This window comes from Danio aesculapii, chromosome 25 (genome assembly GCF_903798145.1).
Source record: "Danio aesculapii chromosome 25, fDanAes4.1, whole genome shotgun sequence".
NCBI classification, from domain to species: domain Eukaryota; kingdom Metazoa; phylum Chordata; class Actinopteri; order Cypriniformes; family Danionidae; genus Danio; species Danio aesculapii.
This window is the reverse complement of record NC_079459.1, coordinates 27,206,715-27,278,803: the sequence shown is the minus strand read 5'-3', so window position 1 is coordinate 27,278,803 and position 72,089 is coordinate 27,206,715.

Sequence of the window (72,089 nt, the reverse complement as noted above, 5' to 3'; positions counted from 1 at the left end):
GGTAAAAGAAAATATATCAATATGGTCAAATGCACTGTACCCTAAATATGTTTTAACATATTTCATAGGAATATGAGACCTAGAAGAGTCTGTGCGGAAAAGGAAGCTTTGGAATTCATTGCTTCTGGAACAGATAAAGACATCTTTCAGAAAAAAGTTATAAGTCAAAAGAAAGGTAAGTTATCATTCAAGATTCTGCCTTCAGCACTGTAAGACTGTAAATCCCATCTAACAACGAATTTGATTAACTTATATAAAAAGACATTAGTGTGTGGATGTGGAATGTGTGAAATCTTTAAAACATTAAAGTATGATTGGGATTGATTTTCTTTCAAATTATTTCTATACAATTAGTGTTTTTCCTGTTTAGACTGCACCAGCCAGAATGCTCCTGTATTATGATGTCACATACATTGTAAATCTAGACATACACAATGTAGACAATTTTTTACTGAATATGGCTACACAGATAAGCATTTACTTAATCACATTTGTAAATACAGTATGAACCTTTTATATAAACTATTTTACTTTTTCACAACAATATGACTTACACAAAACCATATCATTGTGACCTTACAGAAAACCAGTCATAAGTGTCAATTGTATACATTTTTCTGAAAAATAAGAATAAATTAGCTTTGCATTGATGTATGGTTTGTTGAAACAGGACATTATTTGTCAGAAAAACAACTACTTCAGAAATCTGAGGGAGCAAAAAATCTAAATATTGAGAAAAAGTTTATTCTATTTTAAAAGTGGTTTAAAACTTAGCTCTAAAACTTGGTTTAACTCTTAGCAATGCATATTACTAGTCATGAATTCTGTTTTGATGTATTTATGGTAAGAAATTGTCAATGGAAAATGACTTAATGTTTTATTGATTTTTGGGAATAAAGTCAAATCTATTATTTTAACCCATGCGATGCAATTTTGGTTTTTGCCAAAAATACACCCATGCAACATAAGGTTGGTTTGTGGTCCAGGGTCACATATAAGCTACAGTTATGGGCTTCATAAGCAGTGACACCTGTAAGGATGTTGTTTGCATTTGTTCAGACAAAAAAACATTTCCCTAAAAACTTCCTAAAATGTTGCAAATGCAAAAACACATTTATTTGTGAATTGGAGGACTCTAATAACAACATCTAAAAGGTGAACACATTTTGTTTGCTGTTTTTTTCATTTATATATATATATATATATTTGTGTCGCACAGGGTTGTAATCACTTATACTCTATTTATTAGGTTATGGAGTAATTGCCTGCAAAGACATTGAGCCAGGAGAATTCCTGCTTGAGTATGCTGGAAGACACATAACTGGATAATACTTATATCACTTTAAAATTTTACAAATTTCTTTATTTTACCTTTAATACCACATTTTTTCCTTTACCAAACTTCATATGTTTATTGTGATTTTAAATTTACAGAAAGTGAAGGCAACTTATTTGAAAAGTATTACAGAAAAAAATATTAATAGTATTATTTAATGTTATTGATTTTATTGTTGTCAACCTGTAGCCACTTATCACTGAGGGTGGAATTGCACTACTGCAAGGGGGGGTGGGGATGGGTGGGGTTGGGGGGCTGGTCTGGGGTGCTCTATTAGTGAGCTTATGCTATTTTGCAGGTAAACTCAGCTTGACAGTTTATCACTTTGAAAAGCATTTCCATTGTCAGGAGTTCAGCAAAAGCACATAACATGCCCTCAGTTCAAGCCTGTGTGTGGATTTTAAATAAACTTTTCCTTGATTTCATTCAAAAATCTGTAGCTATGTTTCTTGTGTCTGTGTCTGTGTGTGCAACTTGCAATCCAACAAGTCAAAATGTGCAATAAGTGCTTTTAACAACTAAACGTTTTTCGGCAGCTGTAACTAATAATGAAATAAAACATTTTTTAAATAATAATACAAAATAATATTAAAATAAAATGAATAAGAAAGTTTTAAACAGCGGAAAGTCATAAACAGCAACAGGTCTGTGCATGTAGCAGTGATCTCTGAAACAACAGTGTTGGCAATAAAGTTAATTTAATTAATTTTGAAGAAAAATTCTATTAAATGCAGCGCTGCACGAACTGTTCGCTTGAGTCTGGAAAAAAAATCGTGCCCTCTGCCAGCCGAAAGCATGTCGCGTGCACCCAAAGTGAACCCTGGCAAACACCGCGATAATGTCACAGATATTTGTTGACTTGGAAATGTGCAGCTGGCTCACATTAATTATATGACCTAAAGATGTTCAATTTTATGCTGTTTTATTTCCCTGATTGACAACTTACACTTGTTAACCAGTCCTTACCTGTTAGTGACATGTACCTTTGGAATTAAATCTAACCAATATAATGCACAATATTGACATCATGGGTCAATGATTCATTCAGTCATGACCACTAGTAGCATTTAACTTCATATTAATTAAATTAAATATAATAAATACAATTAAATGAAGTACAACAATGAAACATGTTACCTAAACTGAGATGTGATATGTTTTTTAGGTTTAGGTCCACGGTTTGTGCACAATGCTCTTATATGTAAAATCAAAGCCACATTTTGCAACAGCAACAAAACACTGTGGAACGTCTGATCAACACTAGAAAAATCTCTTGAAATCAGTAGTGACCCTAATAAAGCAGACATATTCACTCACAGATTCACTTTTCCACTAACAGCCACAGTTCAGCTTCTGGAATTGGTTCGCATGAACATTTTTAAACCATCAAAGTGGATTTTTAATATAATTATCTTTTTAGTTTCATCTGTGTTGTCTTGTATGTCAAATATTGAAATGTTAGCAGTGTCTTCATGAGTGTGAAATTTGGTTTATGATATTGTGATATTGTGCTGAGGTATGTGTGTGTTACTGACGCGTCTGAGAGTGTGTCTTCTCTGTATAGAGATGTAAATGAGCAGCGGGGGTCAAGACAGTGGAGGAGGGGGTCAGCAGCAACACAACCTCTGCAGGCCTCTCTTCACTTTAATCTGCTAGAAATCTCTTGAATTTAACCGTCTTTGTTGAACAAAATGGCAGTGATGCTCAAAAAATTACAGCATTAATCAAAAGCTGATGAAGATATATCATAAACTATTTTCCTTTGGTTTCTTTATTTTCATGTTCTCTGTTCTATAGTTGATGATAATCTGAGATCTCAGGCCCTGTCCACAGCAATAATTGTTTTGGGTTTTTTTGCATTTATACAAGCATTGTTTCAAGGGCTGCGAGCAGATGGAAATGGGGAAACTGGTTAAAATGGTGTGATGTGTATGCTACACCTTATAGAGTAAAACAAGCAGACAGAGTAGCAAGATACACTAAATCACAAAATAGTTGTGCTTCAGCACAAAAATGGCAACAAAGATTACTAAAGTCAGACGATTTTACTATCATGTGACTTTTGATGATCTGTGAATCCTCATGTTCTTTATGCTGCTGTTTATCATTTATTTACAACTATACCCCTGCAAAACCTGTCACAGACACATATCCATTTTAATTTCATTTAATTCAAATTACATTTTCAGCTAAAGACTGGTTAACAAACAGAAATAAAATAATAATGTTTATTTTGTTTTATTTTCCTGATTGAAAACTTACACTTGTTAACCAGTCCTTACCTGTTAGTGACATGATTAGAAATGTACATTTGGAATTAAACGTATTTAAAATGGATAAATAAGGATTAATGTCATTTCGAGCTATGGTTTACACAACACTGGTGCTGTCCTGAAACGAACTTTTTGAACAATGGCTTACAGAGTAAAAACCTGTAACTCTGGAAGAAATGGACTTTATGAAGTGTCTTGACTGAAGTGAGTTTGTCATAGGCCATGAATGAAAAGTTAGTGACTGAAATGGCAGAGGTGGCCTGATGGTGGAGAATTTGTATCCGCCATCAGCTGTTTGCACTCATAGTGTGAGAAATGAACTGCAGTTGAACTTGTCGCAAAATTATAAACAAAATACCAAAAATCACATATGGTACAATGATGAACACTAACTTGTTGTTGTGTAAAATGCAGGAGGAAACTAGCGTCTAATGCTGATGTAATGATGATAATCCAGCAATGTGCTATAACATGTCAAATGGGATCATGAAAGGAGCAATCAAAAATCAACTGATGTAAACTCCTGAATCATATCAATGCCTTATTCTGATTAAGAAACATAATTAGATTACTGATGTCTATGTAAACAAAATCATTGACAGATTACAGAGCTGTGTTTGTGCTGCAGGCACTGCTAAGTTTATTTACACTACTATAACAACATGGTAAAGCTGTGTTAACTCTGTGCTTGGTTGTGTCTTTGCCATCATCTTCTGTTTCTGTCTGTACTCTGCATGTTAATGACTCTTCTGTGAGTTTACTGTATCCAGCATATAGGTGTGGTATACACCTTTATAGGTATTACACCATTTTAACTCGTTCTCCCATTTCTTGAAATAATACTAGTATGAATGCAAAACTTTATAAATCTGCAAAAAATCAAAAAATAAATATAACAATCTTCGCTGTGTAGACAGGGCTTGAGATATCCTGAACTATAGAACAGAGCACATACAAACAAAGAAACAAAAATAAAAGTGTTTATGACATATCTTCATCACTTTTTTCTTTAAATGTTAAAAAGTGTTTTTGTTTCCTATTTTTGAATTGTCATGATTGTCATTTTGAGAAACACAGACAGTTGGAGGTTAGAGACAGAGTTAGAGGTTTGTGTTGCTGCTGACCACACCACTGTAACCCCCACTGCTCATCTACATCTCTATACAGAGCAGACACACTCTCAGACGCTTCAGTATACAACACACACTACAGAGAACAGTTCCATATGCAGAAAGTACAGAAAGACTTTGTCAGTGGTAGTAATTAATAGTGATCAGATTATTTTATTTTATTTATTTATTTTTTTTATTGAGTGAAAAGAACATAAATGACTGAGATGACAGACATAGTGAAAGACTTTCCACTTTTAAATTTTTGTGACAGAACAATAAAACATTTATATATATAAAAAAAATATGATAAATAACATGACAATAATAACAGCAACAATATTAAATAAAAAGGAGTAAATAAAATAATAATAGTAAAAAAAATAAAAAAAATAATAATAAATAAATAAAAGCATGATAAAAGTAGGGGGGGAAGAAAAGGGGGGGTGGAGGAGGTGATGTCAATGAATTGGAAAAATACAATCAGTGGACAAACTTATGAGCGACTGAAAGTAAGTTATGAGGGGTTGCCATTTATCGTAAAAAGATGTGTAATCGGCAGAGCGAGAGCATCTGATCTTTTCTACCTTCAGAAAGTACATGGTGTCTACAAGCCACTGTGAAACACTTGGTGGTTTAGACGACTTCCACAGAAATAAGATCCGTCGTCTAGCTAATAATGAGGTAAAGGCAAGTACCTCTAACTGTTTAAATGTAAATCGGGTCCAATCGTGATCAGATTATTTAAAGTAACGTTTAAATATTTGATATAAAAGACAACACAGATAAAACTAAAAAGGTAATTATATAAATAAATCCACTTTGATGGTTTAAAAATGTTCATGCATGAACATTTTTTCAATTTCCATCTGCTCGCAGCTCAGATTATCATCAACTATAGAAGTGCCTGCAGCACAAACACAGCTCTGTAATCTGTCAATGATTTTGTTTACATAGACATCAGTAATCTAATTATGTTTCTTAATCAGAATAAGGCATTGATATGATTCAGGAGTTTACATCAGTTGATTTTTGATTGCTCCTTTCATGATCCCATTTGACATGTTATAGCACATTGCTGGATTATCATCATTACATCAGCATTAGACGCTAGTTTCCTCCTGCATTTTACACAACAACAAGTTAGTGTTCATCATTGTACCATATGTGATTTTTGGTATTTTGTTTATAATTTTGCGACAAGTTCAACTGCAGTTCATTTCTCACACTATGAGTGCAAACAGCTGATGGCGGATACAAATTCTCCACCATCAGGCCACCTCTGCCATTTCAGTCACTAACTTTTCATTCATGGCCTATGACAAACTCACTTCAGTCAAGACACTTCATAAAGTCCATTTCTTCCAGAGTTACAGGTTTTTACTCTGTAAGCCATTGTTCAAAAAGTTCGTTTCAGGACAGCACCAGTGTTGTGTAAACCATAGCTCGAAATGACATTAATCCTTATTTATCCATTTTAAATACGTTTAATTCCAAATGTACATTTCTAATCATGTCACTAACAGGTAAGGACTGGTTAACAAGTGTAAGTTTTCAATCAGGAAAATAAAACAAAATAAACATTATTATTTTATTTCTGTTTGTTAACCAGTCTTTAGCTGAAAATGTAATTTGAATTAAATGAAATTAAAATGGATATGTGTCTGTGACAGGTTTTGCAGGGGTATAGTTGTAAATAAATGATAAACAGCAGCATAAAGAACATGAGGATTCACAGATCATCAAAAGTCACATGATAGTAAAATCGTCTGACTTTAGTAATCTTTGTTGCCATTTTTGTGCTGAAGCACAACTATTTTGTGATTTAGTGTATCTTGCTACTCTGTCTGCTTGTTTTACTCTATAAGGTGTAGCATACACATCACACCATTTTAACCAGTTTCCCCATTTCCATCTGCTCGCAGCCCTTGAAACAATGCTTGTATAAATGCAAAAAAACCCAAAACAATTATTGCTGTGGACAGGGCCTGAGATCTCAGATTATCATCAACTATAGAACAGAGAACATGAAAATAAAGAAACCAAAGGAAAATAGTTTATGATATATCTTCATCAGCTTTTGATTAATGCTGTAATTTTTTGAGCATCACTGCCATTTTGTTCAACAAAGACGGTTAAATTCAAGAGATTTCTAGCAGATTAAAGTGAAGAGAGGCCTGCAGAGGTTGTGTTGCTGCTGACCCCCTCCTCCACTGTCTTGACCCCCGCTGCTCATTTACATCTCTATACAGAGAAGACACACTCTCAGACGCGTCAGTAACACACACATACCTCAGCACAATATCACAATATCATAAACCAAATTTCACACTCATGAAGACACTGCTAACATTTCAATATTTGACATACAAGACAACACAGATGAAACTAAAAAGATAATTATATTAAAAATCCACTTTGATGGTTTAAAAATGTTCATGCGAACCAATTCCAGAAGCTGAACTGTGGCTGTTAGTGGAAAAGTGAATCTGTGAGTGAATATGTCTGCTTTATTAGGGTCACTACTGATTTCAAGAGATTTTTCTAGTGTTGATCAGACGTTCCACAGTGTTTTGTTGCTGTTGCAAAATGTGGCTTTGATTTTACATATAAGAGCATTGTGCACAAACCGTGGACCTAAACCTAAAAAACATATCACATCTCAGTTTAGGTAACATGTTTCATTGTTGTACTTCATTTAATTGTATTTATTATATTTAATTTAATTAATATGAAGTTAAATGCTACTAGTGGTCATGACTGAATGAATCATTGACCCATGATGTCAATATTGTGCATTATATTGGTTAGATTTAATTCCAAAGGTACATGTCACTAACAGGTAAGGACTGGTTAACAAGTGTAAGTTGTCAATCAGGGAAATAAAACAGCATAAAATTGAACATCTTTAGGTCATATAATTAATGTGAGCCAGCTGCACATTTCCAAGTCAACAAATATCTGTGACATTATCGCGGTGTTTGCCAGGGTTCACTTTGGGTGCACGCGACATGCTTTCGGCTGGCAGAGGGCACGATTTTTTTCCAGACTCAAGCGAACAGTTCGTGCAGCGCTGCATTTAATAGAATTTTTCTTCAAAATTAATTAAATTAACTTTATTGCCAACACTGTTGTTTCAGAGATCACTGCTACATGCACAGACCTGTTGCTGTTTATGACTTTCCGCTGTTTAAAACTTTCTTATTCATTTTATTTTAATATTATTTTGTATTATTATTTAAAAAATGTTTTATTTCATTATTAGTTACAGCTGCCGAAAAACGTTTAGTTGTTAAAAGCACTTATTGCACATTTTGACTTGTTGGATTGCAAGTTGCACACACAGACACAGACACAAGAAACATAGCTACAGATTTTTGAATGAAATCAAGGAAAAGTTTATTTAAAATCCACACACAGGCTTGAACTGAGGGCATGTTATGTGCTTTTGCTGAACTCCTGACAATGGAAATGCTTTTCAAAGTGATAAACTGTCAAGCTGAGTTTACCTGCAAAATAGCATAAGCTCACTAATAGAGCACCCCAGACCAGCCCCCCAACCCCACCCATCCCCACCCCCCCTTGCAGTAGTGCAATTCCACCCTCAGTGATAAGTGGCTACAGGTTGACAACAATAAAATCAATAACATTAAATAATACTATTAATATTTTTTTCTGTAATACTTTTCAAATAAGTTGCCTTCACTTTCTGTAAATTTAAAATCACAATAAACATATGAAGTTTGGTAAAGGAAAAAATGTGGTATTAAAGGTAAAATAAAGAAATTTGTAAAATTTTAAAGTGATATAAGTATTATCCAGTTATGTGTCTTCCAGCATACTCAAGCAGGAATTCTCCTGGCTCAATGTCTTTGCAGGCAATTACTCCATAACCTAATAAATAGAGTATAAGTGATTACAACCCTGTGCGACACAAATATATATATATATATAAATGAAAAAAACAGCAAACAAAATGTGTTCACCTTTTAGATGTTGTTATTAGAGTCCTCCAATTCACAAATAAATGTGTTTTTGCATTTGCAACATTTTAGGAAGTTTTTAGGGAAATGTTTTTTTGTCTGAACAAATGCAAACAACATCCTTACAGGTGTCACTGCTTATGAAGCCCATAACTGTAGCTTATATGTGACCCTGGACCACAAACCAACCTTATGTTGCATGGGTGTATTTTTGGCAAAAACCAAAATTGCATCGCATGGGTTAAAATAATAGATTTGACTTTATTCCCAAAAATCAATAAAACATTAAGTCATTTTCCATTGACAATTTCTTACCATAAATACATCAAAACAGAATTCATGACTAGTAATATGCATTGCTAAGAGTTAAACCAAGTTTTAGAGCTAAGTTTTAAACCACTTTTAAAATAGAATAAACTTTTTCTCAATATTTAGATTTTTTGCTCCCTCAGATTTCTGAAGTAGTTGTTTTTCTGACAAATAATGTCCTGTTTCAACAAACCATACATCAATGCAAAGCTAATTTATTCTTATTTTTCAGAAAAATGTATACAATTGACACTTATGACTGGTTTTCTGTAAGGTCACAATGATATGGTTTTGTGTAAGTCATATTGTTGTGAAAAAGTAAAATAGTTTATATAAAAGGTTCATACTGTATTTACAAATGTGATTAAGTAAATGCTTATCTGTGTAGCCATATTCAGTAAAAAATAGTCTACATTGTGTATGTCTAGATTTACAATGTATGTGACATCATAATACAGGAGCATTCTGGCTGGTGCAGTCTAAACAGGAAAAACACTAATTGTATAGAAATAATTTGAAAGAAAATCAATCCCAATCATACTTTAATGTTTTAAAGATTTCACACATTCCACATCCACACACTAATGTCTTTTATATAAGTTAATCAAATTCGTTGTTAGATGGGATTTACAGTCTTACAGTGCTGAAGGCAGAATCTTGAATGATAACTTACCTTTCTTTTGACTTATAACTTTTTTCTGAAAGATGTCTTTATCTGTTCCAGAAGCAATGAATTCCAAAGCTTCCTTTTCCGCACAGACTCTTCTAGGTCTCATATTCCTATGAAATATGTTAAAACATATTTAGGGTACAGTGCATTTGACCATATTGATATATTTTCTTTTACCTGTTTTCCGATTTACTTTTATTAAAAGGTGCTATATAAATAAAGCTTTACTTACATTACTGACTTACAAAAAAAATTATAATAAAAAATTAGTATATAGTAAAAAAAAAAAATCACCAAAGCACTACATTGCATTTTTAACAAACATTTTATCATGTTAGCATTTAGATATTATTATAATATAAATTGAGAATGTGCAACTTACCTTTTCTGTCTTAAATGAAAAAGTCGGATGAAATATGGGGTTTTCTTTTGACTGCCACCTGACATTGTAAAGAATATCTCAACAGCGGACGCGTCATGTATAAAAGGCTCGTCTGTATGTTGCGCACGCTGTCAGCAGAGGTTCATGATGCTGCGCCAGGAGAAAGTATAAATCAGCCTTTAGTATTGAGCGGCACATGTTTGGATGACTTTATATTTACTAATAGTTCCCTTTTTCAATATCTCTGTAAGAACAGTGTTGATAATTATTGAAAAAGAAAACAGTCATTGCCTTAAAACATAAAAAGTAACTGTAAAAACTGTAAAAAGACTGAATATATATTAATTATAAAAATTAAAAAAACACAGTAATTGCCTTAAAACGTACACTGTAAAAAATACTTGAGAGATTTTTTTATAAACATTCCGAAATTGGGCAAATTATAAAAAATGTATATAATTTTTAGTATGTTTTATTTGTATGCTTTATATGTATTACATGTATTACTTTCAATGGCAAGCCTAAAATATTTGCAGGTAAAACTTATTTAGCATTAAATGTTTCTATCAGAATATTTAATAATAAGTAAAGGTTTAAATCTTCAAAAGTTATCATGTAAATAAAGTTAATTAAAGTTAAAAGTCTCAAAAGGTCCCCTGTTGGATAGGTAAATGCCGCTCAGAGCTTCAGGTCCCCACTTGGTGTGTGTTTTAGTAAAAATGCAGTAACATTCACTGAGAAATAGATCAAATGTGTGTGTGCTCATTTAAATTGGGCAGTGTATATATTTAGGTGTTTTGAAACATCCTAGAGATGTGGCCAAAGTTCTTCTGGATTGAGTTTGTGTCAGTTTGTTCTGTTTCTTCATGTATTTCCAGACAGACTGGATGATGACCAAACTGACATTAATCTAAAGCAGATGTTTTTGATGATGTTCATTGGCAGCTTTATTATGAAAGCAGTTTCCACAGTCCACACTGCAACACGAAAATGCCGTTGTCATATTTTTCATAAATAAATGATAAATATCCATTTTTCATTTCCTAAAAATGCCATCTCAGTGTGGAAAGAAGGCCGAAACAAATATGTGTTTTTAAACAAAAAATATATTAGTGCGGCCAAAGTTTGTCCTAAAGTTTAACATTAAATAAAGTTAGATTATGATTAAAAATTCAGTGTTCCAGCTAAGGTCCCCTGTTGGATAGGTAAACGCCGCTCAGAGCTTCAGGTCCCCACTTGGTGTGTGTTTTAGTAAAAATGCAGTAACATTCACTGAGAAATAGATCAAATGTGTGTGTGCTCATTTAAATTGGGCAGTGTATATATTTAGGTGTTCTGAAACATCCTAGAGATGTGGCCAAAGTTCTTCTGGATTGAGTTTGTGTCAGTTTGTTCTGTTTCTTCATGTATTTCCAGACAGACTGGATGATGATCAGATCAGATCTCTGTGTGGAGCACTGGCTGTTGTCAGACTGCTTGTGCAGACAGTAATCTCACTGTATAATTACAATTAAAGACAAAAATAATGTTTGGAAATGTAAATTGCTATTTCAAGCTGATGTGCTACAAAAAAACACGGGGGGGGGGGGGGGGGGACTAAGTTGACTTAATTCCTTCATGTTTTCCCAACACAACTCTGTTGTGTGGAACCCAGCATTTTACAGTGATGGATAAATTGTAAATAAATCAGATTTCATTCCTATTCCTTGAATAAATGTTAAAAAATGCAATTATTCTGACACTACACACAACTGGGTAATTTAGTTCCTCACTTTACAACAAAACCTTTGAAACCCTTGAAAAAAAAAAACAGTATTCAGCAGTAAAACAAATATTGAGTTTTGAGCTCCAAAATCTTTATGTAGTGTTTGTGATGCTGAGAAATGACGAATAAATGAAACATCGTTCTTAACCAGCCTAGCTTAGATAGTATGGAGCAAAACATGTTCAGATGACTTTATATTTACTAATATTTCACTTGTTGAATATCTCTGAAACAACAGTGTTGATAATTATTTAAAAAACAGCAATTGCCTTAAAACATACACTGTAAAAATACTTAAAAGATTAAAAAAACATACCAGCTTACTAGAAATTAGAAACAAAATTATGTATTTTTCTTTAAAAAAAAAAAGAAAAGAAAAAGAACATACTACTACATCAGTCAATCGTGATAAATTGTAAATAACTCAGACTTTATTCTTATACTTCGAATAAATATAAAAAAATTAATTATTTTGACATTAACCACTAAAATGAAACTGAACACAGTTGGGTAATTTAGTTTCTCACTTCACAACAAAACCTCTGAAACCCGATCAAAAAAAAAACTATTATTTATTTAGCATTTAATGTTTCTATCAGAATATTTATAATAAGTAAAGGTTTAAATCTTCAAAAGTTATCATGTAAATAAAGTTAATTAAAGTTAAAAGTCTCAAAAGGTCCCCTGTTGGATAGGTAAACGCCGCTCAGTGCTTCAGGTCCCCACTTGGTGTGTGTTTTAGTAAAAATGCAGTAACATTCACTGAGAAATAGATCAAATGTGTGTGTGCTCATTTAAATTGGGCAGTGTATATATTTAGGTGTTTTGAAACATCCTAGAGATGTGGCCAAAGTTCTTCTGGATTGAGTTTGTGTCAGTTTGTTCTGTTTCTTCATGTATTTCCAGACAGACTGGATGATGACCAAACTGACATTAATCTAAAGCAGATGTTTTTGATGATGTTCATTGGCAGCTTTATTATGAAAGCAGTTTCCACAGTCCACACTGCAACACGAAAATGCCGTTGTCATATTTTTCATAAATAAATGATAAATATCCATTTTTCATTTCCTAAAAATGCCATCTCAGTGTGGAAAGAAGGCCGAAACAAATATGTGTTTTTAAACAAAAAATATATTAGTGCGGCCAAAGTTTGTCCTAAAGTTTAACATTAAATAAAGTTAGATTATGATTAAAAATTCAGTGTTCCAGCTAAGGTCCCCTGTTGGATAGGTAAACGCCGCTCAGAGCTTCAGGTCCCCACTTGGTGTGTGTTTTAGTAAAAATGCAGTAACATTCACTGAGAAATAGATCAAATGTGTGTGTGCTCATTTAAATTGGGCAGTGTATATATTTAGGTGTTCTGAAACATCCTAGAGATGTGGCCAAAGTTCTTCTGGATTGAGTTTGTGTCAGTTTGTTCTGTTTCTTCATGTATTTCCAGACAGACTGGATGATGATCAGATCAGATCTCTGTGTGGAGCACTGGCTGTTGTCAGACTGCTTGTGCAGACAGTAATCTCACTGTATAATTACAATTAAAACAAAAATAATGTTTGGAAATGTAAATTGCTATTTCAAGCTGATGTGCTACAAAAAAACACGGGGGGGGGGGGGGGGGGGGGGGGTGTTGGGGGGAACTAATAAGTTGACTTAATTCCTTTATGTTTTCCCAACACAACTCTGTTGTGTGGAACCCAGCATTTTACAGTGATGGATAAATTGTAAATAAATCAGATTTCATTCCTATTCCTTGAATAAATGTTAAAAAATGCAATTATTCTGACACTACACACAACTGGGTAATTTAGTTCCTCACTTTACAACAAAACCTTTGAAACCCTTGAAAAAAAAAAACAGTATTCAGCAGTAAAACAAATATTGAGTTTTGAGCTCCAAAATCTTTATGTAGTGTTTGTGATGCTGAGAAATGACGAATAAATGAAACATCGTTCTTAACCAGCCTAGCTTAGATAGTATGGAGCAAAACATGTTCAGATGACTTTATATTTACTAATATTTCACTTGTTGAATATCTCTGAAACAACAGTGTTGATAATTATTTAAAAAACAGCAATTGCCTTAAACATACACTGTAAAAATACTTAAAAGATTAAAAAAACATACCAGCTTACTAGAAATTAGAAACAAAATTATGTATTTTTCTTTAAAAAAAAAAAAGAAAAGAAAAAGAACATACTACTACATCAGTCAATCGTGATAAATTGTAAATAACTCAGACTTTATTCTTATACTTCGAATAAATATAAAAAAATTAATTATTTTGACATTAACCACTAAAATGAAACTGAACACAGTTGGGTAATTTAGTTTCTCACTTCACAACAAAACCTCTGAAACCCGATCAAAAAAAAAACTATTATTTATTTAGCATTTAATGTTTCTATCAGAATATTTATAATAAGTAAAGGTTTAAATCTTCAAAAGTTATCATGTAAATAAAGTTAATTAAAGTTAAAAGTCTCAAAAGGTCCCCTGTTGGATAGGTAAACGCCGCTCAGTGCTTCAGGTCCCCACTTGGTGTGTGTTTTAGTAAAAATGCAGTAACATTCACTGAGAAATAGATCAAATGTGTGTGTGCTCATTTAAGTTGGCCAGTGTATATATTTAGGTGTTTTAAAACATCCTAGAGATGTGGCCAAAGTTCTTCTGGATTGAGTTTGTGTCAGTTTGTTCTGTTTCTTCATGTATTTCCAGACAGACTGGATGATGACCAAACTGACATTAATCTAAAGCAGATGTTTTTGATGATGTTCATTGGCAGCTTTATTATGAAAGCAGTTTCCACAGTCCACACTGCAACACGAAAATGCCGTTGTCATATTTTTCATAAATAAATGATAAATATCCATTTTCATTTCCTAAAAATGCCATCTCAGTGTGGAAAGAAGGCCGAAACAAATATGTGTTTTTAAACAAAAAATATATTAGTGCGGCCAAAGTTTGTCCTAAAGTTTAACATTAAATAAAGTTAGATTATGATTAAAAATTCAGTGTTCCAGCTAAGGTCCCCTGTTGGATAGGTAAACGCCGCTCAGAGCTTCAGGTCCCCACTTGGTGTGTGTTTTAGTAAAAATACAGGAGTGCATATTGTCAATATCCACTAAGATGTTGATTAAATGTGTGTACTCATTTAAATTGAGCAGTATATATATATATATATATATATATATATATATATATATATATACTGATATATATGCACATATATAACAAACAATTTATGCAGATTAAACTAAATTATTTAGGTTTTAATGTCACTATTAGAATATTTAATAATATATAAATGTTTAAAATGTTAGAGTTTAGCATGTAAATAAAGTCAGATTGTGAGTTTAGAGTCTGTGTTCCAGCAGTCTGTGTGTTTCACACTCAGTGTCTCTGCAGTCTATGAAGGTCCCCTGCTGGATAGGTAGATGTCGCCCAGAGCTTCAGGTCCCCACTTGGCATGTGTTTTTAAAAAAAATTCAAATACTTATTTTCAGTTATATTATGAAAAAAGACCTTAAAAGAAAATTTTGTATGTGATTTTTATTTTATTAATATGAGCAGAAACCCTGGTCCCCTCTTGGCCTGTATAGAGCGACAGTCCCCTCTTGGTAGCATAGACATGTATGTGTGTGTGTGTGTGTGTGTGTGTGTGTGTGTGTAAAATACACTTCACCACCACATTGAAGATGTTTTTCCCATCCAGAATAATCAAGTGTAACATCTAAAATCCTGGGTAAAAATTAAGTGAAAAAATATATAAGTGCATCACGATGATAAATGACTCTTGCTCTCTCTCTCTCGAAAAACGTCTGCAGCATATGTTCTTCTGCAGGCTGAGGTATAAAAAAAATAAATAAATAAATAAATAAAAAAGTTGGCGACAAATCTGGTGCTGGGTTTAACCGTCGAATGCTTTAATCGTAAATAATCTGAAGTAAATAAGATTTTGTGACGATAATTAATGCTGTAAGTAAGTAATTAAATTATAATTAATTCTACTGGTAAGCGCTTGAGAAAAAACAAAGATGCAGCAACATCTACTTCATAGAGTGGGACACTAATTGCATTAGCCCATTGATTCATTCACATGCACACAATCCATTAATTCATCCGGTATCCTTACATGAGGCCATCTTACAGTATATGTATAGACCAGCGCACTTCACATATTGAATACTGATGTGGATCCTAATAGCACTGCCGATGGGAGCAATTGCGCACTGCTTTTATGGTGTTTCTGGAACACGCCGCATGCATTTGTATATTTATTAGAAGAAATAGAAGAGGGCAGGTACAGGCTAATGACATTCACACAGCTACAATTTGCTCTATTTAGATGTGAAGTGATTAGCATGAGATTTTCCTCGAAAAGCTAAACAGTAGTAAAACATTTCCCAATCACACACATTATACATACACATACATGCATACATACATATACATTTTTAATATATATATATTTTTTTACTCTGCTGCTATTCAAAATGGGTTTCAAAGCAATCATTTAAGCTTATCACTTCTTCTTTTAACTAAGTACAGGTCTGAATACGCACTTCATTTTACACATACATCCGATATGCTGAATGATGATTATTTCAGCCATATTTCAACATTTTTTAAAAAACATTTTACATTTATTTGATATACACTAACCGGCCACTTTATTAGGTACACCTTACTAGTACCGTGTTGCCTTCAGAACTGCTTTAATCGTTTGTGGCAGAGATTCAAGAAGGTACTGGACATATTCCTCTGAGATTTTGGTCCATATTGACATGATAGCGTTATGCAGTTGCTGCAGATTTGTTGGCTGCACTTCTATGATGCAAATCTCCCGTTCCACCACATCCCAAAGATACCCTATTGGATTGAGATCTGGCGACTGTGGAGGCCATTTGAGTACAGTGAACTCATTGTCAAGTTCAAGAATTTAGTCTGAGATGATTTAGTCTGGGGGACGGGCGAAGAGAGCTTGTTGCGAAGTGTAACGTTAGGAACGGTACAGCACGGACATATGAGAGTCTCTAAAAATCTCCAGCAACACCTAAAAACATTCGCTAGTCACTTTTTTGAAAATTTGGAGCTTGGGGGGGGGTCTGAAAAATCAGCAACACTGGCTGGCAGTGTCTTGATTAAATTGCCCACATCTCGCGCATATGCAGTATGGACGGAATGTTCCATTATTCATGGGGGCCCCCGGTTTTGAAAAGAAGTAATAACGTTAAAATCTTAACAGTTAAAGACAGATTTTACAACATATTATTGAAAATGTATAAAGGAGCTACATGATTAATTTAGGCTTCTTGTCATTAATTGGGGTCCCCTAATTCCATGGGGCCATAAGTGGCTGTTTACCTTGCTTATTTGTTTGGTCCGCCCCTGACGAGTGGCTATTTAAGTTACTGTTGCCTTTCTATCAGCACCAACCAGTCTGGCCATTCTCCTCTGACCTCTGGCATTAACAAATCATTTGCACCCACAGAACTGCCGCCCACTAGATATTCTTTTTTTCAGACCATTCTCTGTAAACCCTAGAGATGGCTGTGCGTGAAAATCCCAGTAGATCAGCAGTTTCTGAAATACTCAGACCAGACCGTCTGGCACCAACAACCATGCCACGTTCAAAGCCACATAAATCACCTTTCTTCCCCATTCTGATACTCGGTTTGAACAGCAGAAGATCGTCTACATGCTTAAATGCATTGAGTTGCTGCCATGTGATTGACTGATTAGACATTTGCGTTAACAAGCAGTTGAACAGGAGTACCTAATAAAGTGGCCGGTAAATTTCCAGTGTACACATGCACAGATATTATTTTGAATTTAACTATAGCCTCATTCTAATAAACTAAATTACACGTTCAATGCTTTTGGGCTCTAAAAGCATTTTTAGTCCATCAAAATGAAAGACATAATGAAAGGCAATAATTGCAGCTTGCGCACTGTCAAAACAACAATTATGATATTATCATAAAATATAAATCACACACCCCTACAAGTAAGGAATGGGAAAGCGTTGCCAAATCCAGTTTAAGTGCTACTGTAGTCCATAAAAACATTTGTTGTTGTTCTATAGGAAACCATGTTTGCGTATCAAACCCCACTCCGATGCTTTTCCTTTAGAAGTGTTTTCAATGGTAAAGCCCCATGTGGCCAAATGTTCTCCATAATCGCAAAATGGCCCTGCTGTCTCATTTGAAAATGCTGAGTGACAAATACGAACACACACACACACACAAACACACACACTTTATCATATCCTAAAAAAAAAATGCCGCCTCCGTAACACATTTGTTTATGCTGCTGACACCATTCGATTACATCTGCGCAGACATGGAAATTGCCCTGCTTTTTACGTCCCTCTCTGCATCTATTTAAATTTGACTTGTCACGCTCCAAATGCTGCCGCTGTCAAGCTGTAACGACAGGCTGGCGACGGCTTGACATCTAACTAAATATATAATAAAAGAAGCTGAACGCGGTCAGCAAAAGAGCTTTCCGCCGTGTGCACCCGAAATATTACTTCAGCTTTCGGATTAGAGTTTCAGTCTGCATATACCTGTTTTTTACCCACTGGGAAGCTAATGCTGGATGTATTGTGACAGTAGACGAGCACAACAGATGTTTAAGGCTGTGTTGGTACTGTTATTATTGGAAGTGCACTTGTTTGACGGATAGACGTTGATGTTTTAGTCATGGACAGCTGTTTCTTTTCCCTTTTTTCTGCCTCTCACTTTAGTTTCTCCGCCTCTGGCTTGCCCTCAACTTACAGCTAATTGCCATGCAGGCCTTTTAAGCTCCCAGAGTGCAATTATTCCTGCTATTGACAGGTTTTATATGAAAATGTTGAAATTGTTCTCATTATGAGAATATAACGTTCAAGGAAAAATGAACATTTTTGGCATCATTTACTGTTATTCTTGGAGCAGCGCGTCCAGAGGTATCGTCTATGAATTGAACAGGTGCACATAATTATTTTCGGTGATTTATAGTTGAGGTTAAAATTATTAGTCCTCCTGTGAATTTCTTTTTTTAATATTTCCCAAATGATGTTTAACAGAGCAAGGACATTTTCACAGTATGTCTGATAATATTTTTTCTTCTGGAGAAAGTCTTATTTGTTTTATTTCGGCTAGAATAAAAGCAGTTTGAAATATTTTTTTAACCTTTTTACACTCTCAGAAATAAAGGTATAGGAGCTGTCACGGGCACCTTTTCAAAAGATGCATATTTGTACCCAAAGAGTCTACAATGGTACCTCAAAGGTGCCTTTTAGTGCCCAAATGTACCCAAAAGGTACCTTTGAGGTATCATTATGGACCCTTCAGGTACAAATATGTACTAAGGTACTACCCCAGTGACAGCTCCTGTACCTTTACTTCCAGCCTGATCTCAAGAGGAAACGTAAGTATTTTGTCAGTTTAGTGGCTAATTCGTATGAGTTCAGTCGTACGAAAATGTATGAAAAAGGAGGCGTGGCACCCAACCCCACCCCTAAACCCAACCGTCATTGGGTGGTGAGCAAATCGTACTAAATTGTATGAATTAGATCGTACGAATTCATACGAATTAGCCACTAAATCAAAAAGTTACAAATTGTCGTGAGATTGCATTGTTATTGTGAGTGTAAGGTCAACATTATTAGTTATATAATAATGACTTGCCTAATCACCATAGTTGAACCTTACTAACCTAGTTAAGCCTTTAAATGTCACTTTAAGCTGAAAACTAGTAGCATGAAAAATATCTAGTAAAATATTATGTACTGTCATGATGGCAAAGATAAAATAAATCAGTTATTAGAAATGAGTTATAAAAACTATATGTCAGGGTTTGTTGTTGGGAACGATGAAGCGAGGACCCAAATGGAAATAACCAAGGATTTTATAATATAAAAGAAACAAAAACAAATTAAACAACCTTGTGGGGGAAAACACATCAACGTAACAAAAACTTGACTCGACTTGGCTTGACAAATACAGGATCAACGATGATGGACCCGCACAGGGCAGAGCACACTGGGAGAATAAATAGGGAAAGCAAACCAATAAACTGACAAGAGGGCAGGTGAACATAATGACAAATAATAGGATAACAAGGTGGGTGGGACAAGACAATAGACGGGCGAGCACATGGTACAAAGACACAACACAAGCAATGTGCTCAAGAAAAACAGGACTAGAACACACAGCCAATGAGAGAACTTAACTGCTTGTTCACATGAAACAACACTAAAGCATGTGCTAAACCAGTGACGTAGCGGACGGGCTCGCAGGGGCCCCCCCATCCCCATCTCCAGTTTGCACATTCCTTACTCACCTTAGCCTCAACACTGTCTCAAAATAAGTCACTCACCTTCGCACAATCATAAGCACAGATATTTTATATATTTTATATATATTTTATATATATATATATATATATATATATATATATATATATATATATATATATATATAACAGAGAATGTTCTGGCAGTTTATTTCGAGATTTTTGTACACCGACACAAACAATATGGCACTTTAAACTATAAAAAAAAAGTTAATAAAAGTCACTTTTTTCAGATTAAACGTTGTCAGAAGAAATATCAAGTCTCATAATGCGATTCCAATGAATAAATAAATAAATTAGGAAAAATAAAAACATGAATCACAAAATACGCAAAACTAAGTAAAAAGTAAAGCTAAGTTTGAAGAAATCATAATAGAAGCACTTTAAGCCTTTGTTTACCATTTTGCAGAATTTATTTGTGCGTTTTTGGTAAGACATTCTTTATGACGTTTATTCATGGGTTTAAATGTTTCGAAGCTAAAATGGCCGTCTTTCTACTACACAAAATGGAACGGAACGTGTTACAACTTATTGGCAGTGTTTTTAACTTCAAATTCTTATTGATTTTAAATATTTCACAGCTATAGATGATCTTCTTTCATTTGACTTGATGTTGCATGGTGGCACTTTGTATGAGGTTTTTAAAACATTTTGATTTTGCCTTGTCATCTTTTCTGTCATTTATTTATTTATTTATTTATTTTTTGTCTAGATCAGTTTCCCAACCCTGTTCCTGGAGGCACACCAACAGTACATATTTTGGAAGTCTCCTATATCTAAACCATTCATTTCAGGTTTTTGAGTCTCTTATAGTGTTCCAAGTTGATTCAAATGTGTTTAAATAGGAAGAGGTTGAAAGGTGTACTGTTGGTGTGCCTTCAGGAACATGCTTGGGAAAACACTGGTCTAGATTATGTATTAATATTTGTATAATATAATATTTGTAAAAAAAGTGTTGTTGAAAACCTCTCTCTCGCTCTCTCATGTGTGTTTGTGGGTGTGTGTAGAAAGAAAAACATATGTTAAAATAGTTTAAATTAAAACAACAGTCTATATTTCAATTGTAAATCTTTGTAGTATAAATCGTATAAACATCTTTACTGTGACTTTTCAATTACTTTATTGCATTCAATATGGTATTAAAACAAGTATCATTAAAGAATTTTATTTAAATAAGCTTATTAAATTAAGTAGTGTTTCAAAATCAAAAGTTTTGCTTGATAGGTGATTATATAAACGATTTGGGAGATTTAAATTCTCCTATCTTCAATGCATTAACACACATGCAAACCATTAGAGCATAAATCTGACATGTGTTCATGCTTCTGTTTATTTTTAACAATGCGTACAGTATATACTATTAATAATTTATAATCTGTTCTCATCAAGAGTCTATATGAAGCAAATGCTCGCTTAACATTTCCGTATGCATTCATTTTTCCATTTATTCCAGGTTATCGTTTTATTTATTTATTTTTGTGGCGACGAAAGCACATTTTCAGCTCTTGCAGGCAGGAGATGGCCCCCATTTCTGTCTGTGATGTTTCGTGAAGTTAAAATGACGACTGTATAATTCATACTCCATCCCTATGGTTGTCAAACTCAAACTGTCATGGAAAAGCTCTGATTGAATCATTGATGCGAGTAAAGCGACTCTGTTTTCCTCCTGAACACGCAACATAAAGGGCTCCAATTCAAGATTAATAATTTCTCGCTAACGTTTATTCGAATAGCAGTGATGATCCTTTAATACTTTTTGTGTTTATCTGCACACATATTGTATCTGGTGGGTGGAGTGTATCTGTACAGTAAGCAAAAAAAAATATTCTGAATGTGTCCCTCATGATATATTATGCATGACGCATTTCTAGGTTTCATTATGCATGAAAACCAGAAGTTTTTGAGGTATTATGTATGATAAAGTTCTTCACAGCGAGTTTGTTCCTCATAGCAAAACATGGAATTAATATTTTGTGTTCAGCAGAATCGTTCTGTTTTTCAGTCACATCATAAAATTGCACAGTGACACTTCAGAGACTGATTTTGTTCGCTGCATCCATGCGAATCAGAAGCTAGAAATGTATTCAGATGTTTTTTGCCATGCTGTTAGCAAAACCATAAGAGTTAGTAACTTTGGGGGATCACTGATTGAAAAAAAAAATCCACACTTCTTTGCTAACTTTTCTGTTTTTTAGTATGTGACAGTATACAGTTATGTATCTTTCTTTAAACACCAGCAAACTTTTTTCCAGTAGGCACCTTTACTACATGCTGCAGCAACTGTGTATACACTCACAGGGCAATTTATTAGATACACCTGTCCAACTGCTCGTTAACGCAACTTCAGCCAATCACATGGCAGCAACTCAATGCAATTAGGCATGTAGACATGGTCAAGACGATCTGCAGCAGTCCAAACCGAGCATCAGAGAAAGTCTTATTTGTTCTATATATATATATATATATATATATATATATATATATATATATATATATATATATATATATATATATATATATATATATATATGTTTACACAGTTGAAGTCACAATTATTAAACTGTATAGAAGTGTCTTGAAAAATATCTAGTCAAATATTATTTACTGTCATCATGGCAAAGATAAAAGAAATCAGTTATTAGATATCAGTTATTAAAACTATTATGTTTAGAAATGTGTTAAAAAAATCTTCTCTACAGAAACTGGTGGAAAAATAAACAAGAGGGCTAATAATTCTGAATTAAACTGTATATCTTATTTTTTCTTCACATGAAAAGCAGAAACAGTAAATGACTGGATGGACGATAACATTTTCATTTTTAACAGAATGGTCTCGTTAAATAACTTTCATGTATATGTACTGTCTTTTTGTATGTCCACTTTAGCTCAATTTTAGCTATTTTTTAAATTGTTTTAACAAGAATTAGCTTTTAGCTTGGAGCTACAGTTTCAAAAGTTCAGTGATGCTAACAGTCATTTCCAATTGATGGACCATTGTTTAACTCTTTTAATGAGCATTAGCTTATAGCTTGGGGTGCTACAGTTTGGTAATTGGCTTAAAATTAATGACGCTTTTTGTTCCCTAAATGTTTAGCTTGAACAGTTTAAATCTTTTAAATGAGCATTAGCTTTGGAAAAACTTTTGTAGGTTGCTCCAATTATCAGCCACTAATAGTTGACAAAACACAATAGTAGACTATAGTTTTACCTGGTTATTTTTGTATGTGGCACATCATATGGTAATCTTGTGAGGAAGCGGTAATGTTGCTCTAATGGTAGGAGGCTAGCTAGCGCTTAACATGAGTCATGCTAGAAGAGTAAAAAACAGATTCAGAAACACACGAGATAGAGAAAGATGATATGTTTATTTTTACATTTTTATTTTAAACTCATAAGCATTAGCTGATAGCTTGATAAGCTACACTTTCAGAATAGCTTTGAATTTGTGATGCTAACAATTTCTCTGTGCTTAGCTTGATTGCTGTTTTTGATGTCTAGCTTAACTTTCTTTTAACAATAAAACATTGACAGTCAATCAAAATCTACTCAACTTTAGCAGACTTGGGAATTTAAAGTGAAAGTACATGCTTTAACAAACAAATTGATGTGAATTAAATTTTTAACTGTGAAGGTGGCTAATTAGCGATTGGCGAATGCAGGCTACTGTATATGGGCTCAACTGTAGAGAGAACAGCAATTAATGTTTAGCTTAAAATTTTGATTGTATGTATTACATTGTATGAGCCCTTTTATGTTAGCTTGGGGGGCTAAACTTTCACAATAACGTAAAATTTATGAGGCTAACAATTGCTCAGTTCCTTAAAGCTTGATTTTTGATGTTTAGCTTAACTGTGGTTTAACAATAACACTGACCGCCATTTCAAATTTGCTTCGTGAGTGCAGTTCATTAAACAGTATTTTCATTGATGTAGTGCAAATAGAATTATCTTTCTAGCTAACAATTAGCATTAGCACTAGTTTAACCAATTTTAATGAATGTTAGCTTTAGCATTTGCATGATTGTTATCCGAGAACCACACTATTTATTTATTTATTTAAGAGTTATTGAAGACAATTTGACCTTGTTAGAATTTCAAACAAAGCAGTTAATATATAAAAAGCCATGATACGTGTTATGGGATGAATTTGAACGCTATTAAGTAGCACAGAAAGACTCTTTTCATGGTATACATCAAATGCTAATCTTCTATGGATGCTGTAGACTCATTCTGAATAGGGAAATGGATCGTATGTAGGACGGAAACTGTGAAGGAGGCTAACTAGCACTCAGCATGGGCCATACCAGACAAGAGAAAATGAGATGAGAAGAAAGAGTCAGAGATGCGGGTTATATAGGCTCAGCTGGAGAGAGAAGAACAATGTGATGGTTTAGGTCGTCTCCCATGGATGTGCTGAAACACAAAGCTGCATGAAGGTGGCGGGCAGCCAGCGTGTTTTCATCCTCAGCTTTCATTAACCGTGGTATTACCTGCCATGGATCAGGGTTTCTGAAGATACCTGGTGTTAGCATATGTGCAGGTGCTTTAGTCGCCATAAGGCAGTGCTTTAGGAAATGGCAGCTCAAGTCTTCTATCATTTACCTTCATTTCATTCAGTGCATATAGAGGAGGTTCCAGGTTGTTCATATGTTTGTTTTTTACCAATATATTTCTAATATTGTATTTAATTTTTTTAGAAATGACATTAGCAATGTAGAATACACATTAGCAAAACTAAATTTACCCAAATCTCATACATAGACTTTAGAATAGGATAGAAAGCAGGAAATTGATTATTTCAATCTAAAGGGAACTAATTATGCAAGCACAGTTATTTAAGCACAGTTGTGTGGCTTCAGTGTGTGAATATAATCAGCCTCTGATGGTAAAAATTTATTAATTCTATTTTTTTATATAATCGCTCATCAAAACAGTGTGCAAAAACACTTTGATTTGATTTTTTTGTCCCATTTTATGTGTCATTAGAGGGGGAAAGCCTCTACCATTAGCGACGATCTCTCTCGCATAAACAGCACTGAGTGAGAAGCAGCCGTCCGCCATTAGTTTTTTGCAGCTTACCTGCTGAAGATAATTTTGAAAAGAGGGCTGGGAGCACAATTTCATTTCAATTTAAAGCGACAGTCACCAAAACACAAAAATGTTATCACAGCATTAGAAACAGAGATAGAAACATTTATTTGTGGGGTATTTTGAGCATATATATATATATATATATATATATATATATATATATATATATATATATATATATATATATATATATATATATATATATATATATATATAATAGCTGCCACAATCACCAGCGATATAGTTCATACAGATCGCTGGAGAACTGCAAATCTGCCACTAAAAGAACTACAAATCCCATTCTACCAGTTCACAAACATCTGTTCTGGATCACTGATGATAACACATGCTTTCTCTCTCTCTCACACACACACACTCACACACACTCACAGTGAAAATCAAAAATGCACGGCTTCAATCCGTAATTTTCGACATTTGACTGAAGTTGACTCACTGGGTCTAACACTTCACAATAAGGTTCATTAGTTAATGCATTTACTAACTTTATCTAATTATGAACAACACTTGTACCACATTTATTAATCATAATTGAACATTTACTTATGCATTATTAACATCCAAGTCTATGCTTGTTAACATTAGTTAATGTACCGTGAGTTAACATGAATTAACAATGAACAACTGTATTTTCATTAACTAAGGTTAACTATCAAGAACAAATACTGTAGTAAATGTATTGTTCATTGTTTGTTCATGTTAGTAAATACATTAATTAACATTAACTAATGAACCTTATTGTAAAGTGTAACCAATCACTGCTCAAATCTTTGCATATGTGTAACAACAAAAAAATGTCAGACTTTTTGTACTATTCAAAGAACAGTTGTCTACTGACTCTGATTTGAGTTAGATAGCTTTCCTGTAATGCTCTCTCTCTCTCTCTCTCTCTCTCTTTATATATATATATATATATATATATATATATATATATATATATATATATATATATATATATATATATATATATATATATATATATATATATATATATATATATATGTTGTAAGAAAGAAAAAAACATAGAATTTGTATAAGCCACGGCATTCATTTAAGATTTAAAGTTTGTGTAAAACCAATTGTTTTTTTTTTATTGTATAAGTATTGTATTATTTTTATTTGTTTTATTCTAAAAGACTAATTTAAATTTAACATTTAAATAAAAATGTTATAATTTTCAGCACTTTGGTTTTTTGTGTGCTAAAATTCAGTACCTGATGCAATAACCCTGATTTTCAATCACAACAAATGAAAAGATTTTTATGCTGACTAATTAATATATTTTATGTGAAACAAAAACAGTCTGTGTATTTAAATAGTTGCAGGGAATCTACTTTGACCTAAATAAAACTATTACTAACATTTTACTCAAAGTAATTACAGAAAAAAGACAGTTTTCAAGTGACTAGGCTTTATTTACTGTTTCTACTATTTCAACTATCATGCCAAAACAACAAATACTGTATTGCCACATTAAATAAATGAATAGATTCAAAAATAAATAAACAAGCAAACGACAAATCTGCCCACTAAACTTATGCAACATAAGATCTCTGCATAGGGTTGCACAGCTACAGCCAGCATTAATCAAGTAATGCACATCAGGGGAATAATTTATTTTTGAAACAAATCCAGGACAAGCAGCATCCAGCAATGATTCCCGCATAATTGCTCCCTATGTGAGAGCAGCGAGTGCTCAGTAAAGAGAATTTACAGTTTAGATAATCAGACGTGATGCTGCTATCAGCAAAGTGCAGCTGACAAGCAGTGAACTCGGTTTTACAATATCTGTGTCGATGGCATACGGTCAAAGAAGCTGAAGTGCATACATTTTAGTTTAAAACGTCAATCCAAACACCTAAACACTTGAAATAAATAGTGTTTTGGGGAGTTTTACTCAATTGACGTCAATATAGATGAGATGAGGCATTGTGTTTTTCTTTTATCACTGCGTGAAACCTGTTTAAATCTGTAAAAACAAAAGTTTACTCAATCAAATTTGGCAAAAACGGGTTTACAAAACAAACTGAAATACGTCAAGTGGTTTGATTAATTTGAACAGCTTATTGATACACTGAATTTCAAAGTAGAAATATAGGAATCTATTAATGGATGCTTTAAGATCAAAAACAAAATAGAGCTAACTGGACAAAAAAAAATTGGTAACACTTTACTTGAAGGGTAGTTTGTAAAAGAGTCATAAAACTTTTATAATCATGACATCAGACAAGTTTATAACAACTGTCATTATGTGTCATTTGCTCAGTTATGGCATTTCAAATGCAGAGCTGACATTGTTTGTTATAACTTAAATAAATACACGACATAAACACATCACAAGTTTTGTTGTCGTGGCAAAGTCAAAAACAGGTTGTCATAAAACTGTCATAAACATGATTGTCATGAAGCCGTTATAAATTTGTCATGAATTTTATAACAGCGTTAGCAATATTTTTATTTACCTACAGTTGTACAAGCTAAATTTGTCATTAAAATGTCATTAAATGCTAACGACGGTGTTATCAGTGGTGGATGGACAATATGAGCCATCGCCCAGGCTGGCATCTTGCTAGTGCAGCTCGGAGAGACGGTGCAAAAAACAAACAAACAAACAAACAAAAACGGTCCCCAGTAAAAATCATCTGTGCCCCAGTAAGCTTGGGAGATACAATTTACTTAATGTAAATGTATTAGAGTGGTAAAATGACAAATACAGTTTCTTCCACTGAAAAAAAATGATCAAAAAACATATTCAGGCAATTATAATGGCCTCATGACACTCATGTTTATGACAGATTTATGGCAAGTTTTGTTGTCTTTAATGTGAAGTTGTCATGACAAAGATTTAATAAAAAAATAATCACACCTTTGGATTTAAAATGTCACAAATGAGCAAATGACACTTAATAACAGTTGTCATAAGCCACTTTTAAAAGTTTTATGACGGTCTTATGAACTACGCTTTAAGTAGAAGTTTAAAATGTGTATAACAACAAATGAATAAATGGTTCATAACATTACTACATAATTTTACATATAAATGTTGGGTTGTTTCTTTTTTTATTATTAATTTTTATATTATTTAGAAAAAAAAAACAGAAGAGGAATTAAAGAAAGTAACAAAGAACAAAGAGGTTGTCATGTAGGTTACCAAATCAAGTCACAATACATTTGAAGCACATTATCTCATATTGTTTACAATGACATACTCGATTTTTGCCAACACTTGTTGCACTTTTTTGAATCAGGTTTAAGGTTAAAAGTCAGTCTCTCCATACAGTAGATTTCCATTTCAATTCCTATCCATTGAGCCCCTGTTGGAGGATCAACTTGAAACCATTTTCGAGTTATGGCTTTTCTGCTACTTAACAAAAAGTATGTGAATTAAGTATTTGTCAATAGTTGGAACAGTTTCTGGTATTTTCCCAAGGTATAGTGTAATGAATGAGCAGTACAATTCTTCTCCAGTTATCTTAATGCTGGCTTGTTTCAATACTATTTTGGGTAAAATATGGACACATCTAACCACTGGGTTAAATTGTTTAGTTTAATTTATAGGACTAAATGTAAGCCAACATTTGGGTTTGACCATATTTTGAGTTGTAATAACAAAGCATTTTTCCCCAGAGTAAATTAAATTAATTATAAACAACCTAATTAATGAATAATAAACTATAGGTTTACAATATTACCTGCAAATAATGAAGTACAAAGGTTACTGAAAGAATAAATAAAAATAAAATTATTTTAAACAAACATACAGGAACACCCGATTTACTTTAAATACAAAAAATAAATAAAAATTAATATGTTTCTTATGGTAAAGTGTTAAAACGGCAGTTTTTTTACAGATCATACACTATGCAAAACTGAATTGTTAAGCTAAATCAATTTAAATTGTTCATCTTTTTTTTTTACAGCCCTCATAGGAATCCAGGTCCAAGTGGATGGTCTGAGTCTGTGATTAAACCGTCGAGCCGCGAGCCAATCTGGCAGAGCTCGACGAGAAACCACTTTTGGGCTCTCGTTCAATAACATACGTACAATACAGCTGACAAACATTGATGGCGGCGCTGTCACTGCCACGCGTGACCGAATGTTCCTGCGGGCGGAGAAGAGGCTCTCACCGCGCGGCTCACAGAGACCAGAGGGATGGTAATCATCCACATATCACTGTATACATATTCATTATAGCATCAAACCCTGTCGAGGAATACAATAGAAAACTGAGAGGAGAGAGAGAGAGAGAGAGAGAGAGAGAGAGAGAGAGAGAGAGAGAGAGAGAGAGAGAGAGAGAGAGAGAGAGAGAGAGAGAGAGACCTACCAGTGACTCTTTTGTTTTGTTTTATAGCTTTATTTAATATGGCGTTTCACTTGTTTTGTCTGTAATTGCAGTTGAGGGTGTTGAGTTTAAACTAGCATAAAGTTAGCCACTTTTTCTTTCATATTTTGGCATAGGCTAATTATGAGTGATTAACACTGGATACCTATTGTAATATAATTTACTATATACACACACACTTAAAACATTTTATATATACAAACATTAAAAAAATAATATAGTAATTCATAGTAAATAATATAGTGTTTTTGAACAATGCTATAGTAAATGTCTTTAAATTAACTAATTCATTCATTCGTTCTTTTTAATTTTGGCTTAGTCCCTTTAATAATCAGGTGTCGCCACAGCAGAATGAACCAACTTATCCAGCATATTGTATGTTTTACGCAGCGGATGTCCCTCCAGCCGCAACCCAACACTGGTAAACACCCATACACCCTCTTTCACATGCATACACTACGGACAATTTAGCGTATTCAATTCACCTATAGCGCATGTCTTTGGGGGAAACCGGAACACCCAGGGGAAACCCACGCGAACACGGGGAGCACATGCAAACTCCACACAGAAATGCCAACTGGCCCAGCCGGGACTCAAACCAGCGACGTTCATGCTGTGAGGCGATCATGCTATCCACTGTGCCACCATGACGCCCTTGAATTAATTGGTTGTGGGAATTATATAGTTGCCATGCTAACAGAGAAAGTGTAGTAATATAAACATATGATAATACGGTAGTTCTCTACAGTGTAAGGGTATATTGTACTACAATACACCACAGTTTACTGTTGTATAAACTTAAGTATACTAAAATATTTATTACAGTTTATCAGTTTACTAAGCTAATATATACAGTATAATACATGTTGCGTATGACTTAAAAACACTATAGTATTTATTTATTTATTTATAGTATTTATAAATTTGTCTACACAACAGTTCTGTCTGGTTCTCGAATCTGATTGGCTGATAGACGTGCAATATTTTGCAATATGAGCACTTGTACAGCCTCCTCGCCCTTCTGTATTACTCTGCCTACATAGAGTGACAGCAGATCAATAAACTCACTACAGTTTTACAAATATCACAGCTGTTGGACAACGTAATGTACTTTTGAGGCTTTTTTAGGTAAGCATGTAGCTGTTTACATTGCAACTATGCGGTTTATGTTGGCAGCCTGTCATACTGAGTAGAGTAAAGAAGGTTGATGTCCCATCACAAGATGGCGACAGAGACTGCATAAAAAGCCCTTAGAAAAGAAAAACAGCAAAATTGCAAACTACAGCTGATCAAATCATTATAAAACAGGTAAGTGACATTCTAAGTCGATTTCTAAGTCGAGTTGTAGTGCTGTACCTATACCATATAATTGTAATGTATTGCATGTGAGAGTGGACTCAAATATCAGGAATGTATTGGGCCGTTTCCACGGAGTGGTGCGGTACGGTTTGGTACGCTTTTATGGCCGTTTCCACTGTCAAAAGGCGTACCGAACCGTACCATACCACTTTTTCGGCACCCTTTCGAAAGGGTACCAAACTCGAGAAAGGGTACCAAAAGGCAGAGCTAGACGCGCAGCTGAACGCTATTGGTTTACAGAGAGGCGTTATTCGCTTGTGCAACAAGCCAGAATGAAAACAAAAAACCCGCCATGTTTAAAATACACAACGGGAGATTATAGCGGAATTATAAATGCATATAATAACGAGCCATGGTCGACCCGGGCTCAAACAAACCTTGTCGTCGTCTTGATGAACAGCCACAAAGCCATGGAGTAGAGCAGAATCTACCCTGTGCCTCATAGTTTTTTACAAGGCAGTCTGAAGCGCGAGCAGTTTCGCTTTCTTCCTTGAGTTCGCCCCGCGTCTATATCTGAAATAACGAACTTCTTGAGCTGATGATAATAACCTGCGCTTGATTATTGACGTGCTTTTGAAACCCGATCCTGTCAGACACTGACAAACGCGAGAGAAGCACGAAAAAGCAAAGGAGAAGCCGGAAAAAAGGAGCACATTATTTTTCAGCAAACATGAACAAAATGCCATGTATAACTTTTATCTTCACCTTTTGGACTAATGTGAACTGGGAATGATGGAATTACTGTCTAACAGAGGCTACATGTGCTGCTGAAGATTACAGACAAAGATGAGAGGTTTTGTGTTGTTTTTGAACCTAAATACGGACGAAATGTCTGCTGTATGTAGTTCTTCTGTAGTTGGTAACATATCAGAGACTGTAAGGGGCTGTATGTGTTTATATATGTTCATTTATTTATTTATTAAATACAAAATACAAAATTACAGACGTTACAGTAGGCTGTCATTGATCTGCAGTTATAATCAACTCATGTTCATAGAAACGTTAGTAATAAACATTTATACAGAAGTATTTATGTGTGTAAAGCATCTGTTTTGTGAGAAGTGCTTCTCTTATGATATGTGAGCGACCTGTACTGCTTTATTGTAGACATTTCCTCGAGCGAAAATGATGTCGACTGAAACTTTCTGTCATACACCACGCCCACCAAAAAGGGTACCCTTTGTAGTGGAAACGCAAGCCTGATAAAGGTGACCCGTACCGACCTGAACCGTACCATACCGTACCAGTCAGTGGAAACGAGCCATATGCTATCTGTTTGTTTCTAATGAGTCTCCTGTTTTCATTACTGCAGAATAGTTCAATAAAAAAAGAATCCCAATTGCAACCTAATCCCAATTGCAACAGAGAAATACTGGGAGAAATACTTGACTGAAGGAATTTTTGTAAACTATAATTAGCAAATAAATTAAAAAAATACACAACAACATTGTCTGATTGTGGTAATCATATGAAAATGATTCACAATAATAGCCCAAAAGTCCATTACAACAGAATAGCAGCATTCCAGATATTTTACACCTCCAAGACTGTAGTTTTTCTTCACCTCTCTATATCCTAAACAAACACTAAACCATTGTACAGTGCGCTTATCAAACATCCTCACAAACCTACAGTTGACCAATCAGAACTGACGTTGAAGCTTCCTCGAAGACACAGTTGCTTTAGTTTTCAGTCAGAAACACTCGACATCACGTTTCTGCAGGCGAAGGTAAGTTATACTGATGGACAGAGAATCGTAAAAGAGTTTACACTCTCAACTCTGCAGAATTTGCCCATTCAAGACATTTAATGAGACACATCCTGTGATTCCGCCAGTCGACAGGCCTCAGTTTTTTAGTTGCCATTTTTAGCGTCTGTCTCTTTCAATTACCTCCAACTCAACAGGAGACAAGAGTCAACACCAGAATGAAATGCGACAGTGCAACATCAAAACCAAGACTCTTTTCCCCTTACTTTATCCATTGCTTTATCTTTTACAGGGTGATCCGATCCCTCGCGTTTTTATCCTCCAGATGAAACTGCAAAACGGGGATTGAAACCTGTAATCAAACGCAGATGCGGTGTTCTACATAAAGATGAATGCCACCATGAGCGACACTTCACTGAGGTAATTCCAGCAAACAGGCAATTTGAGCGCCCGCAACAGCAACTTAACAGTGTGAGTCCACATTCATCTCTGAAGAGACACTCAGGCGAACCGAGTTTATAGGCTCTAATTATCTCTCGATAACGGCGGAGAACTGTGAAAACACGTTAACTCGATTTTAGCTCTTGAAGCGTGCCGGAGCACCAGTGAACCTGATGGAGGAATGAAAGTCCCATCTTGTTATCTTGTGACGCGTTACACTGCCTGTTTAGAAACAGAGGAAAGGCTTCTGATCATGACGCTTGCTTACATTCTTAGATATGAGGATAAATAAAAAGTGGATAAATTGAGTTTACGTCATACGACTGTAAGACACAAAGTCAGAATCTAGGGATACAATGTTGCAAAGTCAGAACTTTGAGAAATATAGTCAGAAAAAGAAAACAAATGCAGAATTATGAAAAAAAATAAGTCAGAATTTCTTAATCTTGCAATCTCAGGTTTATTTTTTAAAGAATTCTGAAGGAAAACAATTGAAAGATAAACTCATAAATTGCATGAACGTCTTACTATTCTATGATTATATACAAAAATGTGCAATTATTAAGAAAAAAAAACATATTGCAAGAATTACAAGATGTAAAATAAGAATTCTGAAGTGTTTGCTTAGATGCGTAGATTATTCAGAAAACATATTTCTACAATATTAAATACAAAGTTGCAAAGTCAGAACTACGATATGACATATATTAAAACTACGATATGAAATGCATTAAAAAGGGAAGTAAAGAACAAGTACAAACGTTAAATTTTGAGAAGTCAGAATTGCGACTTTTATTTTCACAATTTCAAAATTTCAAAAAAAAGCCACAATTGAAAGATAAACCCACAATTGCATGAATATTAAATTATTAAGAATTTCAAGATCATAATCGTAATTGTAAGAAAAAGTCAAAATTGTAACAAATGCAGTGCGTATTGGAGTACAGCATATAAATTCACACTTGTCAGAAATAATCACAACGACGAGGGAAAAACAAGCTAGGATTGCAACTTTTCACTATTTTGTGGTCATATACAAAAATGCAATTATTAGAAATAATAAAACATATTGCAAGAATTACAAGATGTAAAATCAAAACTTGGAAGTGTTTGCTTCAACACAAACTTACGCCAATTAGTAACTTTTTGATTTAGTGGCTAATTTGTATGAATTTGTATGATAAAATTTGTACAATTTACTATGATTTGCTTATCCCCCAATGATTGGATTCAGGGGTGGGGTTGAGTGCCTCCTTTTTAAAAATCGTACATTTTCGTGCAACAGAGCTTGTATGAATTTGTAAGAATTGTCCACGAAACTGACAAAATGTAAGTTACGTTTCCTCATGAGATCAGGCTCAGGGTATTTGGATTACACAATTGTATATGCGTACAATTGTATGATACAATGTAAGAATTGCAATGTTGCAACATTAGAACTTTGAGAAATATAGTCAGAAAACGAAAAGATAAAACGTTTAAATGCAAAATTCTGAAACAAATGTGCAATTCTGAGAAAAAACAAAAAAACAAAAACATGATTGTGAATCTTGCAACTTCAGGTTTCATTTCAAAGAATTCTGAGGGGGAAAAAGCCACAATTGAAAGGTAAACCAACACAATCTCACGGCAATTCGTAACTTTTTTTTAGTGGCTAATTCGTACGAATTCGTACGATCTAATTCGTACAATTTAGTACGATTTGCTCATCCTCCAATGATGGTTGGGTTTAGAGGCGGGGTTAGGTGCCACGCCTCCTTTTTAAAATCGTACCATTTCGTACGACTGAACTCGTACGAATTCGTACGAATTAGCCACTAAACTGCCAAAACGTAAAATACTTACGCTTTCTCGTGAGATCAGGCTGGGTAAACTTACCATTATGTATTAGTAATTGAATTTTTAAGAATTTCAAGATATAAAAATCATAATTTTTTATAAAGTCGGAATTGTAACAAATACAGTGCATATTGCAATATTGCATAGACATTCACAATTGCAAGAAATGATCGCAACTTTGAGGAAAAAAGTTTTGTAAACTATTTTGAAAAATAAATAAAAAAATATTCCTTGAGAGTTTACTTCTTACAATTGTAAGATACAAACTGAGAACTGAGGGATACGAAATTGCAAAATCAAAACTGTGAGAAAACAACACGATCTCACAGCCATTCGTAACTTTTTGATTTAGTGGCTAATTTGTATGTATTCGTACGATCTCATTCATAAAATTTAGTGTGATTTGCTTATCCCACAATGACGGTTGGGTTTAGGGGTGGGGTTCGGTGCCACGCCTCCTTTTTAAATACACACATTATCAAACATTATCATTGTTTATAACTAAACTTGCAAAACAAAACTAAACTGGCAAAACATAAAAGAGATACGTTTCCTCATGAGATTTTAAACAAAGTTGCAATTTTGAGAAAAAAATGGGAATTTCCCAATTTCAGGTTTAATTTCAAAGAATTCTAAGAGAAAAAAGCTGCAGTTGTAAGAGAAACTCAATTGCATTATTATGTATTATAATATTGAATTATTATAAATTTCATAATGTAAAATCGAATTTCTAAGAAAGTCAGAATTGTAACAAATTCAGCGCATATTTCAATATAGCATATTCACAATTGCACAAAAAAATATATCGCAACTATGAGGGAAAATGTTTTAGATGCGTACGTAAATCAATTATGAAAAAATTATTGAGTTTACTTAAAAATTGTAAGATACAACTGTGAGAAATAGTCAGAAATGCTAGAAAAACTTCTAAACGGACAATTCCGAAACAAAGTTACAATTGTGAGAGAGTCAGAATTGCAACTTTCTCATCTCACAATTTCAGGTTTTCTTTTAAATTCGTAATTCTGAAAGGAGGAAGGTCAAAGTTCTGAGACCTAAAGACACGATAGTAAGTTCGTAACTCAAAATTGGAAGATGCCGAGTTGCAATTCTGGGAAAAGAAGTCTGACTTGCTGCATTAACTTGACAATTTTTCTATATATACTGTTATTTTGCAAGATAAAACATCGTCTTGCAAATTCATGTTTCCAAACAAAATCACAATGCTCAGATATAGTCAGAATTGTTCAATAAACTCTTTTAAACAATTACAATAAACATTTTGAAGTTTGTAATACAAAAATTGCAATCGCTCTGAATAGTCAAAAGCAATTCTGAGAGTAAAGCAAGCAAAATATACATTTAGAGGAGACACAGTTACAATTCTCAGATATGAAATGTCAGAATGACAACTTCACATTTATGAACAAGTCGTAATTCTGAGAAAAATATGTCAGAATTAAGGTAAAACTGAGAATTGCAAGAGAGAGAGAGAGAGAAAAAAAAAGTGGTAATTACTGTTGTTTCAATGATGCTGTGGCAGAAATAGGTTTCCGCTCTAAACTCCTGCTGATCTCCACATGGGGAAAAAAAAGAATAAAAGACTATGACCTGCTGATACAAACACACACACCCAAACCAGAAGTCTGATGTCCAGCTGTGCGGATCATTGTGTAGTGTGTTTGCTTGTCTATCACCGTTATATTTTTTTCACCATTCATGCTCTCACATAATTGACCATCGCTTTGATTTCTGTTCTCTGCTGTAAAAACTTCTTGGAATCAGCTGATGTCACAGCCAATGTCTGTGTGACTCATTCTCTCTTACAGTATGCATGAATGCTGTTCTTAATGCAGATCAATGAAAATTACACTGAGGAAATATGCTTATAAAATTAATTCAGATCTTTCCATCCATTCATCCATCTATCTGATCATTAATACATACACCTGACCAACGATTTAACTGTTTATTCATCCTTTCAGCCATCTATCCCTCCATTCAGCAATCTATCCATCTGACCAACTATTTATCTGTTCATCCATCCATCCACCCATCAATCTGTTTATTCATCTATTTGTCCATGTCCATCCTTCTGACCAACTATTTATCCATTCATCCATCCATCCATCCATCCATCTGTTCATGCATTCACTGATCTGTCCATTCCATCCATCCCTATATGAGAATCTATTTATCTATCCATTCATTAATGTCTGTCCATGTGCATTCATCCATCGATTTTTTAATCCGTTCACCCATCCATCCACCCATCCATCCATCCAACCATCTATCCAATAATCTATTTATCTATTAATTCATCCATCTGTCCAACCATCCATTTATATCCATCCATCTGTCCATGTCAATCCATTCATTTATGTCCATCTATCCATCCATGTCCAACCACCCATCCATCAGACTAAATATGTATCTATCTGTTCATCCATCCTTTCTTCCATCAATCCATTTATACATTCATCAATCTGTCCATTCCATCCTTTCATCCGACAATGTACAACCATTTATGTATGTTCATGTCATCCATCCATCCAACTATTTATCCATCTATCCACCTTACCAACTATCTATCCATCCATCCATCCATCCATCCATCCATCCATCCATCCCACTAGTCATCCATCTGACCAACTCTATTTAATCGATCATCCATCCAAACATTAATCTATTCATCCGTCCGCACATCCATCCATCCATCCATCCATCCATCGGTTTATCTATTTGACCATCCATCTATCCATCCAGCCATGCACCTGATCAATTATTTTTCTATCCATCTTTCTATCCCTCCATTCACTGATCTCTCCATTCCATTCATCCATCCATCCGACAATCTATGCATTCATCTTTATCAATCCACCATCTATTGAACCATTTATGTCCTTCCATTCGTCCATCCAGCTGTCCATCCATCCATCCATCCATCCATCCATCCATCAGATCCAGATTTAAAACTAAATCAGTGTAAAATTTAGTAAAGATTGCTTTGGATATTGCTATATAAATTTTTATATCAGCCAAATCAATTATAAACCATAACTGGTGTTAGTATTTTTTTATGATTCACATTGAGTCAGTATTAAATCGGCAAAGACATTTGAAATATAATAATTCCATATAAAAAAATCCATTACTGGACCACAATTTATTGAAATACTTCTTATACAAGATTTTGACTAACTGCAACTTACTTTATGGTGCACTACAATATACATTGTGTAAGTATAAGACATGACATAACATTTGACATGAAATAAAATAAAACAAAAATGCATCTGCCTTACAGTATTGCATCTGCGAGCAAGAAACGTTTCTTCTATAGGCTTCAATATGAACGGATTTAAAACAATTTCAAACCAGTGGGCAATACAGAGGAAAAATTAAGCTGGCTAATAAACGTATGATTTTTTTTAATCCTCGTCTACGGAGTAAATTGAATCCCAGCCTGAGTTCCAGCCGAGGAGAAGCTAATAGATTTTCTTTGAAGGCTGCAGTACAGCAGGGCCGCGGCTGCTCTCTTTAATGATTTCATATCTCCACAAAAACAACTCCTCTCCGCCTTTGAAGAAACAACCAGCGGTGGCCTGAAAAATTGTACGGAATGCGGAAAGGTCTTTTGTTAATGCGGATGCTGAAAATCTTTAATAATCATTCAATTATCGGCAAAGCAGTGTGGTAAATATTGAGGTTTTAGTCTGAACTGTCATAATGGCCATTGAGGTAATGGAAGATAGTCTGGGTGTGTTGATTGTGCCATTTTACTTGAAATTAAAATAATTGACTTAAATCAAGCAACATCTAGTGTCAGGGATTTGGTTGACGTAGGATTTTTTCAATTGCTCTGAATTGTTTATTAACATGCTTGAACTCATTTTGAAGTATAGTATGCATCCAGCCTGTAAATAGATTTACATAAGAAATATAAATGTATCATTTAAATTAGTTATATATATATATATTTTTCTAAATATTTGTAATTAAAAATAAAGCATAAAAATGTGTAAACAAATACAAGAATATATTATAAAATAATAATAATGCAACAGAAAAAATTAAATATGGAAACAGCAATATATAAAACTGTAGTATAATATTTCAGTTAACAACAACAACAACAATAATAATAATAATAATAATAATAATAATAATAATAATAATAATAAGTTATGGTGTTAAATAAGTATATTATAATAAGTATATAATATACTTATAATTTTATATTTAATAATATATTTACATTTTTGTTTATAAAAACAAATACCAGCATTTACTATAAAAATAATGCAATAGAATAATATATATATATATATATATATATATATATATATATATATATATATATATATATATATATAAACAGCAATATATATATACAACTTTATTATTATATTTCAGTTAATAATAATAATAATAATAATAATAATAATAATAATAATAATAATAATAAATCATCATCATCATCATAATAATAACAAAAATAACAGTATTAACAATAACAACATTTATTAGTTTATATGGTTTATTGTTGTTGTTGTTGTTGTTATTATTATTATTATTATTATTATTATTATTATTATTATTATTCGCATCATTATTGTTTATGTATTTATTTAATATTTTTATTGTATTATATAACATATATATATATATATATATATATATATATATATATATATACATATATATATATATATACATATATATATATATATATATATATATATATATATATATATATATATATATATATATATATATATATATATATATAACATAATTATATACATTTTTAACTAAACCAATTATGGCATTATTATTATTATTATTATTATTATTATTATTATTATTATTATTACTATTATTATTATTACTAATTATTATAATAATTAGTATGGTAATTAGTTACTTTTATAATTTTATAACTCAGTTACTAACTCAGTTACTGATTATTATTATTGAGTGAACATTGAACTAATGAACATCATTTATTTATTTATAATTTTAAAGTAATAGTAAATAAAAATATGTATACAAAATAATGATATATTAAGCTAAATATAATATATAAAATTTAATGCAATATTTATAATTTATAATATTTTGGGTATTTTATAACCCATAGCATGCTGCATACAATAGTAAGCTAGTAGTAATAATCTTGCTTTCTTTCATTCATTCATCTTATTCTGTGAATTCAGATTTTGTTTTCTGTTTTATTATTTTGGCTCTTTTGCTCGTCTGCTCTGACTCTCAAACACCTGGACTCCTGTGAGAATGATGCCGGCTTTGATCCAGACCCAAGAGACTCCGTTTACCACCTCTGAATTATGGCTCAGCACAAACATGAAGAGCAACTATAAATCAAACGCACAATACATTGAGACTGGCAGCAGAAAATCAAGCGAAACAAAGGAGGAAAAAAGGCACAAACACAGGGCGATAATGTGAGAAATGCGAGAGACGCATAATAAATACTGAACCCTCCACTAATATTAAAACCAATAGTAAATATGACCAAAGAAGGCTTGTTGTTTTGTTGTTGTTTTTATTTTAGTAAACACTTTTTTTCTTTAAACGCTTTCAGGTGATTGCAGTTTTGGAGACTTTTTGACTCAAAGACCAAACACACTTCTGCAATTCTCCAGGAGTGATTTTCTGACGTCTTTAGCAATGATGAAAACAGACACACGTAACTCATCCAGACTGATTCATTACACTTACAGATGACTGGAATTCAATGTTGCCCTGATGGTGGAAATGTTCAATGTTTTTGCCATTTTTTTTTTTTTTTTGGCTCATGTCAATTTATAGGGGTGCCAATAATTATAACCACCATTTCTTACACATACAAACACACACACACACACACACACACACACACACACACACACACACACACACACACACACACACAGACACACGCACACACACACACACACACACACACATTAGTTTGGTGGTTTATGAGGACTCTCCCACTGTAAAAAAAAGAAAAAAGTTGACTAGACTTAAAGTTTAACTTTAATAAATCGAGTCAACTCATAATTTGGGTTAAAAGTCAACTAAAGAAAAGAAGCAAGTTGCCAAACAATTTTAAGTTAGGTCAACCTTTTATTATTTTACATTGAAAGATCAACTTAATTTTTTTATAAACTTATAAATAATGAAAAAACACAACATTAAAATTGTAAGAATACAAAAAGTTCTTCATTCACTGTAAAAAAATTAAGTTGAAAAACAGCTGCAGACCTTTTTTAAGTTCACTCAACTTAAATCAAGTCAACTACACTACTTAGGTTAAAAGTTGAGTAAAAAAAAAAAAAAAAAAAAGCTGTGCAGCAAGTTGCCTTACAATTTTATATTGAGTCATGTGCAATGATGGGAATAACGGCACCATAAATAAATGACGTTATTATTGGCGAAACTTATTTCAGTAACGAGTAATTAATTGAATTACTGTTTCTCCCGTCATTACCGTTACTGACAAAAAAATGCTTATTGGTATAATTGAAAACACTGAATCTGTTTTCATGCGAGCAGCGTCTCTCTCAGCCACCCATAGGACCACTCTTTCTAGGGTGTGTGTGTTCAGGGCTGGGGTGGGACACACGACCAACCAGTGATGATGATTGGTTTGTCTGTAAACGTGGTGTAACCGAGAACGTGATGATCGGCTTATTTCCGTCATTTGGCAGTCGGAAGTAGAGAAGTGCAGGTGTTCACACACATACACATGCACATTCAGTCGCACACACCAACAATCAGGAGTCGAATGATGGCTAACCCAACAAGTTCAAATGTAGCATTTGCAAACTGGACATAAAGCACTTCTTTTCCTTTGTTGAGGTGGAAGGCAAGAATGTTTATGTATTGTGCAACTTAAGCTCAGGAAAAAAAGAGTCTGTGTCGGTGACAAGTGATTCTAAGTTAATGAAGCGCCTCACGTCGTCACATGCCTCCACAAAATTAGTGGCTATATGATAACGTGAGCTCTGCTACCAAAAGAGGAGACGAAGCCACGACTTCAAAGCAACTAAGACTCAGATAGAATTAAACAAAATAATTTCTATACCATCTATTTTACTTTAATGGGTTTTATTGTGCAACTTTAGTAATGATTTTATTTATGATGATATGTTGAATTTGATTGTCCCGCAACAACATTAAAATAAAGTACTTTAGTGTACAATGTTTTAATATATATATTTACAGTCATTTGACAAATTAGATTTTTTTTTAAGTAACGCAGTAGTTACTTTTCCTGGTAATTAGTTACTTTTATAATTCTGTAACTCAGTTACTAACTCAGTTACTGATTATTATTGAATGAACATCATTTATTTATTTATAATTTTAAAAGTAATAGTAAATAAAAATATGCATACAAAATAATAATAATATATTAACTCATTTACTAATTCAGTTACTATTTGTCAGAACTATAACTAATTACACTTTTAAAGGAACATGCCCAAAACTGGTCATGAGTAGGTGTAATGTAACTTAGTGTAAAAACACCTTAATATATGGCTTTACCCTACCCCTAAACCCCTAAAATTGAAATGTCAGTGGACCCCATTAAGTAGTTCTGAAGGATAAAAGCTAATTGTCATGCATGTCATGTGAAGAAAATACCAGGAAATTTACTGAGACATCAGCAGTTAATCTCCTCCAGAAGGCTAGAGGGCGCTCTCACAAGTTGCACAACCAAATATGCCCCAAAGAAATCGAAGAAATACCAGTCTACGGAATATTCTTATTGACCTTATTCTATAAAGCTGAAGTGCACTCATTTTTTGCGATTGTTTCAGAACTTCCTATTCAAGGAGAAATCAATAGGATAATAAACGGCAGAAAACGGTAAACCTACTTTCTCTAAAAGCAAGCGTTTAAGACTATGCATACAAAATAGAACATTATGATAAAATAATTTTAATTTGCAACATCAAGCAGCATAACGAGTTGTTTTTAATGTCTAAAGGCTGATTTATACTTCTGCGTCAAGCGCATGCTCAGATGCAGCCTGCGCGTGGACACATGGCCCTCGCCGTGGCTGACGAGTGTGAGCGGGACCGAGAGCCGCGCGAACCCATTTTAGCGAATGTTTACAAGTGTGGAGTCCCGTGAAAGAGCTCCAAATGGAAAGTTTTGTTTTGTGTTTACCTCATGATTAAAGTTGTTGCATGTCTGCTGGTTCCCCCCTCAAAATGAGCGTGTCTGAGCTACTTCTACATTAAGGTAGTGTTCAGAAGAAACTAAATATCAGCAAAGAAACTTGACATAAAAACCTCACTGCCAGCTAGTGTTTCGCAAGTGTTACTGCAGAGCAACACAGACAGCGCACAGAAGTATAAATGCATGACAACGTGCAAGGCATGCACCGTGGGTCATGCACACCACACACCAGCTGATTGGTGGAGAGGAGACAGAGTGATTAAGCCAATTATGATATGGGGAGGGTTAGGAGGCCATGATGGACTGAGACCAGTGGGCAGATTTGGCCAGGATATCCTGGGATTTTTAATGACCACAGAGAGTCAGGACCTAGGTTTAACATCTCATCCGAAAGATAGCGCTCACTGAGCAGTATAGAGTCCCCATCACTATACTGGGGAATTAGGACCCCCACAGACTGCAGGTTAGGCGCCCCCTGCTGACCTCACTAACACCACTTCCGGCAGCAACCTAGCTTTCCCATGTGGTTTCCCATCCAGGTACTGACCGGGCGCAGCCCTGCTTGGCTTCAGTGGGCGACCATGTGAGAGTTGCAGAGAGCTAGCTGCCGGCTAGTTCTCTGCTAGCCACCGGGAAAACCACCTGGAAAACTCCCAATCATAGATATATGTATATATATATATGTGTATAGCTTTGGCTCTAGATGGCCACAGTCCTTCACTGCAGCTTGGTCCCACATTCATTTCAAAGGAGCGCTACCCTGTAACAAAATGGTGGCTCTATTGATGCATTCCTTCCAATAGACAACAACAGGGTAGGCGACATTTAATGTAAATATCTTTGGATAAACAGACTAAAATGCTTTCATTTGATTTAACAGAGGTAATAAACACATGGCCACGACAACCTAGATGGATGTATGAAAATAAATAGTTAGACAGACACAAAGGCCGACCAATTGATAGATGGATAAAATGAACAGATCAGAGAATGGATCAATGGATTGATCAATTAATGGATAAATAAATAGTTGGACAGAACAGCCTGATCTCACGAGAAAACGTAAGTATTTTATGTTTTGTCAGTTTAGTGGCTAATTTGTACGAATTCGTACGAGTTCAGTCGATCTAAATTGTACGATTTTAAAAAGGAGGCGTGGCACCTAACCCCACCCCTAAACCCAACCATCATTGGGTGATGAGCAAATCGCACTATATTATACAAATTAGATCAAACGAATTCAAACGAATTAGCCACTAAATCAAAAAGTTACGAATTGCCGTGAGATTGTGTTGGACAGACTGATTACAGCATGAAGTGAGCGAGTGTCCTATTTTGTTTTCCTGCTAATGTGTGAATCTGAAGAGGATGTGCTTCTGAAAAGCAGCGCAGGCTTTTTTCACCTCGCGGGACTCGAGGGACAAGTGCTCCTCTTCTCTCTTGTCAACGTGTAGATGGCTGAAACTCCCCCAGGTCATCCAGACCTCCTCCTCACCAGCTATCCTTCAATCTACTCCTCTCTCTCTTTCCCTCTGCTCTCCACTAATGGAGGTTGAAGGACTGTCACTCTGGCCTGCATTACAACTTCAAGGGCTCGAACTCTGTTTCTCTCGGTTCTCCGGCTAAACTGAGCTCTGCTGGACCCCTGTGGATTCTCTGAGAATGAGACGGTCTGCCTTATGGTATACTGTATGTCCCTGTCTGTGCTTTTAAAGAGCCCGATGGACTTTGGTGGAGGACCAGCTTTGTAATCTGACATGCTGCAGTTTCAAGGCACTTCAGCTACTGTACACACAGTATGAATCTTTCGAAATCTAGTATAGTATATATAGAATATAGTACTAACATAATAAATGTCCATACCCATTCAATGCTATTTTATTATCATTTATATATGGAATTATTCATGATTTTATACGAAAACAAATGTACATTGGATGTGGTTATGTGGCACTATGTGTGCATTATTTTCTAATAATTAAATTGGCAGGAGTTAATTATACAACTAATTATTCATACTATGGCTTATTTAAGGGATAATATGACTATTTCAGGACATTCAAGTTAACTGTTTCAGTGTGTAGGGCTAATTTCTAACAAATCTCATCCAAATTCGTTTTCACTATAGAACTTTTTCTTCGTTGCTGTATGGAGGTCACCATAGCGACCAGCGTTGTGGTCAAGACTTGCCTAGAACTACTTTAGCTGTGCGTTTATTTGAAACTAATAATCTCCCAATCAGAATCAGGCATTCAACACCCTTGTAGTATAAATACATTTTTGTCTATCATTTTTTAATTTTATTTCTAGGTTTTAGAGTTGTTTTGTGAAGATTGTGTTGTATTTCTTTTTGACGTTGACGTTTTTGATAATTCTCTTTTAATAATTTTACCAATTTAGCATAAAGTCTGTTAACTTAGGCTTTCCATTTAAACATTATATTCAATTTTCCCCATTAGCCATGTTAAATAGTTTTGAATGATATGATTTACAATGACAATTTACTGAAAAACAGAACAACAATTTAATGATTTCCAGAACAATTCAACAAAAAACTAAATCAAAGAATAGAACATAGAATATAACATAATAGGATAGAATGAACACACAAACAATGATAGGATTACTATAAAAAGTTTAACACTAAAACGAAAAAAATAGTGCTTGAATGATTGAACAAACATATTGCACATCAGAATGACAAAAACTGATAATTTAAAGACTTGAAGAGATAATAGAATGAGCAAAACCAACATCGAAATGAATAAAGTACAGATTAAACAAACAATAGAATGAGAAAATGAATGATTACAACTATTAAAACAAAATTACACTAAATATGTTCTGTTGTTTTAGCACAAAGTTGGGTCAAATATGGACGAACACAATTGTTGGCTTTAAAAAAAAAGTGTAATTTAAATAAATATAATTTAAAAAAATTACCCAAGTGTTGCATTTGTCAACAACCGAAACAATGAATGAACAGAAAACAAATGGAACAAACTATCAATAGATTGAACAAATGAACTATAGACTGGACAGATGGATGGTGTCCTATGTTTTCCTGCTAATTTGTGAATTTGAAAAGGATAGATAGATAGATAGATAGATAGATAGATAGATAGATAGATAGATAGATAGATAGATAGATAGATAGATAGATAGATAGATAGATAGATAGATAGATAGATATGGAACAGAAAGATAGAAACGACAATAGGAAGAACAAGCAAATGATGAACAAACAGAACCAACCAACAAACAACAGATTGAATGAGCAAACTACTAAATGAACCATCAAACTACAGATAAAATGAACAATGACAAACAAATAATAGATAGATGGATGGATAGAAATAGAAAAGAATGCTAAAAAAGACAATAGGAAGAACAAACAAATGATGAACAAATATAATCTACAAACAAACAACAGACTGACTGAACAAACTACTGAATGAACCACTGAACTATGGATAGAATGAACAATGACTAAAATGATAGATAGATAGATAGATAGATAGATAGATAGATAGATAGATAGATAGATAGATAGATAGATAGATAGATAGATAGATAGATAGATAGATAGATAGATAGATAGATAGAAACGACAATAGGAAGAACAAGCAAATGATGAACTAACAGAACCAACCAACAAACAACAGATCAAATGAGCAAACTACTAAATGAACCACCGAACTACAGATAGAATGAACAATGACTAAAACAAATAATAGATAGATGGATGGATGGATAGAAATAGAAAAGAATGATAGAAAAGACAATAGGAAGAACATAAATGATGAACAAATAAAACCAACAAACAAACAACAGACTGACTGAACAAACTACTGAATGAACCACTGAACTATAGATAGAATGAACCATGACTAAACAAATGATTGATAGATAGATAGATAGATAGATAGATAGATAGATAGATAGATAGATAGATAAAGACTTCTACTGATTAGCCAATCACAGTAGAGTGATTTATTCTAGCAAGGCACTAAACTGCAGTCTTCTTCAAGGGATTATTACTGTAATAACTGTATTAAGTCATTTTGAATCAAATTGCCTGCTAAATGACTTCTTCCTGCTACAGTATATCCTCTAGCAAAGCAGTGTAAGATTCAAAGGAGGATATCACAGGGATTATAGCATGTGAGGTGAGTTTCACAGTAAAGCCACTTAAACGTATAAGATAGACAGAATGAGACATCGCACATCCAGGTCATGCTGGGTGCTAAGTGAAGCATGGCATCTTTGCGAGCACCAGTGATTTTGCGCTGGCCGCCGCCACCTACAACATGCATTATTGCACAGCAGGAACGCAGCATGTTTGTGGCCTTGAGAAGAACTACTTCATACATATGCTGGAAACAGTGTTTGGTTGAAGCTACCAAGGAAACGACGAAGGGAAAGAGAAGTTCATGCACTCATTCAATTTCACACAAGTTCATACAGATATGATGGAATCAGAATTCAGAATTATTGATTATTGATTGATTGATTTATTCATTTCATTTATTCATTATTCAGTTGGCTGATTGATTGGTTGGCTAGTTGGTTGGTTGGTTAGTTGGCTGGTTGGATGTTTAATTGGTTGGCTAGTTGATTAGCTGGCTTGTTGGTTGGTTGGCTGGTTGATTGGTTAGTTGGCTAGTTGGTTGATTGATTGATTAGCTAGCAGGTTGGTTGTCTAGTTGTGGTTTGGTTGGTTGGCTAGTTGGTTTGGTTGATTGGTTAGTTGATTGATTGATTGATTGATTGGTTGGTTGATTAGTTGGCTGGTTGGTTGATTGATTTATTGATTGGTTTGTTGGCTGATTGATTGATTGATTGGCTAGAAGGTTGGTTGGCTGGCTGGTTGGCTAGTTGGTTGGTAAGTTGGTTGATTGATTGATTGGCTGATTGGTTGGTTGATTGATTGATTGCTTGATTGGTTGATTAGTTCGTTGATTGATTGATTGATTGATTGAATGATTGGCTGGTTGGTCGATTGGTTGGTTGATTGGTTGATTAATTGGTAAGCTAGTTAGTTGGTTGATTGGTTAGTTAGCTGATTGATTGATTGATTGATTGGCTGGTTGATTGGTTAGGTCAGCTGGTTGGTTGATTGGTTAGTTGATTGATTGATTGATTGATTGATTGATTGATTGATTGGTTAGTTGGCTGGTTGGTTGATTGATTGATTGATTGATTGATTGATTGATTGATTGATTGATTAGCAGGTCGGCTGGCTGGCTGGTTGGTTAGTTGGCTGATTGTTTGGTTGATTGATTGATTGGCAGGTCAGCTGGTTGGTTGATTGGTTAGTTGATTGGTTAGTTGATTGGTTAGTTGATTGGTTGATTGGTTGATTGATTGATTGATTGATTGATTGATTGATTAGCAGGTCGGCTGGCTGGCTGGTTGGTTAGTTGGCTGATTGTTTGGTTGATTGATTGATTGGCAGGTCAGCTGGTTGGTTGATTGGTTAGTTGATTGGTTAATTGATTGATTGATTGGTTGATTGATTGATTGATTGGTTGATTGATTGATTGATTGATTGATTGATTGATTGATTGATTGATTGGTTGATTGATTGATTGATTGATTGATTGATTGATTGATTGATTGATTGATTGACTGGACAGAATCAGCAGTTGTAAAAAAAGTTCTGAAAAATCCTTCCTACTTATTTTTTCCTACTTAAGTAAAAATAACATTGTCAAAAATGTATTTTAATGCATTTTAAAGCTACCACATTTGCTGCATTTATAAAGCATTCATGACTTGAGAATGGTCTGTCTGATGTCTGTCGATTCATTCATTGATTCAGTCATGTTTACCAAATTTTTTAAAATAATGTTAAGTTTAAAAACTATGTTTTTTTATTTTTACATACAAACATTAAAAACACTTGTGTCTTGAGGTAGGTCTGTCTGATGTAATTTTTCTATCGACAATATGATTGGGCAGGAGTCACAGGACTGAAATAAACAAAGTAGTGACTGCAGGTTACAGGAAAATGTAGTGCTGTATTGGTAAATTTACTGCACAAAATGTACACAAGTACACATTTTTAACTACTTAGTAAAGTACAATTGATGAGAAAAAATACGTAATTACTGAAATTTGTGAATTTATCCTTAGTTATTCTACACCACTGTTTATAAGTCAGTTATTCAATTGATAAGTCAATCAACCAAACAACGAAACAATCAATTGATCAATCAGTCCATTAACCATTTAATTTAGTCACTCAATTGATCAGTCAACCGACCAACCAACGAATCAATCAATAAATCAGTCAGTCAGTCAGTAAAAAAAAAAAAATCAATCAACCAATCAATCAATAATTGATGCATCTTTACTGACCCTAGAGAATCCCACCAATCCCCAGCTACCATTGTTGTGGTCACACAGTGGAGTTGTGTTGAAAAAAGCTCTTGTCTCCAAAAGTCAAAACAACATGGTGTGAATCCCAGAGGAAAACAAGGCAAGTGTCTTTCTGAACTCAGTGAACATTAACTGAAAAGGTCTTTTCACTTCAGGGAGTTCCTTCAGCCAAAGACCTTCATCCTGTTTGGCGGGCATGTTAAATGTCACCGGGCATAAATACATAATAAAAAATATATATATACAAAATGATCAATGCATAGAAGAACTGAAGGATAGAATGAATCAACATATGAATGATATAGAGATGGAATATGACCAAACAAACAATAGATCAAATGAACCATAGAATGATCAAATAAAATTATTCAAATAATGATACAATGAACAAACAATAGAATGAACAAACAAATGATAGAAAGAGTGATGAACAAGAGAATGAACAAACAGAGACATTGATAGAATGATTGAAATGAACAAATAAACAAGACTAAATTAACTGCAGAATGAACAAATACTTGTCAAACCAACAGAACAAACTAACACTAGGATGAGCAAGAATGAATATGGACAATGACAGAATAAACAAACAAATAATAGAGAGAAGAATTGAACAAACGAATAATAGATTGAACAAACAGATGATGGAGAAACATAGGCAGACAAAACAAAAATAACAGAAAGAATGAAAGAACGAACAAACAAGCAAATGGATGGATGAAGGGAAAAAGCAAACAGATGGGTGGAGGGAACAAGCAAATGAATGGATGAAGGGAACAAGCAAATGGATGGATGGAGGGAAAAAGCAAACAGATGGGTGGAGGGAACAAGCAAATGGATGGAGGGAAAAAGCAAACAGATGGGTGGAGGGAACAAGCAAATGGATAGATGAAGGGAACAAGCAAATGGATGGATGGAGGGAAAAAGCAAACAGATGGGTGGAGGGAACAAGCAAATTAATGGATGAAGGGAACAAGCAAATAGATGGATGGAGGGAAAAAGCAAACAGATGGGTGGAGGGAACAAGCAAATGGATGGATGAAGGGAACAAGCAAATGGATGGATGCAAAAAGCAAACAGATGGGTGGAGGGAACAAGCAAATTAATGGATGAAGGGAACAAGCAAATAGATGGATGGAGGGAAAAAGCAAACAGATGGGTGGAGGGAACAAGCAAATGAATGGATGAAGGGAACAAGCAAATGGATGGATGGATGGATAACAAATGATGCCAATGTGGATAAATAAAAATACAAAAAATAAACAATTAACAGTATAAATAGACAAACTAACAAACAAACAATGAATGAAAAAATGAGACAGAAGGAACATTAACACACTTTAAATTCAATGAAGAAACGAACTATAGATATAATTGACAGTAGATAAAACGAACAACAGAATGAAAGAACAAACTAATGAACTAACAAAAGATAATAAGATATAAAATAGAACAATAGAAAATATAATAGAAAGAACAAACAAATGATGAACAATCAGAACCAACAAACAAACAGACTTAATAATTCAGCAAACTATAGATAGAAAGAACAATTGCTAAAATGAGACCCCGTCCATTGACTTGTGTTCTCTGTAGTGGACATTGCGTTTTCATTAATTTTCTTTTCTTCTACTCTGTCAACTCAGAGGACATCCTGGGCTTTCTAGTGATATGTCATTTGATTGGCTGGCATGCTAGGAACCACTTCTTACACTGCATTCAAAATGGCCGGCATACAAACTAGACATTTTATGGGAAGGAGAGAGGCATGTAAAATTTAGCTTTTTAAATGTTTTTTACTATTGGTATTACATATATATTTGTTTATTAAAGTGTCAGGAACAATACATTTAGCTTTCAAAGCTGTTAAGTTTCAAAATATCATCCTTTTTTAAATGTCAACTATAGTGGACACCAGGACCATCCTAATTAAATTAATGACTGCATGTTTTAGGAGGCAGAACTGAAGCCGAGAGGATTCTCTTCTTGAGGCAGACTCTGACTTAGAGCTGTCAGATGAGGAGAGAGCATACAAATTAACTATCAGTAAATGCCTGAATAATAAGAATTAGAAATGTTAATTTGATTCGTTTTTTAATCATTTACTTATACATGCTGAATGATCTTTAAAAACCCCTAACTATTCTTAATTAACTGGTTTGTAAATAAAGCAATACTTAATTTAGTAATCAAAAATGAATCATTAAAGTATGAAAACACAATCATTACGCACATTATAAATGTGGTTTTGAGTCAAGATTACAGCATTTGTAACTGCAGTTATAAACTTTTATTAGTTATAACGTTTATTAATGTGGAGTTAATGCTTAACAGATAATGAATTCACTATTTGCTAATGCTTAATAAATTATTTATAGTGTATAGTTATTATAAAGTGTTACCGATGTTTCTTTGCATTACCAAAAAGAGAAAATGCTTCCAGGAGTATGACCGTTAAACAACTGAAACAGTATAGAATGACAGTCAGTTTTAAACTGTTTTTATGTTGAGTTTGTTTTGGATTTACATCACTTTTTTTTTTTTTTTTTTTTTTAGTTCGGCTCTTTTTCAATTCAATTCAATTTCAATTCACCTTTATTTGTATAGCGCTTATACAATGTAGATTGTGTCAAAGCAGCTTCACATAAAAGGTCATAGTAAATTGGAACAGTGTAGTTCAGTTTTTAGTGTTTAAGTTCAGTTCAGTTTAGCTCAGTTCAGTGTGGTTTAATAATCACTACTGAGAGTCCAAACACTGAAGAGCAAATCCAACGATGCGCAGCTCTACAGATCCCAAACCATGCAACCCAGTGGCGACAGCGGAGAGGGAAAAAAAAACTTCACTAATTGGCGAAAGTGAAGAAAAAAAACCTTGAGAGAAACCAGACTCAGTTGGGCACGGCCATTTTAATTTCTCCGCTGACCAAACATCTTGTGCAGAGCTGCAGTCTCATCGGCGGAGGCTTTTTCAGACTAAACTGTTCCAGGAATTTTAATACAAAAAGAAAAAAATTGGCATTTGTTTTGTTTTTGTAACATTAATGCTGGATTAATATCCCTTTACTGCCATATCCTGTACAGTTTTGTTGTCGGAGTTTGGCTATCGTTTCGAACTAAAATGGTCCTGTGGTCCACTACAGTGGACATGTAGTAAAATTTAAAATTAAAGCAAAATGTAAAACTCTTAATTGTAGATTTTTTTTTAACCCAAAGTATGTAGGAAATCACAAAAGAAAACCAACAAAAAAGACAATAGATAGATAAAAATCAATGATTACAACAATTACAATTACACTAAATATATTCTGTTGTTTTAGCAAAAAGTTGGGTCAGATATGGACAAACACAACTGTTGGCTTAATAAAAAAAAAATTGTAATTTCAACAAAGAGAATTAAAAAAAAATTACTCAAATGTTGCACTTGTCAACAACCAAAACAATGAATGAACGGCAGAAAACAATGAAACAAACTGTCAATAGATTGAACAAATGAACTGCAAATTGGATGGATGGACGCTGTACTATGTTTTCCTGCTAAATTGTGAACTTGAAAAGGATGGATGGATGGATGGATGGATGAATGGATGGATGCATGGATGGATGCATGGATGGATGGATGGATCTGATAGTCCTACAGTAAGAGTCCTTTGTCTCTCACATCCAGTTAAAACAAAAATAACTGAAAGTTAAAAGCCACCAAAAAGGCGCCGTAAGTCTTAGTGTGGGTAGAAAAAAATAAAGTTTAACAAGAAAAAAGTGCAGGACAGACTTATCAGTGTACGATTTTTAATGAGGCTGTCCCCTCTTTTTCTCATTGCGCCCTTTAATGAATATTAAATGGCCAACCCCCATTTAAAATATATATGTGCATGTGTGTAAACCCAAGCTGAGCATAAAGGCCTATCATGTCTACTGTGCTCTATGGGATCCCATCAGAAAAGGCGGGAAGGGGCCTTGGAGAGAGAAAAAAAAGAAAAAGAGTGATGTTTGCAACCAGGCATGCTTCTCACGTACTGCCCTAATTTCAGTCGGGTATGAGGAGGAGAATTGTGGGGCAGAGCGTATCATACACCCACCTTGAGATTTGAGACATCAATGCCTGTTAAATCGTAGCATGTGTGTTGTCAAATAAACGCAACCGTGGCCAACTGGGTGGCACTGAGAGTCAAGAGTGTTTTAACAGGGGGTTGGTGTAGGTGCTGAAAACAGGCTTATATTTATATCTGAGTTTGTACAGCGCTGATTTAATTGTTGGAATTCAGCTAATACTATGGGGGGAAATGTAGATTCACAAAACAAGTGATTTTGAGCATCAACAACTGACTCTTGTGTGTCTGTGTACAAATGACTCTTGTGTGTCTGTATATTTTACTGAATCCAAAAAAGTCAGCACTGAATCACAAACCACTGATCCTTTTAAATGAGTCTCAGTTTTTTTAATGACTCATATTGATCAATCACTCTTAACTGCTCCGAAACACAGCACAATCTGATTCACAAGCAAATGACGCCTACCAACCAGTTATTTTTGGGAAACATAACAGCACACCTAGAGTTTAATGATTCAATGCAAAAGTATGTTTGATTCTTTTTTTAGAGAATGTGAGCTTTTTGTTGAGCTATTTGGTTTTGTTTTGATTCACAATACTATTTACAACCAATTGCTTTAGTGAATCGAAAGTGTACAGTGCAACAGCTGACTCTTATGAACTGGTGTTTTAGTAAGCATGCAACCAAAGTACTCAAATATTCAAATGACTCTTTTGAAACGACTCTTTTCCCTTTTTTAAATGGCTCAAATTAAATTTAAATCACAAACCACAGATCTTTTCACAAGCAAATCCAATTCAAACAAATGATTAAGTGAAAGCATGCAGTGCAACCAATATAATCTAAACATCAAACAAATTGCTCTTTAGAGTCAATTCTTTTATCTTTTGGAATGACGGTGTAGCTGGATTCACAAACAAGCATTCACGTCATACATGAAAGCTATAATGATGAACTACAAAGCTTTGTAAAATAAATAAATGAATACATCAAAATGGTCCACACCGCAACTAGAATAATAACGGCTCCAAAACATATGGCAAACGCATAAACAAAAACATATAGTTCACGCTACACATGTTGTTCAATTCACAAACAAATGACTCCTGTTTATCAATTACGTTTAATGGCTCTTTAATCTGATTCACAAGCAAATGACTCTTACGAACCAGTATTTTTTTTTGCAAATCCAAAATATAACAGCACACCCAATCTATGAGTCAATATAAAATTGTTAGATTCTTTTTTTTTTTTTAACTGAACTTTGATTCCTTGAACTATTTTGGTTTTGTTTAGATGAATCATTTAGGAAGATTCACAAACCCAAGAGTTACCAGAGTAATCAAAATCACTGTATGGCCTTAAAAAGGCACAAAAACCCCTTAAGGCACCATTTTTCAAAGTGTAGATGAGATTTAAACAAGAAATGAATAGCGCAGTGTAAAGCTTCATTGATTCTAACATAACTTTATGAAATCACATTGAATTGAAGCGATCGAGTGACAGCTTTTTAATGAACATAAGTGAGTGTACCTTGCTACCATCTGTTTATGTTAAAATTTACAGGGAATTTTTACTGTGAGTAAATAAATAAAATTTCAAAAAATGTCACCGTTAATCTATTCTCAAAGTTGGGTTGGGAGCTGGGTCTGTTCTACGCAAGCTATGATGACTTTCACCTTGATATTTTAGCGCAGATGTACCTGACCGGTGAGCCATCTGTGCCCTTCTGAATCAAATCAGCAAGATGCCTGACTTTAACTGCAGTTCGGCAGTTTCACTTTAACTCATGAACATTTTACTCATGCCCCTGTGACAAACTGGAGTATTAGACGCAAATAAGGAGTAAAGGACTGGTGAGAGTGTCATGGAATATAAAAAGCACGCCAAACGGAAAGAAAAAAAAAAACATTTCACGATGTGTGTGTGTGTGTGTGTGTGTGTGTGTGGGGTCCTTTACTGACAGCCGCATGTGTGGATCTTGTCGGAAAATATGGCGAAAAGTCCTACATGACAGTGTTTACTGATTGCGGTGTTTATTTCAGTAATGCCACTAATATATGCATAATCCACATGTCTTAATCCCATTTGTGTTTAGTTCAGTTATGACTTTAGTCAGATTAAGGTGATCAAAAAAATCTGTTTAGTAAACACAAGTACATCTTATTGAACTTATTTTCATCACCAATTATCATAGTAGAACAGTTTTTCAAGCAGTTTGTGATGAATTTAGGAAACAGGAGATGAGCCCCTGGTCTAATGCGCCACCTGGCTTGAGAAACCCGTTCTCACAGACCTATTATTGGGTAGCACACATATTCTGAATATCTTCGGTAAGATTCAAATGAGCCTTTTTAATCTAGATTAATTCCGAGATTAATCTAAATTAAAAAAAAATCTATGCCCTCCTATAATATATATATATATATATATATATATATATATATATATATATATATATATATATATATATATATATATATATTACACACAATATGAGGTAAGGTTGTAAAAATTTGAATTTCATTTTGATAATCAAAATGAGTTTTAAGTGATAAAACTAGTGACTCTATAGAGCATTTAATGCTTTGCACAGTCGAGTTTCAATTAAAATGACACGAAAGTTACTAAATAATGCCTAACTGTTATGTTTTACTGCGCTTTCCCTTTAAATAGTTGTTTATTCATTCCTATAGCAGATCAAACATTAGGCGAAATGCTCTTTTAAGCACGGCTGACATGCTAAAGCTGCTTATTAACAGACAGTCAAACAAACACAGCTGAAAGAGACGTAACAAAAAGAATTCAGCTGTCAAATAAGCTTTGAAGGGCACTTCTATCGGACCCACGTCAGACTGGAACACATGCCACTACAAAACACTATAATCAAAGGCAACGACTTCGCTTAATAGCTAAAGATGTTCTGTGTGGGACTATCATAGCAATATCCAATCAAATCCAATTAACTTCTTGGAGCCTCCCCTGCAGAAAAGTGCATTACAGCAGGATTAAGCCCACTATCTGTACTGGACTTGATTAATGACCATGTTAATTAATGCTGAAGGGGCTCGTTGGAGCGGTTCCTCACGTACAGCCTCACAGTGATCCAGCCGCGTGGTGGGGACCGAGAAAATAGACCCATCACCAGAACAGACATCCTGTCCCGCAAATACTTGAACACTTCTGCAGAGTCTTATAGCTGTGGAAGAGCTGAAGTCTTGCTTCTAAAGTGTGTCTGAACTCAAAAGTAGGGCTAGGTGATTAATCGATGCTGAATCGATTTGTCAGTAAAACTAGTTTAACTACAGCTTGTGCTTTCAGATTGAGCAGAAATTGCAACACAGAGTCGTAGTTCACTGATCAGCTATGCAAAATTGTGTTTAAAATTTAAATCGATATGAAAATCAAGATATTGATTCTGTGATCGTGACAACTGTTTGCGTAGATCCTCAGTGAAGTATAGAGCTCTTTGTAGTAAATGCTGGATGCAACAATACCAACACAATCTCACTGCAATTCATAACTATTTTGATTTAGCAGCTATTTCATATTTATTTGCACTTTTAAGAGTAAAAGTAATAAAATAACAACGTATCAGTGTTGAAATAACAACAATAACTAGTTATTAAATGTTTGAAGACTTGAGAAAGCCTGTTGGAAGTTTAGTTTGAAAAGTTTTTAGTTTGAAAAAGTTTGAAAAGATAGATAGATAGATAGATAGATAGATAGATAGATAGATAGATAGATAGATAGATAGATAGATAGATAGATAGATAGATAGATAGATAGATAGATAGACAAAAACACTCCATAATCCACTCAACATGCTATTGAAACCCATTTTCGGATGGCAAATTGCCAGTTGTAAACAATGTAAACGGAAGTTCTAAACATTCTACCGGAAGATGCTGGTCGCTCTCAATGAAGTAGCTAAGAAAAAGGTCTATAATTGTAATGAGTAGGGGTGTGAATCTACACTGGTCTCACGGTTTGGTTCAGTTACGATTATCATGCCATCAGTTCGGTTCAATTCGATATCTCAGTGCATCTCGGTGCATTGACGATAATTTCATCCATAATTAGATTTTTCTTCCTAACACAATCATTTTTTTATTAAAATCTATATATTATTTGCAATACAATTTTGTTCTTTAATACAGCAGTAAGATATATAAACTGTACCCTTAATTCGACCTGCTCAAAGAAAACACTCTTTCTGAATGTATCAAACAAAACTCCAATACATGCACAGAAGACAGCATGAGCATTTATAGCAAATAAACTCATTTAACAGTTACAGTCTATATGTGTATAATACGCGGTTATCACAGGTAATCCATAACAGACACAGTGGAGAAAACTTGCATGTCAGGCACGCTCGTGTCTGGATCCACAAGTATCACTTTAACAGCCAGGAGGAGAGGAAAAGTTACCTCACAAACAGGCCAGCGGGTCAACCGTCCAAAATGAGGGAGAGAGAGAGAGAGAGAGGCAAAGATGGAGTTTTACAGCATTTTTCCGTAGTAGTGAAATAGCGGCTCGTGTGCTGTGCTGCCTTCATTGTAGTAAGAGCGTTAATTACTCGCCCTCGCCTCCTTTGCCATAGTATTCTACTGCGACATCGCGCATATGAGATAAATGACGTCAGTACGTAATAACCGGTTATGATCTATTACTGAACCGATATCAATAATTTTGACACCCCGAGTAACGATGCAGCACATAAAAAAAATCTATCGGAGTAAAAGTATTAAACTCATCGAAAATATGTACTGAAGTAAAAGTGGAAGTAGGAGAAAAAAACAATACTCCAGTAGAGTACGGATACAGCCTTTTAGTACTTAAGTACAGCAAGTAGTTCAACTTCGTTACTATACATCTCTGGTTGTTAGCATGGCTTTTGTATGAATTAACGTATGGTTAGCATGATTCTTGCGTGAATTAGCATCTTGTTAACATGCTTCTAGCATGAATTAGCATGTTGCTAGCATGATTTTAAGATGAATAAGCATTAAGTTGAATTAGCATGTTGTTAACATATTTATAGTATAAATTAGCATGTGGCTAGCATGATTGCACTGAAAACACTGAAACAATCTAAATGTTTCAACACTAGTAATGAAATAATTATGTACCAGGGTTAAAATAGCAACAATAATGAAATAATAATGTACAAGTGTTAAAATAACAGCAATAATGATATAACAATTTACCAGCGCTGCTCGGCAACAGAAACTGTTCTCATGTTACTGAAACAACAACAATGAACATTAAAATGCTGCGCCATTTAGTCCAAGTAAATGTAATTAAAAACATAAGAAAAACTCATTCATATATAGTATATACTCATAATATACCATTACAATGTGCTGATGTTGCTCATAAACTGCATACAATAAAACTTCACATTTGCTACATATCCCACCTGTATTATCATGTTTACATGTAAACAACAATGCATAATGTCCTGGCCAGATATTTACATTCAAATACATCCAACACTGCGACAAAATCACTAGCTGTGAAATAAATGTATATTTCAACAGCAATGCCAGATTAAAATACACTGCCAGGGTTTCCTACATCATAATCAAACATAAACATTTGAATAAAACTGCTTTGTAGCTCAACACCAACAAATTATACCCAGACAACACGAAATACACCCTATATTCACAAAGACGCCATCAAGATAGCCTGAAGGTAAAGTATTTTGTGCTCAATGGGAACCAAGAAAACTCACTGCAATCTTGGAGCAATAGTTCATTTGTTGTCTATTCAAAGACTGCAGAGACTCACAAACCATCCAAAAAAGGCTAATAAAATCCCTGTTATATACCAGAATGTGGAAACGATCTATCAGGTTAAATGACATTTGTCATTAATTAATATGAAAAGCTTGTCTTAAATAGGCCCACCGAAGATCTTTTGGCTGCTAGAAACAGCTGTTAGCTCCACAGGTACGCTAGCGCTAATCTGCGTTAGCCACTGATGGATGTAATTAACGATTATCCAACGCATTCTCATTCGTCTTGATAAGAAAATTGCAGATAGGGTTGCGAGACAAGCTCTGCTGGAAACCTCAGGATTAGAAACTCTAGAGAAAGATGTTGGAAAATCCAGTTTAAGATGCTAGCTCTGGTTTGAAGCATGCTAACTGGTTTGTAGTGGAAATTAGATTCTTTAACCTATGAAGAAATGTTTTTGATGAACTTTACATAAATTTAAGAATCTCTGCTTGAAGACTTTGCAATTATTTGTAACATTTCATTGAGATTACACTGCATTTATAACCAAAACAGTTTTAGCGTTTAGCATAAACAAAGATACTTTAATTAAAATAGTTCCACGACAATACCTTTAACATAATGTTTGTTCTTACGCTTATATCTATCTTAACAGCTGGCAAACTAAGCTGAATTTCCAACATGATGTTCAATGCCAAACTATAAAGCAGTTTACTGCAGTAAAAAGTAAAAACCCTTTTACTTACCTCAGTAACAACAATTCGAACAAGTCTTAAGTAAATCCAAAAAAATCTTCAGCCTTCGTATTAGAAATCCACACCCATCCAGCTCATACCTGGAGCAAAAATACAGATTTAGAAATGAGGGACAAGATAAACGAGATTACATTTCTGATAATATCAAGATTGCTTCCTTCATATCACTAAATGATTGTCATTTCTTGCTTTGAGATAAACGTTTAGATCGAGGGTCTTTCAGATCACAGATATTAACGTATAAAAGTATTCAAAGTTGAAAGACAAGCTACTTTGTAACTTGTGAAGGAGAAAGCTACACAGTTTCACAATTAAATGACATTAAAACTGATGCTATCTGACATAAAATAATGAGTATCTTGATTAAAATGACAGTATTATATATAACAGACAACATAAAACAAAAATAAAACCACATGCAGTACAAACATGTATAACTGCTATATATTGAAAGATATGGAAGCTTATTTCTGAAAACAGGAAGAAGAAAAAATGATTTTTTTTGTTTATATCTCATTGTGTTAGGGTTTACTTCTCACACCAAATTTGGAAAGTAAATTATTTTGAAAAGTTAAAATATTTTACTTTTTTTGAATTGACAGTTGGAGTACATACATATCATGCGTTTTGCTGTTTTAGTTTATTTCTATTTATTTTATTTATTATTTATTTTTCCCCTAATTACGTAACATAAAAGTGGGGGCTCGTCCGGGATAAAATGCAGTTTCTGTACACTGTGGATTTTTATGGATTTATTTTGGTGTCAAAAGTAGATTTTAACTTACAAAAATTACAAAAAGACACATACTGAAAGACAAAAACATACATATTTTTTTCGTGTTGTAAAAAAGCTACCGTAAAAACAGCAATTGGGATTCAATAAAATGATGAGGACCCACATTTTAATAAGAATGAATTGTAAAATAGAAACTCGCACTTTAAAAGAAAAAGATCAGATTTTTTTTGTTTATACAATGCAATTGCAATAAAAAAGTCAGAATTGTGCGAAAGTCACCAATTTTTCAAAGTAAATTATCTTTATTTATTCTTGTGTCCTTTTTAAAAAGTAAACAGTTGGTGTTCATTCACTCATTCATTCATTCATTTTCTTTTCGGCTTAGTCCCTTTATTAATCTGGGGTCGCCACAGCGGAAGGAACTGCCAACTTATCCAGCATATGTTTTACACAGCGGATGCCCTTCCAGCTGCAACCCATCACTGGGAAACAACTATACACACTTATTCACACACATACACTACGGACAGTTTTAGCTTACCCAATTCAACCGGTGACCTTCTTGCTGTGAGGCAACAGCACTACCTACTGTGCCACCGCGTCACCCCCAGTTGGTGTACATTAATTACACATTTAATTAAATTTAGTTTATATATATTTATTAATTATTTATTTAGTTTCCCCTAACCCACAGATGATATAACAAACTGGGGGCTCGCCCGGGATAAAATACAGTTTCTGTACACCAGCTGTGAAGTTTTATGGATTTATTTGGCATCAAGGGAGATTTTTAAAAGACGAAATGCATACAGCTTTACCTTAAAACATACAATATACCCCCAAAACAGCAATTGGCATGCAAGACAATGCTGAGGACTCAATTGAATACCATTTTTTTTCTTCAACAAGTTCAATTAAAAACCATCTGAGCAAAATAAGTGATACAAAGATGTCATGTATCCAATCTGATTTACTAAAATGAATTGAACACAGAAAGACACTAAACTACATTACACAGATGCTGTCATCTTTCTCACCAGACTGTTCTCAAACATTAAAGACCATCATATATTTAAAAGGAAAGGAATCAGATCTTTTCCAGCTCATAAATGATAGAAGATCCTTAGTCTTTCAATATTTATTGATCCTTTAAGGCAAGGAAGAAAAGTCTGTCTTTTCTCATAATAAATCTAGCTTAAAATGACTAAATACTCCCTATGGAACTTGATCAGTGTCATCAGAAGCGGCGTATTCCTTGAATGTTGAAATATATTTGATAAAGACTGCAAATTCTGATTAACGTCAAACATAAGAGCCATAAATCATGTTCACAAAAAATTCATCCAGTCTGAAGGAAAAACGGGAACGGATAATTTACAGCCATTACACATTTGAGTTAAATGACACTCGACACTCAACTAATACGAGAAGTCTATTATTTTCCATGTTATGTCCCGTGATAATGATTTTCAATTCTTACTTTCCACTTTTCATATTGCTTTCTCATTCTCCGCACAGATAATTCCCATAACCAATTTCAGTAACACAGCCAGTTGTGAAAGGCAAGGATTATTCCATATTATTCCATAGTCCATACATTTATAAGACCTATTTTAAACACTTGATATATCCTAACTGCCCTAAGTTATTAAAGTCTCTTTTTTTTTTTTATTTAGATTGTTAAAATTAAAATATTTACAAACATTTTACACACAAATGTACATTTCCGTACAGAAAAAAAATGTACAGAAACTGTATTGTATCCCGGACGAGCCCCCACGTTATGCTATATAATCTGTAGTGTAGGGGACTAATAAATTTAAAAGTAATAAATAAATCTAAATCAAAACTAAATTTAAGTATTTTGACTAGGGGATGTTTATTTAACATGATTTTTAATAGTCAAATGAATGTTAGATTTAATATGATGTTTTAACCATTCATTCAGATACAGAGCAATAAGAAACAAAAGCTGAAATTCCAATCAAACACACACATACACCTCATCACTACGGTCTCATATGTTTCAACTGACTTTATATTCTTAAACAGTAATGCATAAAGAATCACATCATTTTTTTAGCCATCTACAGGCTTCACCTGAGACCTTGTAATGCGTTATGCTTTCTTCACATTCTCTCTTTGTCCAACAAACACTCCATCATTCAATACCACGGCTCATTCTCTTTGAATCCTGCTTCCTTTTCTTTGAAACTCCACCGATATTTCATCTACAGAGGCCAGTTTAGACCCTGAAGTAATCTAAGTGATAATAGTTGATTGTTCCTGTGGTTTGTAATGTGCGACTGTGAAGATTATTGACAGCTGGGCCTCTGGAGCGAATCAATTGATATTTTTCCCCCTCTCTGATTTCTAGGCTGTCATAATTACGGCCATCCAGAGATATTTTGAACACAGACGGAATATTAATAACGTACAAACACACACACATACACATTTTCAGTCTGCAATCGGCCAATGAATGACATTGTAATTATGATTTCATTTAACATATCTCATATTGTTGCGCCAAGTGCGAACCTGGCATGAATATTACTGCTTAAATTTAATGCAATTCTGCATATGGTCACAGTAATGGCAGTCAATTTGAGTCAAGACTTTGGAGGCAATAGGAGGAAATTGAGACAACAAGGCGAATGAGGTGAGAGGAATTCTGGGATTGGATTTGAATACTGAGCAGATACTTTAAAGGCCACGTCAGGGATATGAATATGGAATTGCTAAATGACTTGCGTTAAAATAGGATTGTCTGTGTATTTATTTGAGTAAAATAATGTGAAAGTGAATGGTGACCAAATGTTTATAAGCAAAAGGACCATATTTATGACTAATATAATTATATTTGAAATATTCTAATAGTATGCAACTATTTTTTTGTGAAATAGACATTGCCAGTGTCAAAATGTGTCATAAAACATGTTGAAAAAGTGGCTTAAGGCAAAGGCCTCTAGATTATCCTTATTTTACCAAAATAATATATGATTATAGATTGATTTTGTATTATTTAATTAGGACAGTAAGATCTGATTTGCTTAGACAAAAGTCTTGTCACTTAACAGAAACAGAGGTGTAAAGAGTACCTGAAAACCATACTTGAGTAAAATTACAGATACCTTACTGTAAAAATTACTCCATTACAAGTTACAAGTCACTAATTCCAATAAGACTTGTGTGAAAGTATTAAAGTATCCGATTTTAAAAGAGTTTAAGTATTTTACTCATACGGAATGTAGGCTCAAAGAACACCAAGAAATGTTTAAATTCCTAATATAGAAATTAAATTGAACACCACAATGTTTCAAAATGGCAGAACAAAATAGATTAAAAAATTGAACAAAAAGTCTCAGTCAAACTCAAATGTTCCGAAAAAAAAAAAAAAGTAGTAAATTGTAGTAAAAAAACAGTTGCTTTCATGTGATTCAGCTCTCAGTCTCAGAAGGGGCAATATTATTATTTTGAGTAGTTTTTCAATTGATTAGGATGTTTTCTCTGTATTAAAATTAAATAAAGAGGATCAGTGTCATTTTTCAACTTAGAAAACTACATATAAATTCAATGAAAATACATCACCAACGCACAGCTAAATGCACCCGATGCAAAATGTAGAATTTCAGTGATACATTTATTCATGTTGCACCAAAAAAAATTAAGCTAAAACATTGGTTTCTGCCATATCAGTAACTGTATTAACTTTTGGTAATATTATGCTTATAGTACCATTGTAAAATCAGACATAATTTGACAAAATTCACATTAAATTAACATTAAATGGACTCCTACCTCAATGTGTTTTCTCAAATTTAACGATAAATTCTTAAAAGCACTTATTTCCGTGGTTCGTGGCAAACAAAGTAGACACTGCATCCTGTAAGAGCCATTCTGTATATCGGCAAATGAAAACTTTTCTTTCAGATGGCCATGGATGGTCATCAGCGCTGGCACTGCTTGATGTGCCGGCTTCGGCTTAATCACTGGCTGCAGCCATGTCGCTAATTAAACACCTGGTATTAGGCAAGCTGCTAATTCATGTTCACGTGATTTAGCTCTTAAATAGCATACAGTACCTTCAGCACCCTGCAGATGGCGCTATCGCCTCATCCGCCCAACAAATTAGCCGTGGTAGATAAAGGTGCCGACTTGTCGCGCACAATCACAATGTAACGAGTAACGGTAAGCGTCCATTCAAATGTAGTGGAGTAAAGAGTAAATATATTCAATCAAAAATGTAGTCAAGTAGAGAGTAAAAGTTGCTTATATTTTTAATACTCAGTACAAGTACAGAGTAGCCAAAAAAATACTTAAGTAACGAACTACAATATTTGAATCTACCAAGCTTAGTTTACAATGTTTGCAATGTTTACATTGTTCTACTTACATTAAATCTAAATCCCAAATATCAGAAATGACGACAGATAGTGAAGATTTAATTTATGTCAGTATTAATGTTATTGATTAATGCACTTACTTGACAGATTTCATTCATTCATTTTCCTTTTGCCTTTTCCATGGTTTACCACAGCGGAATAAAACGCCACTTAATTGACACATGTATTTTTTTTTTCATTTTCGGTAGTTTGTGTATGTGTTTTATGTTGGGAAAATAATTTCTAATTGCATCTTCAGTGATTTTTCAACTAATTACACTGTCTTGATTTGATAGGTTGATTTAGAGGTTTTTGCATTTACTAGCTATTAAACTTTTCATTACATATAAAGTGAAACTTCTAAACCGAATCAGAGGAGCCTGATAGAAAATGCTCATTTACAAGAAAAGAGGTCTGATGGATTTAGAAGTTTTTGCATTTGAGCTCTTCATATATATATTTTTTTTTTTACACACACACACACATATATATACATATATATATATATATATATATATATATATATATATATATATATATATATATATATATATATATATATGTGTGTTAAAAAAAAATGTCACCGTTAATCTATTCTCAAAGTCGGGTTGGGAGCTGGGTCTCTTCTACGCAAGCTATAATGACTTTCACCTTGATATTTTAGCGCGGATGTTTACCTGACCGGTGAGCCGTTTGACAAAAAAGTTGCCTGACTTTATCTGCAGTTCGGCAGTTTCATTTTAACTCATGAACATTTCATTCATGCCGTCGTGACAAACTGGGGTATTCGAAGCAATAATAAGGAGCAAGGACTGGTGAGAGTGTTATAGAATGTAATAACGCTCGCCAAACGTAAAGAAAAAAACTTCCGCATTTTGCGGTATGTGTGTGTGTGTGTTTTGTGTGTGGTCCTTTACTGACAGCCGTCTGTGTCTTGGAACTTGTTGGAAAATATGGCAAAAAGTCCTACATGACGGTAATGGTTTGATTGCAGTGTTTACTTCAGTAATGCCACTAATATCTGCATACTCCACATGTCTTAATTCCATTTCTGTTTAGTTCAGATATGACTTTAGTCACATTAAGGTAATCAAAAATTGCTGTTTACATGGTAGACTCTTAATCAGAGTATTGTTTTAATCATATTAAAATCGTATTAAAGTATTGTTGCCCATGTAAACATACTCAATGTTTGACACACCGTCAGGGCTCTGTGAACTTGGCATTGAGAAGCAGCATTTTTAGTATGTACATGCATCAAAAGCAAGTATGAAATAACTGTTTGGAGCTTATGTAGGCCAACAGTTCAAAATGCATGTTTAACTGAATAAACAGTTAGTAAACAAGTACATCTTATTGAACATCATTTATTTTCATCACCAATTATCATAGTAGAACAGTTTCTCAAGCAGTTTGTGATTCATTTTGGAAATAGAAGATGAGCCCCTGGTCTAATGTGCCACCTGGCTCGAGTAACCCGTTCTCAAAAATGTATTATTTGGGTAGCACACATATTCTGAATGCCTTCGGCAGTTATCAAATGAGCGATTTTAATCTATATTAATCTAGATTAGTTTCGAAATTAATCTAGATAAAAAAAAAAAAAACCTATGCCCACCTATAATATATATATATATATATATATATATATATATATATATATATATATATATATATATATATAAACAGCTTTCATTATGTGATGGATAGCATGGACATCTTACAAATCGTCTGTTGAACATGATCTATTGATGGAAAAAATTTAGGATGATTGTTAGCCAAAACAACAACTGTTAAAACCCATTTGGCTTAATTGAAATTAAGCTGACAACAATAAATATAAAGATATTTAAGAAGTAAAAGAAGTAAAATTTTAAAATTAGGATTAGGAAACGTCATGAAATAAGAATAAGTAAGCCTACTAAAATCCCCAAATCTACACCTGAATTAAATAACAAATAAACAAATAATTTACAAAATAGTTAATATATTATAAATATTACAGTTAATATTAATAATAATAATTTGTGTTTTATAAAATAACATTGAGAATGTGAATAAATATACCAGAACTTTCCAGCCTGATCTCACGACAACGTAAGTATTTTACATTTTGTCAGTTTAGTGACTAATTCGTCCAAGTTCAGTCTAATAAAAATTTACGATTCTAAAAAGGAGGCATGGCACCTAACCCTGCCCCTAAACCCAACCATAATTGCAAATCATACTAAATTGTATGAACTAGATACAAATTCATACGAATTAGCCACTAAATCAAACAGTTACGAAATGCCGTGAAATTGCGTTGGAACTTTCATGTTTATTCAAATGGGTCACACTTTACATCAAGGTTTCATTAGTTAATTTAAGTTGATGTATTAGCTAACATCAACTAATTATAAACAATACTTACACAGCATTTATGAATCATTGTTTAACATTTACTTATGCCTTATTAAAATCCACCTTCATGCTAATAACATTAGTTAATGCACCGTGAGTTAACATGAACTAACGATGAACAACTGCATTTTCATGAACTAACGGTAACATGAACAAATACTGTAATATATGTATTGTTCATTGTGTGTTCATGTTAGTAAATACATTAACTAATACAACCTTATTATAAAGTGTTACTTTTAAATGATCCCTTTAAGGTGATTAATATGAACATTCGTATGCCTTATATGTTGACATCATGAATTATGCATGAGTCTCTTAATTAGCATGCAGCATATGTTTATCCTCAGGCTTCAAAAAAAAAAAGAGGTTTCAGATATTCAGACCTTCTCCTCGGTGATGGACATGACATCATTTATATGCATCCCGGTTGCCATGGGAGACCAAGAGCCCGAATCACAGAATGAGAGACAGTGTGAAATCCCTTCACTTCAAAGGCCAGGGAACTCTTTCTAATTCTTTAAAGGGGCCGTGAACTGAGAAGTCTTGATCTCTTGACATATAAAGGTCATTCTAGTATGAAAGCCATCCTGTAAGATTCAGAAGTCAAAACTTTCTTAACAGTGTAAAAACGGCTTATATTGAAGCCCGTCTGCCAAACGACAAGTTGTGGAATGAGGTATTTTATGATGTCATAGTTTGTCTAAAAAACCTTTTTTTTTTTTTTTAAATATTTACCAAATTATGTTTAACAGAGCAAGGAATTTTTCACAGTATGTCTGATAATATTTTTTTTCTGGAGAAAGTCTTACTTAGGCTAGAATAAAAGCAGTAAATTTTTTTATGAACCATTTTAAGGTCAAAATTATTAGCCCCTTTAAGCAATTTTTTTTTTCATCTGTCTACAGAAAAAAAACACCATTATACAATAACTTGCCTAATTACCCTAACCTGCCTAGTTAACCTAGTTAAGCCTTTAAATGTCACTTTAAGCTGTATAGAAGTGTCTTGAAAAATATCTAGTAAAATATTATTTACTGTCATCATAGCAAAGATAAAATAAATCAGTTATTAGAGATGAGTTATTAAAACTATTATGATTAGAAATGTGTTGAAAAAAATCTTCTCTCCGTTAAACAGAAATTGGGGAAAAAATAAAGAGGGGCTAATAATTCAGGGGAGCTAATAATTCTGACTTCAACTGTATATCTTTCGAAAGTATTACAGCTCTTTCTAAAAGTTTATTATTATCATTTGTTGAGGCTCCTGTACAGTTTGATAGAACACTTGGATCCGGAAGCTGCTTCATGTGACTTAACAAGCGCATAGTAGGAAAACCTCTGGGTTTGTTGTGTAGCATAAATTGCCATTGCAATGAAACCTGATCAAATCCAACCCACCTTCTTGAGCCCAAAAACTCAGAGTTTGCTCAACCTAAACACAAACTTGCGTAAAATCCCAAACTGGCTTTGCACAACAGGCCTCAGATCTACACAGAAACCAAGCGATAAAGAGGCTCTGAAGAAAACAAGAAGCTGTAGAAAAATCTTTCTTGTTTTCGCATTGCCTTCTTTCTGATCCCAGCCTTCGGAAACAAGATGAGCTTTATTTTTAATGAAGTTCCCGACAGTGTGTCAGCGAGAACTTTGTTCACTTCATTTTTATTGCAGATTCGCTTATAAACCTGGCACCATTTAGGATATTCAGACTACAGTATCCACTTTTCCTACACCCCATTATGCTTTGCGTGTGACTTCAATTAAACTGTAAACAATAGGTACAGTGAGGTGGCATTATTCTACTTACAGTTCATCCATGAAATATTAAAAGGCAACTTATTAGACTCAACAAATTACTTTCTGCAGACTATGAATTACCCCAACAACTTGCATCAATGTTATAGATGTATATTGAATAATATAGTACTGAGGGGAATGTAAAGAGAAAATGATGTGGAGGAACCAAACTTCTTCTTTTGCCATAGATTTGTTGTAAATGTACTGTCGGGTTAAAGCACAAGCATAAAACTATTTTACCGATGGATAGAATTAAAGCACAAAGCCAAACCCACTCATTCTCACTCAGATTTCACTATATAGATCATTTGTAGCGAAAATAACCCAACTGACCTTTCTGGTTTTCTAAAATGTTTAAATATGCAAACTTTAAGCCAATCAAATCAGTGGGTGTTGACTTTTGGGTCTACAATCTGCCAGGCCTATTCCAATGGTATGTTCCAATGCCAACCTGATTTCACCAAGTAGGACATGTCCCTGAATTACATCTAGGTTGTTCCTGGAACAACATTTGAATCAGCCAATCATAATTAAGGGATACGTTTATCATTTATGTTAAGTTTAGGCTTACAGTTGGGTTTATGCACATGATTGCTATCCATCTATTATCTATTATTCCCTTCTGAATTTAGGAATAATTGATAGTTATGTGTTGGTTTAGGGGTTGGGAATAGGGATGGATTACATTATCAAAAAAAATTATTTTCCAGGATAAACATAGATGTTAATCCAGGATCACATCTGTAATAAATATGGCCGATCAGAGACATAATTAACTTGCTTTTATTAAAAAAAATAATACATCGTCAACTTCTCCTACCCTGAAAAGACTGGATGTTCAATGTGTAATATGATTCCAAGGTATTTACGGCATGAAAGGAATGCGCTCAGAAATGGACACACAGACATGGTCAAACTTCCATAATCTCCTTGCTTAAGTCTTATACTTTTAATGTGAACCTTTATTCCCTCTTTATGTGTAGTCAGGTGTTTTGCAACAAGTCACTTGCTTATGTATTAATATTATGGTTTTAATACAATCAATCAATGTCAAACTCAACCACAGCTAAACAAGATCATAGATGGTTCATGTTTGATATCCCTGCAAAGCTAATTTGGTGTACTGAACAAGTGTTTACATTTAATGTTAATGCAACATATTAACATTAAGAAACTTTATACATTTCTGAATCAGTTTACACCCAGAATGCCTATGCAAATAACCACGCTTTGCAACAAAAGACTACAATACGTGCCTTGGGAAAGTCGGCTCCTGAGGGTGGGTCACCCCCAGACAAGAATCCAGAAGAACCCTAGAGAACACCCAAAGGAAAAGGAGTTGTTCGGTTCCAGCTCAGGACAGCTCCTCTAGTCTAGTTAAGTTTAGTAGACAGCGAAATCAAAAGTCAACACGACTACAGTTTTACCGCCTCAGCTGAAAATCCAGACTCCATGCCACTCCAAGCCTCACAAGGACAAAGAGCTGACCACCAGCTAACCATGCAGCTCCGCTCAACAAAGAGAGTTCTTCACATCACAAAAAGAACACAAGTAACACCTCCAGATTACCACTGAACTGGTGTAAAGTAAATGTAACCATAAAGAAACCATAGAATGATTAAAATGATTATTTTTGGTTCGCTTGGTTTGGTCTTACAAAATCCGAGGTTTTCACATTATTACACTCTCGCAAAGTCTTATTTTTCTTCCTTTACGCTTTTCTATAACCTGTATGAATGTGTGTTTGTGTTAGACTTTAGTTTCTGTTTAGATTAGTCAATAAAGTTTCATTTTGCATAAAGAAAGGTGCCTGTGCATATTTTTTTAATCTAATGTCTTAAACTTCAATCTTGTTACCCTACTTAAACATAAATGGGTTTTTATTTTTGATAGCAATAGCTGTAATTGAATTCCACTGTCCGTTCGAACGACCACTGGATTATTTGGTTGTTCAGATTTAAAGAGTCGATTCTTTTGAAGCTGCTTTCAAATTAATCTTCAATTCACTTTGAGCTAATTCGCTACACATCATACTTGGCAAAATCCAACCCAATCTCATTCTGAAAATGTCATCCCGTGGACGTTTCTGGGGACCGTGAAATACATCCTGGGAGGTATGTATTTGTGCAGTTTTTGTTTTTGCAAATCCACGAGAGGCAGCTTTGCGCGCTTTTTTGCATCTCGAACGTCTCTCGTTTGCACCCACGGCGTTCTCTCGTAAACCCACAAGAGGTCGCTGTCGAACGACTGTCCGTCCGACTGTCTGTCCGACTGGCTGAATGATTGACTGGGCGACCGGCCAATCGGCTGACCCACCCTCCTCCTCCTTCCCTAAACCAAAGCAGTTTTACTGATTTACCCGCCCGCCCGCTTACTTACCTAAACCCAACTAACAATTTAAAGCCGTCCAGAAAAAGAAAAGCCCTCGTCTGATTTTTCACGTTTTCGGATTTTCCCACATTCTCAGTCTGTTATGAACTTGTTCACTTTATTTCTTGGATTCTGTTTTTTCTGTTGTCGTGGTCAGCTCCTCTCTGCGTCTCAAGTCCGCCAACGAGCTAACCGGACAAACTGGTTGCAGCGGGAAAGCCCTCCACACGGAGGTAAGCGGTCAGACGGCAAGCGCGAAAGGGAACGGTGTCACACCGGCCAGTACCGTTCGCTTAAAAA